Source organism: Geotrypetes seraphini, chromosome 6 (assembly GCF_902459505.1).
Source record: "Geotrypetes seraphini chromosome 6, aGeoSer1.1, whole genome shotgun sequence".
NCBI lineage: Eukaryota > Metazoa > Chordata > Amphibia > Gymnophiona > Dermophiidae > Geotrypetes > Geotrypetes seraphini.
The window spans coordinates 216,989,937-217,050,884 of NC_047089.1; the positions used below are offsets into that span (position 1 = coordinate 216,989,937).

At 44.8% G+C, this 60,948-nt stretch overlaps 1 protein-coding gene across 1 annotated transcript; it reads left to right on the forward strand.

Annotated features, from left to right (window-relative positions):
* Nucleotides 1–7,752: 7,752 nt before the first annotated feature.
* RNF122 (ring finger protein 122) lies at nucleotides 7,753–55,105 on the forward strand. Its single transcript, XM_033947579.1, has 6 exons — nucleotides 7,753–8,096; nucleotides 30,226–30,382; nucleotides 39,772–39,817; nucleotides 45,431–45,472; nucleotides 47,257–47,339; nucleotides 53,350–55,105. The coding sequence occupies exons 1-6, from the start codon at nucleotides 7,874–7,876 to the stop codon at nucleotides 53,462–53,464; spliced, it is 666 nt and encodes a 221-aa protein (XP_033803470.1). The 5' UTR covers nucleotides 7,753–7,873; the 3' UTR covers nucleotides 53,465–55,105.
* The last annotated feature ends 5,843 nt before the right edge of the window (nucleotides 55,106–60,948 follow it).

Below are 60,948 nucleotides of genomic sequence, written 5' to 3' on the forward strand. Positions count from 1 at the left end.
ATTTATAGAGGAAAAGGAGAAAAATTGATGATAAAGGGGTAGGAGCAGGGGTGTAGGTACGATGTCGATAGCTTGGCAAGGCCCCCCCTCCACACACACACACACACAAGTTCTGAATCTCACCCCTCTGCAGGTCCTTGTATTTCTCCATTTCTCTTCCCCCCCCCCCCAAACCTATAGGTCCGAAATCCTCCTGTGATCATAAAAACCCTCAGCGGGTGGCTGCCAAAGGCAGTGAGGTAGAAAGACTGCCTCCAGGTAGCACCGCCAGCAGCTTTCCACCTTTATATACACACTTCTTTCTAGGGCAGTGTCTCTCAAACATTTTAAGCGCCAGCATACTAAGGGCCTCTTCTATCAAACTGCACTAGCAGTTTTTAGCGCAGAGAGCCGCGCTGAATGGCTCTTAGGAACTCTATGAGCGTCAGAAGCAGCGCAGGCCATTCAGCGCGACTCTCTGCACTAAGAACTGCTAGCGCAGTTTGATAGAAGAGGCCCTCAATGGAGCAAATGTTTTTTGCAGCACACTAAATGGAGCAAATGTTTTTGCAGCACATTATAATTGAAATTATAAAATTGCAAAAATAACAAAAATTAAATTTGAAAATTATTTATTTAAAGCTCTTTGAGCTATTATAGTTAATTGTAACAACAGTAAAACTATAGAATAAAATTCTAATCAATGCGATGGATTTGCTTGTTTTTGAGTGCAAATTAACTCAAAACGCTGCTCGATAGTTGACAAGCAAACACACATTTCATTATCCACCATCTGCAGTTGTTTTCTTTTTTTTTTCCAATTTAATTTCTGTCAGAGCTAAAAATCCAAGTTTGCAAAGATAAGATCCAAATGATAACAAAGCCTTGATTGCTTTCGGTTAGTTTTCAAGGACCAATCACGTCAAAGAATGACTTCACACAGAAAACACAGACAGACCGTCACCAAATACAGAACAATAGATCACAAATTAGAAATAGAAAAATGAATACCAAAACTGAACTAGAAACCCCCAAAAGTTAAATTCAGCAAGTACTTCATTTTGTACTAAACACAATCAGTGGCATAATCATGAGAGGGGGCTAGGCCTCCCACTGAGCTTAGTTCACCTCAAAATGAACATCTCCCTTGCTGTAGCTGGTGGGGATTCCCAAGCCTCACCAGCTGATGACCACCTCCTCCCTCTCCTCAGGTCCAGTGACCAGAACTTTCCAAGTTCTGCAGCTGGCAGCAGTATTACAGAGCTGCTGCTGCCTTCCCTCCATCCCCTTCCTCTCCCCTCCCCCAGCTTGAGGATATTGCCACTAGCTGCAAAGCTTAGAGATTTCTGGTTACTGGGCTGGAGAAAGAGGTCTTCAGTTGGTAGGGCTTAGGGATCCTCACCTGCTCAAGTATTTATATTTTGCGTTCAGGTGGGGAGAAAATTTGGTGCCCATCTATCCATTTTGAGCTCCAGCCCCTCTCTCCAAATCAGCTGTATATATACGCCACTGAATACAATACAAAAATATTTTTGATGCACATAATCCCAAAGCTAACATATTCCAATTAATAAATTCAACATAAAATACTATTTTCAACCTTGTTGTCTGGACATTTTGTTTTTCCATCATCTTGGTCCCAATTTCTCTATCTGCTTTTTGTCTATACTCTAATTCTCTTTCCAGTGTCTGCTGTCCATTTTTCGCCCTCTTCCCTCTTGCTCCATTCCCTCACTATGGGCTCCTTTTACAAAGGTGTGTTAGGTCCTTAATGCGCAGAATAGCGCGCGCTAAAATGCCATGCGCACTAGCAGCTACCGCCTCTTGAGCAAGCGGTAGTTTTTCGGCTAGCGCACGCTATAGCACGCGCTAATTCGGTGCTTGCGCTAAAAACGCTAGCGCACCTTTGTAAAAGGAGCACTATGTCTGTCTCCAACATATTGATTTTGCCCTTTCAGCTTTCCTCCCTTTTTTCTTTTCTGCCTCTGTCCACTCAAATCTCATCCTCTTTTTTACCCTTCTCTTTCTTTTTAAATTTTCAGCTACTTATCAATTTCCCATCGCCTCACAGTCCCTCACTCTCCCATTTCCCATCTCAGTCCTTTTCCAGCCTCCTATTTCCACATTTCTATTCCTGTACTCACTGTTCTCTCTCCCTCACTCATCTTTTTGTCATCTCCCTTTTGACCTCTTCCACATGTCTTACCACTTCCAGAATCTCCCTCCCTCTATCCAGTCATCAGGCTATATCTCCCTATCCTTTTCTCTCCATCCCTTAACTTCTTCTTATCCTAGCTCTTTTCTCTCCTGCCCTCCCATGAGTTTATCTCCCCTCCTTTCTCCCCAAGATCCAACATTTTACTCCCTCTCTTTTCTGTTGTTCTTCCCTCCCCTTTTGATACTGAACAATGGGATGGAGAGAAAAAACAGATGTTGCATCTCTTTCTCCCTTCCACCTCCAGACCTAACAGTTTTCCCTCCCTCTTTATTTTATTATTAGTTATTTATATACCACCTATCGATGGAAGTTGTCTAAGTAGTTTTTACAATCAGGTATTCAAGCATTTTTCCCTATCTGTACCGACGGGCTCACAGTTTACCTAATGTACCTTTCTTCCATCCCCAGATCCAACTTCTCTTCCTTTTCCCAACTGCCCTCCCATCCCTTTCTCTCTCCCTCCCTTCCCTCAGGTCCACCAACTCTCCCTTTCTTTTCCCAACTACCCTTTCCTTCAATATCTCTCCCTCCCTCCCCAAGTCCATCATCTTTCCCTTTCTCATTACAGCTACCCTTACCCTCCCATCCCATAGCTCTCCCTACCTCTGCACCACCTCCAGGTCCACCATCTCTCCCTTTCTCTTCCGAACAGTTCTTCCTTCAAGTATCTCTTTCCCCATTCCTCCACACTACCCCACATCCAGCTTCTCTTCTCTCCCTTCAGACCATCCCTCTCTCTCCTCTGTTTCTGGCTCCATATGATCTTCCCCTTCACTCCCACACATGCCCAATCTGGCAACCCCCCCCCCCTCTATATTAAAAAAAAAAAAAAAAAGTAAACAACAGCTTGTCCCGGGGAGCTTCCTCATCCCGGCATGTCCTCCCCCTTCTATCCGTGCCAGTCTAATGTCGCTCGCACCTTTGGTCAGGTTGATAAATCCATTTGTATTGCAGATAACCACTGGCCATAGCAGCCATTCTGAAGCCTGCAGCTCCCCTCCCTACTTTCCTTCTGCCACAATCTGCCCCAATGATACAGCTTCCTGTTTCCGCTTAGATAAGGGGTAGGCAATTCTGATCCTCGAGAGCCGGAGCTAGGTCAGGTTTTCAGGATATTCACAATAAATATGCATGAGATAGATTTGCATCTCAAGGAAGCAGTGCATGCAAATCCATCTCATACATATTCATTGTGGATATCCTGAAAACCTGATCTGGCTCCAGCTCTTGAGGACTGGAATTGCCTACCCTGACCTAGACACATCACGGCAGAAAGAAAGCAGGGAGGGGAGTCGCAGGCAGCGCTTCAGAATCACTGCTGCAGCTGGTGGTCCCCTGCAATAAGAATGGATTTATCAGTGAGATAGAAGGTGAGGGCAACATCAAACCAGCATGAATAGAAGGGGGAAAACATGCCAGTGCATGGGGGGATGGGGGGGCACCAGAGCTTTGGGGGCCTGGGCAGTTGCTTGGTTTGCCCCCCTAACATTGGCTCTGCTTGCAGGCTGGCTAAACCAGGACAGTCCTTGTCATTGGAGCAGAACACCGACGCCCCCCCCCCCCCCGCCCTACAGTCTTTGGGCCTGAGGTACGTGCCTTCTACCTTTTAATCCGGCCCTGCACATGAACCCTGGTGGTCTGTCGCCACAAGAGGTCAGTCTGTCAAATGACTCCTCAGTTGTATTTTGTTTGCTATAGCAATTCAATAAAATGTTTGAACTTAAAAAAAATGGACTTCAGAAATTGCAGCAAAACAGCACCACAGCATGCTGCAAGTCATATCAGCTGCATAAATGAATCATCAGTGCAGTCAAACAAGCTTTAGTCTATAACCACCCTCTCTTTTTAGTCAAAGATGAGCTAAAAAAAAATCCCAGTATCTGCTCTCATTCACCATGTTCACTTGTGTGCATCCTACTACCCATATATCAGTGTGAAATACTCATGGAAATTGTTTATTCTTTGTTTATTGCTTATTGAAAGCTTCTACTAATGACTGGGGGAGTCAATTGAGAGAGGTTTACATGAGTTTATGTAAAGGTGTCACAGAGATTCTGATGAACATTTACCCTTGAGCTGCCTCTATGCTCTACAGTTTAAACCAGTGGTCTCAAACTCGTGGCCCGGGGGCCACATCCGACCTGCCAGATACTATTTTGAGGCCCTCGGTATGTTTATCATAATCACAAAAGTAAAATAAAACAGTTTCTTGATCATATGTCTCTTTAGCTATAAATGACAATATTATTATTAAGACTTGGACAAAAGGAAATATTTATAAACGATAAAGAGTTTTACCTCATGCAAAATTGTCATTTCTTTAATAAAACATTAACTCTTTTTTTCTGAGGCCCTCCAAGTACCTACAAATCCAAAATGTGGCCCTACAAAGGGTTTGAGTTTGAGACCACTGGTTTAAACCTATCAATGCGTGTGACCTGCTGGGATCTCTGACAGAAAAACTGGAACTGTGAAGGGGAGGAGGTGACCTGCGGGAGGTGGCAGTTGCATCCCTAAACAGAATAGCAAGAGGATGGGGGTTGCCTGCATTGTGAGGTGGTTAACTTAACTTGCTGGGTAGACTAGATGGGCCATTTACTGTAGGTTTTAATATATGGATAAAATTGTATTTCTTATTTATTTTTAGTATTTATATACCACTTATAGCCTAAGTGGTTTTCAGGTACTCAAGCATTTTTCCCTGTCTGTTCTAGTGGGCTCATACTCTATCTAATGTCCCTGGGGCAATGAGGGATTAAGTGACTTACCCAGGGTCACAAGGAGCAGTGTGGGATTTGAACCCACAACCTCAGGGTGCTGAAGCTGTAGCTCGAACTACCACACCACACACTCCACACACAAAAAAATGATATGGTAGCTGTGCTAGTCTACTTTTAAAGCAATAAATAGAAATACAGTGTTCCCCCACAAATTTGCAGACTCAGTCACTCATGGTCTGCTCCGACCACCTCTTCCTGTAGTAAAGTCGGGCTACACCAATCAGGAGCTGCGTGTCAAAGCAGCTCCTGATTGGTGTAGCCCAACTTTACTACAAGAAGAAGTGGTCGGAGCAGACTGCAAGTGATTTTCTTCACCTGTCAGTGCTCCAGCTGCCCTCTCCTGCCTCCCCTGCCTTTTGACAAATGAAGTTTTTTGAAATTCACAGGAGTTCCTGGAATGGACCCCCCCCCCACCGCAAATTTCAGAGGAATACTGTAAAACAAAAAAGGAAAATACTACTACTGCTACTTATCATTTCTATAGCGCTGTACATTAGATACCAACCCAGGGGTAACTATGACAAATTCAACCTGTAAATTCTGTATTATGCATATTGGTATTAGATCCCTAGTATGTATCAAGTTAGGATAAAAACTTGTAAAAAAGAAAAACTTGTTCTGTAACTATGGTAAATTGTAACCTGTTAATTGTACATTATATATGTTAACCTGTAACCTGTTCTGAGATCTTTGGGGGATAGAAAATGAATCAAAGAAATAATTTCTCATCATCTGCTAAGTGGCCCCATTGGTATTTTTTATGTGTAATTTAGACAAAAGTCACAGTGAACGGGAGCCGGGAGATTTTAACGAATTACCTGCACGGCACCTACCAACTAGAGAGCTGCACGGGAACGGGGATGACAGGAATCCCGTGGGAACGCCCCCTAGGGTCACAGGGATCCAGTGGGGACTCCCCCTAGGATCGCGGGGATCCTGCGGGGTTCGATACAACTCAAGCTGCGAGGCTCATCTTCTTTTTCCTACCTGCCCTGCCACAGTACACATAGCCAACCGGAAGTCTTCCCCGATGTCAGCGCTGACGTCGGAGGGAGGGCTTAAGCAAAGTCCCTCCGACGTCAGCGCTGACATTGGGGAAGACTTCCGGTCGGCTATGTGTACTGTGGCAGGGCAGGCAGGAAATAGAAGATGAGCCTCATGGCTCAAGCTCCATTTGACTGAGAAAGTTGCTGGTAATTTGCTTGCAGATGAGGGCTAGGAGGCAAACGTGGAACACAAAAGGGGGAGGGAGTGTGTTTTTGGACACAAGGCATGAACTTGGGAAAGAGATGCTGAGGTGGGGGAGGGAGTGCATTTTGGACACAAGGCATGAACTTGTGAAAGAGGATGGAGGGAAAGAGATGCTGAGGTGGGGGAGGGAATGCGTTTTTGGACACAGAAGGCATGAACTTGGGAGAGAAGAAGGGAGGGAAAGAGATACTGAGGTAGGGGAGGGAATGCGTTTTTGGACACAGAAGGCATGAACTTTGGAGAGAGGAAGGGAGGGAAAGAGATGCTGAGGTAGGGGACGGAATGCGTTTTTGGATGCAGAAGGCATGAACTTGGGAGAGAGGAAGGGAGGGAAAGAGATGGTTGTGTATACGGGAATGGAAGAAAAGAGAATTTTTGGTCATAGGGAGGGAGTGAGGTACAGATGAGAGGGAAAAATATTGTGGTGGAAAGGGAACAGTGGGACAGATTGAAATGGATGCAAGAGGGAGGAATGTTGGACACAGTGGTGAAGGGAATGGAGTGAGAGATATGGCATGATACTGGAGAGGGGTGATAGAAGGAGAAATGTTGGGCATGGGGCTGGTGGGCAGGCATGAAAGATGAGAAAGGGATAAATGCTGGACCATGGTAGGAGGAACCAATGGACAGCAACAGAAGAATTTACAGAAGATGAGAAAGCGGAAAAAAGGAACTGGGACCAACTTTATGGAAAAATAAGTCTCCAGGCAACAAAGGTAAAAAACGGAATTTATTGACTAAAATATGTTAGCTTTGGGAAATGTATATAGCAGATGTCTTTGCATTGTGTTCAAAAGAAAAGGAAATGCATTTCTGGTTTTATTTCTACAGTGTTGAAGTACTTGCTGACCCTTGCTGTGACTGGTAGGGATCCCCAAGCACCGCCAGCAGAGGACCTCCTCTAGAGATGGCCAGAACTCCCCTCCACCAAGCGCAGCAGTCGCTGGCAGCATCCATGAGCCACTGAGGTGCCAGCATCTGTGACTCAGGGACGCTACTGCTGCCTGCCAAGCTTGGCAAAAGGGACCCCCGGCCAACTGCAAAGGAAGTCCTCAGCTGACAGCTTGGGGGTTCTCATCAGCTGAGTATTTATATTTTATATTTACATTAGAGGCTCTGGTAGAAACCCCTTTACAAAGTATGTATTCTTCCCAATTAATATTTCCAAATTAATGAAGTCTCTTTGCTTATTTGTAAATGGGTCTCTACCAGAGCCTTTAATTCAGTAGCATAATTAAATGAAACAACTATTTCTGAAGTTTATAGGGACGGGTGGGGCTGGAGGAGATTCCTCACGGGGACGGGTGGGATTTCTGTCCCCACACAACTCTCTACTACCAACTCTTCCTCCATACCGATGTTCCACGGGGCTCTCGCGTGTTTTGATAGACAGTCGGTCGGCAATCCGAGCTTCAATTGGCTGCGGGATGCGTGACGCAGAAGGGGGCGGGGCTATTCAGTCATTAATTAAACAATATACTGTAAGGGAGCCGTGTGCGGGAAGAGGGAGGGGGGGCGGTCCTCTGAGACCCCGCCCCCTCTAGCTTTTAGCGCGCTCCGATCTCAGCGCTGCCCAAGAGCAGACACAAAGGCGCATCGAGAGACACAAAGGGATCGCAGGCGCTCGGCAGACACAAAGGGGCACATGACAGCAGACACGGCGCTGCTGGCGGAGAGGGGGACAGAGACACACCCACCCTTTGCAGTTCGCTCCTGGACGCTGCTCGTTAGGGCTGGGCACCGCGGGCGGCTGCCTCCAGCTGCTCGCTCCTGCTGCTCTGGTGCACTTTTCTGTGCCCGCGGCTGCCGCTTCTCTCCGGCGAGACTCCTCCGGGGCTTCTTGATGCACCCGTTCCAGTGGTGTAACGGTGAGTGGCGTCGAGCGGGACTGGAGCTGGGGGGGGGGGGGGGGGCGCGCGATGCCGGGGCTTTGTCCTTGCCGCTTCTGGGGTACCTGGGAGGGTGCAGGATCGTCCTGGCTGCTTCTGGTGTGCCTGGCCTCGTGCAAGGGTTGTCCGTGCTGCTTCTCGGGTTCCTGCATGGATGCATGTGGTAGGGGGCTTGTACTTTCTGGATCAGGCGTTGTCCATGCCTTCTCCAAGTACCTTGTGCTAATGATGGAAGAATTTCAAGAAGATGACCATCAGGCCATAGAAATCGCATTCTGTGAGAACGTTAAACAGTCTCCCTTCGTTAGCACCACAGCTTGTGTTATTATTTGTGCTTTGGGCATAGGCTGCTTTGCTAGTGAAGCTCCTGGGAGAAGTTATTCTGTATAGAGAGAGAATGGGGATCAGTAGGAGAGACAGTAGGGTGCTTTTCCTCTGGTGATGACAACTCTAGTGTTTTAGAAATTGCAAGAAAGCACTGTTTTAACGAGGTCACCTCGTTCCTCGTTGACAACAGGTTACATAACGCTTTGTTCCACAGGTTTCCCCCCCCTCCCCCCCAGTTTTGGGATCTTCTCTGGACCAATCAAAAACACGTGTATGTGTATAAAGTAGCTCCTACCTAACCATGATGAATTAGTTTCTTGGTGTCATATGAAGAGTTTACTCAATACTGGGGGGTACTCAAACACCCCTAACATCTAGCTCCTATGCTTGGTGGTCTGAAGAACTTCTGCTTGGAACCCGAATTGGGAATTTTTGATGGTCTCTTTATGATGTTTATTTAAATGCATTGATGGAGCCTTCATACAGAGGCAAATTTTCTTCAAAAGCAGCTAATAGAAATGTTGTTCATTTTATAAATAGATCTTCTCCTCTACTGACTTTCAGACACACACACAAAAAAAATCATATTTCCCTCCTGAAAAGAATAAAACTATTTTCCCCTAACATCAAATAACCCTTCTTGATCTGTATACCACCCCTTTTAATGTCTCAGTTGTAAAATTCTTCAAAATTGATAAGTAGACAAAGACTAATTCAAAATACACACTAACCAAAATCCAGTGAGGTGGATTCTATTGACTGCGGGGTGTCAGATTGACCATATCAGCAGGTCTGTCAATTCCTCATTCATCCCCTACAGACAGTATTTTTTGTATCTTTTTTATATGCTTTTTATATAAGTATATATTTATGAACTTTCATTTTTGACGTTTTTTCATAATAAATTAGTGATAAGAACAATATTAAAGGTGACTTAGCTTATTTCTGTGAGTATATAAGTCATACTGGTTTGAAGTTTTTTTTTCTCCGATGTTATACATAGAACACTCCCCTCTGCCAACGCGTTTCGCCAGTCTTTCTCAAGGCATGGGGTTCTGATGCATAAAATGTACCTAGTTTGCGTATCAGCCGCTGATACGCAAACTAGGTACATTTTATGCATCAGAACCCCATGCCTTGAGAAAGACTGGCGAAACGCGTTGGCAGAGGGGAGTGTTCTATGTATAACATCGGAGAAAAAAAACTTCAAACCAGTATGACTTATATACTCACAGAAATAAGCTAAGTCACCTTTAATATTGTTCTTATCACTAATTTATTATGAAAAAACGTCAAAAATGAAAGTTCATAAATATATACTTATATAAAAAGCATATAAAAAAGATACAAAAAATACTGTCTGTAGGGGATGAATGAGGAATTGACAGACCTGCTGATATGGTCAATCTGACACCCCGCAGTCAATAGAATCCACCTCACTGGATTTTGGTTAATGTCAGTTGTAAAATGACACACAGAGCAACACAGTGCTTCTAACACAGGGGTGTCAAAGTCCCTCCTTGAGGGCCGCAATCCAGTCAGGTTTTCAGGATTTCCCCAATGAATATGCATGAGATCTATTTGCATGCAGAACGAAGGTTATCCTGCCACTGAATCGAGCGATGGTGCGCCCACATCTGGAATACTGCGTTCAATACTGGTCGCCGTACCTTAAGAAGGATATGGCAATACTTGAGAGGGTCTAGAGAAGAGCAACAAGGATGATAATAGGCATGGAAAACCTTTCATATGCTGAAAGGCTAGATAAGCTGGGGCTCTTTTCCCTGGAAAAGAGGAGACTTAGAGAGGACATGATAGAAACTTATAAGATCATGAAGGGTATAGAGAAAGTAGAGAGGGACAGATTCTTCAGACTAGCGGGGGCAACAAAAACAAGAGGGCATTCAGAAAAATTGAAAGGAGACAGATTCAGAACAAATGCTAGGAAGTTCTTCTTCACTCAGAGGGTGGTGGACACCTGGAATGCGCTTCCAGAGGAGGTGGTAGGGCAGAGTACGATTATGGGTTTCAAAATGGGGTTAGATGATTTCCTGAAGGAAAAGTGAATTGAAGAGTATAGTTAGAGGGTTACTATACAGGATATTTAACAGTTAGGGAATAACATGTTTTAAGTAAAAGATCACTTACAGGTCATGGACCTGGGGGGGCTGCCGCAGGAGCGAACTGCTGGGCATGATGGACCCATGGTCTGACTCGACAGAGGCAATGCTTATGTTCTTATGTTTCATTGTATGCTGATAGATCTCATACATATTCATTGGGGAAATCCTGAAAATCCGACTGGATTGCGGCATTCGAGGAGGAACTTTGACACCCCCTGTATCTAACATGATGCTGGGACACTGGATCAGCCCTGGCTTAAGGGAAAGAAGTTCCCCTGGTATCATTCTGGGCACTGTCAGTATTAACGCTGAGGGATGAGTCTATAATAATATGCTGGGACATTGGGTCAGTACTGTTGCTGGGAAGAGTCCCCTGACACCAAGCTGGGACACTGGGTCAGTACTGGCTCATTGGGGAGAGCCTCTTGACACAATGCTGGGAGATTGGATCAGTGCTAGCTTGGAGACAATAGCGAGGTAGAGTTTTGGGCTGATGACAATGGGGTGGGCGAAGGTTCTGATTCCGACTAAGCTCCAGCTTTTAATGTTCTTTGAACCCCCCTCCCCCCCCCCCCAAATCTGCTTTTTCCTTGTTACACTCTGACTGTTTATTTTAGGTTCTGAGTTGTATAAATGGTTGACGGGAAGAAAATATGTACGGTTTGAATGTCTGAATAATGTTGCTGGATCAGAAAGCTCTGACACTTGTCACCATATACAGGGGATGGCAAGGTGCAGAGCTGTGCTTTTTAGGACTGGAGTAGAGACCCAAAGTGGCAAAATATGATGGGGGCAAGGATCTGACAGTGACACAACAGGACAGAGACCTTGGGTTGATAGATTTCATGAAGGTGATCAAACAGGGTAGAAGAAAGGCAGCGTCCCTCCCCTAACTTTCTGTTCTCTGTTTTGTGCTTCACTAATTTTTTGTCTGTGTATCTCTTCTGCTCTTTCACACTCCCTGCTCTTTCACACTCCCCTCCCTCTTTCTTTTAGTTAATTAAATAAATACTCTGCTCTTAACTGGGATTAGTTATTCTGAGAGAGTTTTGTTCTTGGCTGGATGTCCCTCCTATAAGGATCCCTTCCATAAAATGTAACTCGGGTGAAATACAATGAAATGGTTACTCATTGCAGACATTAAACAAACACCTTATCTAAAAATATATCTCTTGCTTTTATGTATTCTGCAGACCTCCTTCTCTATCTCTTTCACCACAGCTTGTCTCCTCCCCCTCTTATGTCTGTCTTTCTGATTCTTTGTTAAACACAGAACTTGTATACATCTTGTGGTGACTTTAGGACTTGGGGCTAGATTCACTAACCTGCCTCTCCGTGTCCGATCTGTGGGCGATTGCAGGCAGGCTGACGAATTCACTAAATGCCTGCATGTAAATGGGGACAATCGTTGGCAAGCCCCCCACCAACCACATGGATTGCTGGAGAGTGCAGACCATCTTGCTTGACTGTAGATGGTCTGTGCATGCGCTGGCCCTTTGTGCCCGACAGAGCTTTTTAACTTTTTTTTACTTAGCTGACTGTTTTGGTTTTTTTTTTACTTCGCGAGCCTGTGGTTTAAACCCATGGGTTAAAACCAAGGGCTCGCACTGCGGGGAAGGACAGGCGAGTTGGGGCTGAACAGGACAGGAGAGTCGGGGCTGAGCAAGGCAGCGAGACAGAGCTGGAAAGCTGAGGGCTGAGAGCAGGAGATCGAGGCAGGAACAGGGCGGCGATCGGGGCAGACAGAGCTGGAAAGCCGGGGGCTGAGAGCAGGAGATCGGGGCAGAGAGCAGGGCGGCAGAAGGCAGGACAGTCAGAAAGGACCTGAGCGACTGGTCCTCAGCAGTCGCATATTTTGGATCGGTCAGCCCAGTCGGTATCCATTTTGTTTAGTGAATCGCTGCCTGCCTACATTTGAATGCCGTTCCCCCTCATTTGCATGCGCGGATTGGAGGATGATCAGTACATTCGTTTGCTTAGTGAATCTAGCCCTTGGTTTGCTTTGCGGATACAGTCTGCAATTCACCTAAGATTTATTTATTATTTTTTTTATTTATTTCTATTTCTATTCCTTTGTCCCCCAAAGAGGCTAGAACGGGTTACAGGTATGACATACATAGTATATAGTTAACAAGTTACAATTTACACTAGATTAGCCATAATAACCTTGCTAAGGTTTCCTAAAAGGGGAGGATAGTAAATGGCAGCAGATAAAGACCTGAACGGTCCAGCCAGTCTGCCCAGTAGTCACACGCATTATAAATTCATGATTAAATTGTATTCTTTTTTCTTTGATATTTCTGAGATAGAGACTGTAGAAGTCCACCCAACACTGGAAACCGCCTTGAACTGCTTGTTCAGACTGGGTATTCACAGGGCAGGATTAATTCGTCGAGGGCCCCTAGGCACACAAGTTTACTGGGCCCCCTGCCCTGCCCCACCCCACCATGCGCCCAGGCGGAAACAGGAAGCTGCGTCAGAGGGAAGCTTTGGGCAAGCAGCACCGCTTGCACAATTACAGTTCCCGTTGCCTTTCTTACCCGCATTGCTTGCTTGTCTTACTTTCTGCCGATAGGGGGGTGGGGGGGGCTGCATTGCCGATCTGGGGTGGGCCCATGTTGCCGATCGGGGGGGGGAGGCATTGCCGATTGATGCTGGAGGGGCCCATCGCTGTTTGGAAAAAACAATGTTGATGCCTTCCTTCATCGGGCCCCCCTGACCATTTTGGGCCCTAGGCACTTGCCTACTTGACCTATTGGTTAATCCTGCCCTGGGTATTAAACATTAATACTAATATTGATTCTAGAACACTTTAAGAATATATTTTAAAAACTCACTTTATTTTAGGCTGTCTGTAGTAGCAAGTTCCATAAATGGCACACCTGAGGAACACATTTAAGAGATTGTTTGCAGTTAATATATCAAATGGGCACGATTGACATTAATGCATTTACGGGATTTGAAGTGCATTTTGGCCAACTGTATGAGGGCCACAATGGAGGACTTTGGAGTCACATGTTGGTAAGAGATGGAAGGGAAGGAGACAGAGATGCCGGATCATGGGGCGGGGCAATGGCTTACCAAGGGCAAACACTGGAAAGAGAGAGAGAGAGAGAGAGAGCAGATGTGAGGGGGAGAGAGAGAGAAAGGGCAGATGTGTCTCCTCCACTGCCAACCCCAAACTCTGTCCCTTTTATCTTGCTGCACTGTATGCCTGGAACAGACTGCCTGAGTCAATACATCAAGCTCCATCCCTAGCAACATTTAAATACAAGCTAAAAGACCACTTTCTCAAGGCTGCTTTCAACTCCTAATTCCCACTCACCATATACCTATCCAGTGGCGTAGTAAGAGGGGGGGGGGGGGGGTGGACCGCCACTGGTGCCATCTTTGCAGTAGGTGCCAGCACCTTTCTGCCCCTCATGTACCTCATGATGTTTGCCGGTACGAGCATCTTCACTTGCTTTCGTGCTGGCCTCAGCTGCCTTCTGACATCACTGGTCACGGGACCAGGACATGACTTTAGGAGGGAACTGAGGCCAGCGCGAGTGGCAGGTGAGAGATTTCAAGAGGTACGCGGGATGGAGGGCACTCAAGCGGCGGGGAAGAGTGGGGGAGCCACCACACAAGGCGCCAACCTCCCTTGCTCCACTACTGTACCTTTCATTCTCTTTGCAAGAAACTTCTCAGCCCTTATCTGTCCCATTTGTTCTGTCTGACTATCCTAATTTGATTCTGAGCAGGGACCGTCTATTAACATGTACAGTACTGAGTACACCTTTCAGCACTATAGAAATGATAAATAATAGTAGTAAGTAGGTAAATCCTCTGCTTGTTCCTAAGATAATCGGCATAAAATCTATTTTACTACTTGGGATCTAGCTAGTTACTTTGGACCTAGGTTGGCCACTGTTGGAAACGGGATACTGGACTTGATGGACCTTCAGTTTGTCCCAGTATGTCAACTCTTATGTGAGCCAAGTATAGGACAATCAAGCCATTGTGACATCACTGATGAGTTTGGCTCTTAGGCATTGGTGGAATGAGACTTTATGACATCACAATCTCAGCTCTAGAATGTTGCTACTATTTGGGTTTCTGCCAGGTACTTGGGACCCAGGTTGGCCACTGTTGGAAACATGATGCTGGGCTTAATGGACCATCGGTCTGTCCCAGTAGGGCAGTTCTTATGTCCTTAAATGGTGTCTATCCAATGGCAAGGAGTTTCATATCACAAACTGGGTATCCCATAGCTGAAGATCTTTCATGGCTGGTATCACCAACCTAATGTCATTCGAGGAGCGCAACTGTCTTTTTGTTATATAGAGTTTAAAAAATGGTTCAGATAAGACAGGACCATCCCATATAAAATCTTACATACAATCAACATTCTGTCTGTCTGTCTTTCTTTCTGTCTCTCTCTCTCTCCTTGGCCGCTGTCTGTCTGTCTTTCTGTCTCTCTCTTTCCTCGTCTGTCTAGCAGCACCCCTTCCCTGCTCCCCCTGTCCAGCAGCAGCCTTTTTCCCATTGTTTTACCTCCCCCCTGTCCAGCAGCACCTCTTCCCTGCACTCCCTGTCCAGCAGCAGCCCTTCTCCCATCGTTTTACCTCCCCCTTGTCCAGCAGTACCTCTTCCCTGCTCTCCCTGTCCATCAGTAGGCCTTCTCCCATCGTTTTACCTCCCCCACCCCTGTCCAGCAGCACCCCTTACCTGACCTGCCTGTCCAGTAGTACCCCTTCTCCTTTCCCTGCTCCCCCTGTTCAACGTCCGTTAGCCCGGACAGCCTCGGGGCTTTTGCTAGGCTGGCCCACCTCGCATATCGAAGTGGGCCGGCCTAGTAAATGCCCAGCGGCTGCTGCGTTTTCTGGTCTGGGGGTGAGAAGAGGCAGCAGCAGCGCAGGAGTCAAACCGCCACTGCCGCTCAAATCTCTCCATGCGCCGCAAGCCGTCGCGAGCTAGCCCACACGCCGCAAATCGAATTCGGTATGGAGGCACACAGCACGGTGGCAGGGAACACGAAATCCTAAGCGCGCATGCGCACTTAGGTTTTAGTATAGAGGATTCAGTTTTCTATACCTTTCTCCCAGAGGAGCTCAGAACAGTTTACATGAATTTATTCAGGAACTCAGGCAGTCTTCCTTGTCTGTCCCAGCAGGCTCACAATCTATCTAATGTACCTGAGGCAATGGGGGGATTAAGTGACTTGCCCAGGGTCACAAGGAACAGCGTGGGTTTCAAAATCTGGGCCTTAGGGAAGTTCTGGGGACTCCACTGGCAGACCTTTTCAGTGCTTCTCTAGGGACTGGTACCGGAGAACTAGAGAAGGGTGGCTGTGGTCCCTCTTCACAAAAGTGGAAGTAAGGAAGAAGTGGGGAACTATAGGCCGGTAAGTCTGACTTTTGTGGTAAGTAAATTAATGAAAACGCTTATAAAACAGAGAATAGTAATGTTTTAGTGAATTACAGGACCCAAGGTAACATGGATTCACTAGAGGTGGGTCTTGTCAAACAAATCTGATCAATTTCTTTGACTGGGTGACCAGAGAATTGGATAGAGGGAAAACACTAGATGTAGTGTATTTAGATTTTAGCAAAGCCTTTGACAGTGTTCCACACAGGTGTGTCTAATAAACTGAGTGCCCACAGTATGGGCCCCAAAGTGATGGACTGGGTCAGGAACTGCTTGAGTGGAAGGTGATAGAGGATAGTGGTCAGTGGAGATGGCTCTGAGGAAAGGGATGTTACCAGTGGTGTGCCTTAAGGTTTGGATCTCGGGCCTGTTCTTTTTAACATTTTTGTAAACGATATTGCTGAAGGGCTGTAAGGTAAGATTTGTCTTTTTGCGGATGATACCAAAATCTGCACTAGACAGACCCCTGATGGTGTGAATAACATGAGGAAGGACGTGGTGAAGCTTGAAGAAAGGTCTGAAACTTGGCAGCTGAGATTTAATGCTAAGAAATGCAAAGTCATGCATTTGGACTGCAAAAAACCCAAGGGAACAATCCGGTTAAGGAGGTGAAGAACTTATGTGCACAAAAAGAGGAGTGGGACTTGGTGTGATAGTATGTGATGATATTAAGGAGGCCAAACAGGTTGAAAAGGCGACAGTGAAAGCTAGAAGGATGCTTTCCTTCCTTTTTTTTATTTTTTTTACTTATAATATATTGTTAATCTCCACTTTTCCCTTTTTTCCCATTTGGGTTTATCTGTTTTTGTGGTTTACCCTTGTTTGTGTTTATTGATTTTTGAAACGCCACTCTTGCTTTTCTTGCTATAAACTGCTTTGATTTAACTTTTTGTGTTAATAATTACAGTATATCAAATAAAGTAACTGTAACTGCTAGGAGAGGTATGGCCAGTAGGAAAAATGAGGTATTGATGCCCCCGTATAAGACTCTGTTGAGACCTCATTTAGAATATTGTGTGCAATTCTGGAGGCCACACCTTCAAAAAGATATAAACAGGATGGAGTCAGTCCAGAGGAAGGCTACTAAAATAGTCGGTGGTCTTTGTCATAAGGCGTATGGGGACAGACTTAAAGATCTCAATATGTATACTTTAGAGGAAAGGCAGGAGAGGGGAGATTGATTGAGATATTTAAATACCTAAGTGATGCAATTCAGCCATTATTTAGTCCACAATTTTTAGACAAAATCAACAGGAAAAAATAAAATCTGTGGAAATTTAAAACTATATTTTACTTCTGTTTTATAGAATTATTGATCTTTTTCAAGTTTACATACTTGATGTAATAAAAAAATGTTATAAATAAAGAATTATAAATACCTGAGTGGTGTAAATGCACATGAGGCGAGTCTCTTTCATTTGAAAGGAAGCTCTGGAATGAGAGGGCACAGGATGAAGTTAAGAGGTGATAGGCTCAGGAGTAATCTAAGAAAATACTTTTTTACAGAAAGGGTGGCAGATGCATGGAATAGTCTGCCCTTAGAGCTGGTGGAAGCAAATACTGTGACTGAATTCAGGAAAGTATAGGACAAGGCCCATGATATCTCTTAGGGAGAGGAGGAGATAGTGGATGCTGCGGATGGGCAGACTGGATGGGCCATTTGACCTTTATCTACCATCATGTTTCTATCAGGGGGTTATGGTAAAATATGTACCTGATCCTTTTTATATGAAGTTCACTGTAGTGCAGTGCTCTGTCGGGATGTCTGTGTGGCCAGTCTACTAAAAATGACTTGTTTTGTGTGTTTTTCTTTTGGACGGGTTTTTTTTTCTCCAAAAATGGTTTAAAAATAGATGCCCATATCTATGGTAAACATATCTAGAAATGATCTTTTTTGAACATATCTAGAAATTGTCATTTTTGAAGAAAAAAATACATTTTGCTGTTTTGCAAAAGGCCATTTCTCTACCTGATTTTTGGACACACCTCCAAAAACATCTAAGCTCGGATTTAGATGTCACATCGAAAACGGCCTTCTATGTCTCTCTCTTCCTTGAAAATTCCAAATCATTTTGCAGTGAACAACCTCTTTCCAACTGGTCACTCTGCTAGTGCAGGAACTGCAGGACATCAGCTGACTGAGAGAAATGCCCCTCTTATAACCTAATCTGAAGCAAATGGGGAAACTTCCTGCCCAGCATCTAGTCTAAAGCCAGGCAGCACAGGGTAGGGTCATTTTTGAGTTGGGGGCCTGATGCAGTAAGCTTGTCTTAGAACTGTGTGCACGGCTTCCTAACCCAGGCCTAATGCCAAATTTTTCTTCATTCATGCAGTAAACAAATTATATGTAAATAGGAGTGGGAGGGCACACTGGATGCATGCACACTTGGTTTTAAAGGCAGTTAGCGCTGTGTGCATGTCTGAACAGAAAAACACATAGCCCATATCTGTCCCCGTCTGGAAAGCTATTCTTTGTGTAAAATATTTGCATTGCCACTATTTATATGCAGAACAACATTCCAGTGTGTATGCAGATTTGTGCCCTTACCCCCTAATTGTACACACCCCCACTCTATATTTGTGCGAGTTAGGGGCACAGTCCCCTCGTGAATACTATGTACTCACAAATAACATTAAGGGCCCTCCAAACCTTAAGTCACACCCTCTCCCCTTCCACCTCCCAGACCCTTCCACACCTTACCCTAAAGGGTCTAGTGGTGGGCCAGGAACTGTAAAGATGCAATGATGGTCCCTATCTAAACCGCAGTTTGGTGTCATCACTAAATTAATGGTTATATGGTCTGAGCACTTTACATTCACTTTTATTATATAATTGATAATTTCCATAAGAGCTGTGATTGTTTTATTGCCCTGCCCCATGAAAACCAAAATCAAAAATGGCTGCTGCGAGTTCCCGTAGTGGTCTCACAAGTTCCCGTGGTCTCTGGCACCACAGTAAAAAATACCATGGTGGATTTTTCTTAACTGGGGGATGCTCAGCACAATATCATGCAAATTATATGTATGCTATTCGTGCAGAGCAGTCCCGGTAGCGCCAGGTGCCTGCTCAGAAGACCCAGCTTCTCTCTCCCCATCCATCATGTCAAAATTCTTCTGCCGTTGCTGCTCTCCCTGCCAGCTCATCGCAATGGGAATCCCTGATCAACTGAGCCAGCAGGACTTCCCGAAACAGGGTTCCCCTGCTGCTCAGCTGTTTGGGGCTTCTCCTGCCAGCTCTGCTGTTATCAGCTGATTGTGGCTTCCTCTGCCACAATCAGATGAGTTGGCAGGGAGAGCACGTGCTGCATGCCAAGAGTGACCCCCCAGCCTTTTAAAGATAGCCCTCTGTCATCCCTTCCTCCTTATATGGTATTTAGACCCCTCCCAGTGCATCCCAGGATGCACCAGGCAGGGGCAGGGCTGCAATTTTGAAGAGGCAGGCCTTGAGGCAGGAGAGATTGAGCATTCCTCCTGTCAATCTTCAACACAAAGGTAAGATGGTGGTGGGGGTGTCTTAGACTCTCCGGAAAAGTGGAGGGGAGGGTCCTTGAGCTTGGGGGGGGCTGACTTGACCTAGACCACCAGGTTATTTGGGGGAGGGGAAGGGGCTATCTGTAGAGGGCTCTGGGGGGGGATGGAATTCATGGGAGGGAGAACTCGGAGAGGGTCACTTTTGGAAGACTTGAGGGGGGTCCTTTGCAGCTGAGCCGGAAGCCCCTGCTCACTAGCAGGGGAATCCCCAAACAGCTGAACAGTAGGGGAAGCCCCAAAACTGCCAGCAGGGAGAGCAGGGGTTGCAGGCTGAGCTGCAAAGGACTTTTTATTTTTGTTAAAATAAGCACTGCTGCTGTACATGTGTTATGTGCCTCACACAACACATGCACAGCAGACACTGGCAGCTCCAGATCTGCTGGAAAATTTCAGCTCCGATTCCTCGGAAATTGGGGATCATTCTCATTCGTTCATCACAAGGAAAGCTCATTAGAACACATATGAGCTCCTTGTAATGCATTTGCATAAGGTGCTCGGTGGCTGCTATGACGATCATTAGCAACCGTGAAGAACCCTTATGTGCATCGGGAGGAGAGCTTTCTGTGCCAGTAAGACTGCTTTAATGGGAGCATTGGGGCCTAAAACAGATGCTTCTGCAAAAGAACATGCCGACCCTTCTACACCTCCTCAAACTTGGCAGTAAATTTCCCAGCTTTGTGCTCAGCCTTTAAGTGTTCACACTTCTCTACATATGTATTGACTAGGTATTAACCTCATTACTATTGATTTTAATGAGCTTTGCACTAGTGGCAACACAAGGCCTTGACAGGGTTAGCTTCTGTTCAAAACCCTTTTTTTTTTCTTTTCCTTGTATCTGTACACCTACAGAACTTGAGCTAAAGCCATGGTTACCCTGCACTAGCTCTGCACAAAGCCTTGCATCCTTTACTGCATTGGTTTCTCGGTGGGAGGGAGAGGGGGAACTGCTGCACATCCTACAATCTGACTATGTCCTTTTACATTTGGATTTAGTCCATGCCTTTCTCAGAAGTTTAAAGTGAGTTACATTCAGATAGTTACCATCTGTGTTTGCATTGAATGCAGATGGCTTTTACACCTGGTTCATATAATTATTCCCAGGGTTGGAGGCCTTACTAGGGGAAGGAGAGCCACCCTGTGGTAACATTGTGGGTCCTTTCCCACTGATTCTTCCCAAGTGTAGTCAGGGATGGCAGGCAGCTTGGGTGTGCTGGTCAGAATTTTTCTACGTTATCGCTGGAGGTTACAGAAGGTAATCCAGGCGGCCATTTGCTCCCTCCCCTTCTTAATAATCACTCTACACAAATTCTCCAAGGCCTACAAGGTTGAAATTTTATCGAATATATACACAGCCAGTATATATTGCTAGGAATTATTAGGAAAGGGCTGGTAAATAAGACCAAAAATATTATAATGCCTCTATCGCTCCATGGTGTGACCTCACCTTAAGTATTGCATTCAATTCTGGTTGCCATATGTCAAAAAAGATGTAGGAACCAAAATGATTAAGGCAATGGAGATCCTATCGTATGAGGAAAGGCTAAAGAGGTTTGGGTTCTTCAGCTTGAAAAAGAGAGTAGATAGGGATATGATTGAGGCCTACAAAAGCCTGAGTAGTGTAGAAGGGGTACAAACGAATCAATTTTTTTACTCTAGGAGGCACTCAATAAAGTTACATAGAAATACTTTTAAAACCAATTGAAGGAAAATTTTTTTTTCCACTCAAAGAATAGTTAAGCTCTGGAACTCATTGCCAGAGGATGTAGTAACAGCAGTTAACATAGCTGGGCTTAAAAAGGTTTGAAGAAGTTCCAGAGGAAAACTCCATAGTCTGCTATTGAGACAGGCATGGGGGAAGCCACTGCTTGCCCCGGGATCGGTAGCATGGAATCAGTGGCATAGTAAAGGGGAGGGGGGATCCGCCGTCTTGGTGAGGACGCAGGTACCTGTCCTCCTTTCTGCCACCCTGCTCACCCATTGTCACGCACCATTTCCCTTCCCTTCCCCCATACCTCTGTAACATTGTTGGTGCGAGCAGCAACCCCCAACCTGCTGTCACACCAGCGTCAGCTCTTCCTCTGACATCACTTCCGGGACTCGCACCTAGGAAGTGATGTCAGAGGAAGAGCCAACAATGGCGCAACAGCAGCTTGGGGGTTGCTGCTTGCGCCAGAACGTTTCAAAAGCCTACTCAAGAGTCATTTATTTAAAGAAGCTTTTAACATTTGATTTAAATTTTACAGTATCCTTTTTAACTCCCTTAAGGAATTAAGCAGCAACAAGCCCTTTCCTTTCCTTTTGGGGTTTTTTTTTTCTTATTTGTCTTTCATTCCTATGCAAATTGTATTTCTAACCCTATTTCCTCTTGTCTCCCATCTGTCTGTCTCATTTATCTCTTTTTAATATGACAATTATTAGTTGATGTTTCTTTGTAATTGTTTTCTTTTTGTAAGTATTAATGCCATTTTTATTATGTTCATGCTCTTTTTTTTACTATTATATATTGTAAACTCGCTTAGAAATTAGATAAGCGATTAAATCAAATTTAAATAAAACCTTGAAACCTTAATACAGAGGTAAGGGAAAAGGAAAGTGGCACACATGCAGCAGAAGGGGGCGGGGAAGGAGCATGTGGAGGTGGGGCGGAGAAGAGGGTGGGGGAGGGGCACCACCGCCCCCCAGGCGCCTCTCTTCCTCGCAACGCCACTGCATGGAATGTTGCTGTTATTTGAATCTCTGCCAAGTATTTGTGACCTAAATTGGCCACTATTGGAAGAAAGGTACTGAGCTAGATGGACCATTTGTCTGACCCAGAATGGCTATTATGGTCTTATGACAAACCAGGCTGTATTACAGCCCACTATTCAAACAGTGGACATTTACAAGAAAGAAAGAAGATTCTCAAAATCTAGTGGTCATATTTTGTGTCATTTTGGGGGTTGAATTTTGGGTCCATTGAGAGTTAGCTCACTCGTCTCTGGAATGCATATTTTTGCCTGCAGAGACACTATAAAAATATAAGGCTCAATATTCAGGTGGTAGTGATCAATAATTTGCTGAATTACCGCTGGTGTTAAAACCTGGAAATTCAATGCCGGGCCGTGTCTGGGCTGCCGAGCTGTAGGGATGAATTTTCTCCCCCTCCCCCAACCGGCTCCAACACCCCTAGTACTGACTGCCGCAACCCCCCAAGTAGGAGCACCTCAAACCCCCCCACAAAAGGGCCCCCTATCCCCCCTTTAGTGGCAACCTCACAATTCCATGATGGTCCAGGGAAGGGCCGGTGGAGTCAGCCAGGAGCGATGCCCAGTTCTTGGCCACTCCAGCACCGCAGTCAAAATAGCCAGTCAAAATTGGGCATCGCTCCTGGCTGGGGAAGGGATTCATCCGTGTAACCTGGGAGCATCGGGTCACGACTTTGCGCGGCCTGATGTTCCCGGATGGTAAAATAACCCCAGCAAAAAGCTGGGATTATTTTAGTCATTTATGGATCTTAATGTGATTTGTGGCCTATCGCTGCAAAAGTCATGTTAGGTGATTCAATAGTAATGAGATGCAAAACATGCATTTGCATTTATATATTTTGCAGCTTTAGAGCTGTTTAAGTCACGTTAAGGGCCATTTACCGCGACTTAAAGTTCTAACGCTGCTTGATGAATCCCCCCTCTTAATGTGTGTTAAGTCGGTGGTAACTCCAGTAGTTGGGAGGCAGACTCTTTGATTCCTTTGTCCTTAAATTTTTCAATATTTTCGGGTTGTAGAACCATTCCTACATGCAAACTCTCCTTTCCCTCTGTTAAAGGTATCATATCAGTCAGTAAAACGGCTCATTCTTTTTCATTTTCATTAACTGCATTGTGGAATGATCTACCTTCTCCAATAAGATCTTGTATTTCGCTTCAGGTCTGCCGAAAAATCTTGAAAACCATGTTGTTTCAACGTTTTTAAAACAATAATTTTTAAGGACTATAATGTTATCCCTTTTAGATAAATTGTTGTAAACCAAGTTGAGCCTTATTTTTTTAGGGATGACTCGGTATATAAATCTAAGGTTAGATTAGATTAAGTATACCAGTGTTAAATCATGAAGAAATGGAACGTATGCAGAGTGTCGGATTCAACTCTGGCCACCTTGTTGGGCAGGCTGGATGGATTGTGCAGGTATTTATTACTGGCATTTACTATGTTAAAAATGTTTAATTTAAAAGTGTAAAATGAACTGGAAAAAAGCGCACACAACTGAAAATGAATCACATTTTTGCCTTGTGAAAATCCTCACAGTGGTGGCATTCAACGTTTTTGTTGAGTCCCTGTAACCGGTCTGAGTCTCCAACAGGACTTCTGACTCATCTGAGCAAGGCGCCCAACACCAGCCTTCGGTGTGGGCTTCGTAGCACGTGACTTTACTGCCAGATACCAAGGGTGATTATTAGAGGCCCAGTGATTAAGGAACTGTTCTTCCTGCAAGTTGTCACCGATAAAGTGTTCCCAGCCTCACGTGGATTAAATTGAAAGTGGAGCAGCCCACCTCTGCATTCAGCACCACAGGAAAGTACCCCCAGGCTGTGAGATTAAGGAGGGAAAATTACAGGTTTCCTCCAGAGGAGAATAATCAACCCTGTTGGCTTTTTGGATCTCAGCATCTACGATCTGCAATTAGAGTACAAGAAGCCCACAGTGGAACAAGCAGCACTGAGAGCATCCAAATTTTGCTGCAAATTTATTGACTTTTTTATGAAGTGTGGGGGGTGGGGTAGATCAGCAGAGTGTAGGACTGAGATGGGCTGTGTTGCCTCTATAAAGACCCCAAATTGGAGCGGTCTTAATTTTTCTTTATCTCATTACATTCTCCTCTGAGGCAAAACACCTTCTGAGAACAAAGAATGAAAAAGGAGCCTGGGAAAAATATGAGTGCATGAATGGTGAACAGAAGCATTGTTTGCATTTGTCTGGCTGTTCCTCGTCTGAAAAGTTACTGGGTGAAAGTGGGACTCGTATATATTTGTGCATTGGCCACCTAATTCTGTAATCTGGCGTGTCCCATTTCACACTTAGGGGCCAATGTGAGTACCTGAATAAATTCATGTAAAACCGTTCTGATCTCCCCTGGGAGAATGGTATAGAAAACCGAATGACTTAATAAATGAAGTTTCAAAGTTTCTTTAAAATTTGATAAAATCACTTTTCGTTATTTCAAAGCAATGTACAATAAAAATAGGGAGAGACAAACAATTTATTAGGGGAAACACTGACTTACTTCGGACGAGAGGAAAGTAATGGAAGGAACTAGAATCAATATAGGAAAGAGAATGAAGCAGGGATAAGACATAGGGGAATTGCATTGATGGTGCCTTGCTTGCGTTGTGTTGGTGTCAAACTAAGCCTGGGATGATAATTATTCGAATGCATCCCTGAAGGTAATCTTTTAATTTCCCTTTAAACTTGTCAAGGGTTTTTTCCTGCTATACCAAGAATGCCAAAACATAAAATTAATTAAATGTTTAATGTATTAATTTCTTTAATTCAATTCATATCCTAAAAACTAGCAAAATTTATTTAATCTACATTTTAAAATCTACAGTAACAAGTAATACAAAGTGCAGAGTGCTACTAATGACAAAATCATGGGCTGGGAAAAGCTACAGGTACTATAAAGCTTTTAAATAGTCCATCAATCAATCTTCAAGGCTCTTAATGATAAGTATTGAAGCCATTCAGACCCAATAAAGCTCACTTAACTTTTCCTCCCTTACCTGGGAGAATGGTATAGAAAATTGAATGACATAATAAATGAATAAATACTCAGAACATAACGCCAGCATTAGAGCCAAATTACACAGGGCTAGTGCCGTGAACTCGTGGCAGCCAATCGGCTAGTGGCTCTGCATGGGAAGGAGAGAAGGAAGGTCGCTCCTGCTGCGGTTCACCGCTGGACCACCAGGGATTCTAAAAGTACGCGGAGGAGGTGGGAGGGAGGTAAAAATTCTTAGAATTGGCTGGGAAAGGAGGCTTTAGGGATCCCTTTTGTCCTAGCCCACCAGAACTTACGGCAGGCCTGGTGAAGGCATCAGAAGGGAGGCGGGGACAGGGTACAGAACCTGGCAAGGAGGGAGGGAGGCTGAGTGCAGAGACTGGCAGGGAAAGGAGGGAGTGAGGGGGCTGGATGCAGAGCCTTGCAGAACAGGGAGGGGGAATAGGGTACAGAGCCTGGCAAGGCATTGCACTTGAATATTAAGCCCTTTATATTTGAGTCAACCCCAAACATTTCCTCCAGAGTATCCTGCCATGTGCTCCACCTAGATTGCTTCAGTCTGCAGAACATTCTGATCTGCAAATTCCATCTGTAAGAGATCTGAGGTTAACATCATCCAGAGATAGCATTTTCCATTGTATTGGGCCCAGGGAATTGAAGAAGAAAACAGTCCCTGCTCAAAAGAGCTTACAATCTAAACAGCCAAGACAGACAAACAGGATGTCATGGTTACAATTAAGGGGAATGGTTAATCAGCTGGCTGGGTTGGAGGGCAGAGTAGGGTTAAGGATTGAAGGTTATATTGTAATATATGTTATGCCATGTTTTATATTGTTACTTGCTTATTTTTATTGACTGTTGCTTATTTTTGACTTATTGCTGTACACCACCTTGAGTGAATTCATTCATAAAGGCAGTAAATAAATCCTAGTAAATAAAATAAATAAATTGTGTGTAACAATTACCAAAACACTTTTACTAAGGTGCGCTAACCGATTAGCGCGCACTAAACGCTAACACGTCCATAGACTAACATGCACGCGTTAGTTTAACATGTGCTAAATCGATTAGCGCACCTTAGTAAAAGAGGGCCTTTGTTTACCAAGCCATCCTCAATTTTCAAACATGTCAACATCAACACAGTAACGCTCCAGTTTTTTTCGGTAAAGACCTCATCAAGGCTGAGTTCCTATTTCCCCATGCATGATCTGTGGACTCGCCAAATCATGCTTGCTCCCCAAGGCCCATGGGAGCGGCACTCACGGTCCGTCCCTCCTCCATTGCTTCCATTTGAAAAAGCTGATCTCCAGAAACTTTCAAAATGAAAAGTCCAACGCCATCTGTATGAGTGGCAAACAAAGCCTGCATTTGGTCAGTTGTGAAACGCTTTCTTGTAAGATTCCATACTTCCTTTGGATTCATCTGTTTCTTATTGGCCTCCTTTGGGATGGGAGTTGGGGGTGGGGAGCACTTCAGCTCTTCTTGTGACCTGATGGGCTGTGAGGAAGTGGGCTGAAGGAACATTTAAAAGTCTTTTTTTAGTCGAGTGCAGTCTGGCATGGGAAGGAAATACCATTTAAAGAGCAGCTACAGAAGCTGTGATAGAAAACAGCCCATACAAAGTGGAGAACATGTGTATTTTGTTTATTTTATATATTTATTTATTTAATTTGTTTTCTATCCCAAAGAGCTCAGAACGGGTTACAGGTTACAATAGAAACATAAAAAATGGCGGCAGAAAAGGGCTATAGCCCACCAAGTCTGCCCATTCCAAGTAACCGCCCCCCTGAATTCACTCCCCCAAAGATCCCATGTGAGTATCCCATTTTCTCTTAAAATCTGTCACGCTGCTGGCCTCAATCATCTGCAGTGGGAGTCTGTTCCAATGATCCACCACTCTTTCGGTGAAGAAGTACTTTCTGGAGTCGCTATGAAACTTCCCTCCCCATAGTTACAGTGCAAGGTTTTTCAATACAAGTTTTTAATCCTAATGTGATGCATACCAATGGTCTAGTACCAATATCAATTTCTTTGTACACTTCCCCCTCCGTATTCGCGGGGGTTAGGGGCAGAGCCGGCCCGCGAATATTAAAAAACCGTGAATAATATTTGGGCCGGTTCTGCCCCTAACCCCCGCTTCCCCAGGCTATTTTAAGCCCTGAAAGTCCCCCCTTAAGTCTTACCTGGTGGTCTAGCTAGTTTTCAGGGCAGGAGCGATCTTCCCACGCTCCTGCCCCATGCAGATCGCTCACAGGAAATGGCTCGAGAGACTATGGAAGCTCAAGGCAGCCATTTCCTGTGAGCGATCTGCACGGGGCAGGAGCGTGGGAAGATCGCGCCTGCCCCGAAAACCCGCTAGACCACCAGGTAAGGCTTAAGGGGGGACTTACAAGGCTTAAAATAGCCTGAAAAATGAAAATGTTTTTTTGGGTTTAAAACCGCGAATAAGCAAATCTGTAGATTCGGAATTCGCGAATACGGAGAGGGAAGTGTAATCAATCGGTTGTGGAAGTTAGGTAAATAGATATGTTTTTTATTGTTTTCCTAAAGTTGAGGAGTCCTTCAAGGGATCTGATCTGTGGGGGCAGTTGATTCCAGTAGCTCGGTATGAAGTGGGAGTAGGCACGTCGTATGGTGGTCTGTAGTCGAAGGGCATGACCAGGGGCGTTTTGAGGCGTATTCCCTCCTGGGAGTGGAGGGACCTGTTCAGCATGTATGGTGGAAGCTTGGTTGTCACATAGCCTGGCACCATGTCATGCGAGGATTTGAACATTAACATCAGGCCTTTGAAGATACCTTTGGCTACGAGCAGACAGTGAGCTGGAGACAGGGTCATGGGCACAAAGGTTTTTTAGAAGTCTGATTGCTGTGTTTTGTACACACTGGAGACGTTTTATGCTCTCTGCCGTGAGACCGTTGAATAGCATGTTGCAGTAATCCATGCAATAGAGGACTAAGACATAGAGTAGTTGGGTGAAGTCAGGCTCAGAAAAGTAGTTCCTTATTTTTTTGGAGTTGTCTCGGGTAGTAAAATTATGAAGTTATGACCTGAGAGATATGGTTGGAAAGCAATAGATTGGAGTCAAGGAGTTTTCCTAGGCTGCATGCTTGGTCTTTTACAGTTATGGTAGTCGAGTTCCAGCATAGTGAGGGACAGGTGCAGTTTCAGTGTTCTTTGCGGATCCAAAGGAGTTCTGTTTTGAGGAGGCGTTTAGTTGTAAATTGTTGATCACTCTGCAAAGGGTTGGGTGCCTTCCCCTGGATTACCACATAGAGAGCTGTTGAGTTCCGTTTTGGAGGCGTTTAGTTGTAAATTATTGACCCCTCTGCAAAGGGTTTGGGTTCCTTCCCCTGGATTACCACATAGAGAGCTGTTGAGTTCCGTTTTGGAGGCATTTAGTTGTAAATTACTGACCCTTCTGCAAAGGGTTAGGTGCCTTCCCCTGGATTACCACATAGAGAGCTGTTGAGTTCCGTTTTGGAGGCGTTTAGTTGTAAATTATTGACCCATCTGCAAAGGGTTGGGTGCCTTCCCCTGGATTACCACATAGAGAGCTGTCGGGGGAAGCAGAGAAGGCTCCATGAACCTCTGGAAGGAAGATGTGTATCTGTTCAGGAGGATACCTGATTGAGGTCTGCCACTGCCCTCTCTGGTTTGGGCAGGAGTAAAGAGGGTTACACACAACAAGGAATCCCTGGGGTAGCACCATAACCCAGTAGAGAAACTCCCTAATCCTTTACTTGTCCTGTTTGTTTACAGTGGCGTAGTAAAGGGGTGGGGCGGACTGCCCTGGGTGCCATCTTGCTGGGGGCACCAGCACCTCTCTGCCCTCCCTTACCCGTACCTCTATACCTCTTTAAAATCACCAGCATGAGCAACTACACTAGCCTGCTGCTTGCTGTGTCGTGGAGCCAGGAAGTGGCATCGGAGAGAAAGCCAGTACCAGCGCGAGCAGCAGGCCAGAGAGGCTGCCCGTGCTGGTAAAGATTTAAAAAGGTACAGAAGTGGAAAGGGAAGGCACGAGTGTGGGTGCGGAAAGAGCAGGGGGTTGACATGGGAGGGGCGGAGAGGAGGGCTTGGGGGGGCGCCACTGCCCCGGACACTTCCTACTTTCGCTACGTCACTGTCTGTTTGATTAGATTGTAAGCTTTACTAAGCAGAACTGTCTCGTGAATATTTTAATGTACAGTGATGTGTACGTCTGGCAGCGCTATAAAAACAATAAATAGTAGTAGTAGGTCAGTTCTGGCAGCTGGAAACCCAAAGAACCTTGAGGAAAAATATAGGAGACTTTTCTTTAGCTGTTTGCTATCTGGCAATGACTGATCCATTCATCCATCCACTGTATTTCCCCGCATATAGGCCGCCCCTCTGCATAGGCCGCCCCCATGTATAGGCCGCAGAAAAGGGTGACCTATGTTTAAAAACCTGAAGATAAGCTGCCCCATGGTATTAGCCGCGGCTTATCTTCCGGTACCTCCCCTACCTTTTTCAATCATCCCCTTTGTTGGAGTCCCCTCGCTTGACAGCGCGCAGCTAGGGTCTCCAGCAGTGCAGGGCAGGCAGCCGCAATCACTTCGGCATCCAGCCTGCTCCCACACCGCTTGCTGAATGGCCGATGTCAGCTCTCGCAGGGCTCCTGAGAACTGACGTCAGCCACTCAGCAAGCGGTGCGGGTGCAGGCCGGATGCCAAAGCGATTGCGGCTGCCAGCCCTGCACCGCTGGAGATTCGAGCCGTGCGCCATCCGCCTTCCAGCGAAGGGGCTCCGAAAAAGGTACAAGGGAGGGAGATGATTGAAAAAGTTACCAGGAGTGGGGGGATGATTTAAAATTGCTGCATTTAACTAGGCCGCACCCCATACACTGTGGCCTCTATATGGGGAAATACGGTAAGTGAATGAGATATGGACCACAGTGCCTTCTGGTTTTATGTTTACAGCATGGGATGTATTTTCTTGTTGCAGGATGCTTCTGCGGTTTGGGGCTTATTTATACCAATAAATCGTGTACAATGCCTCCAATCACCTTCCAGGACCTTCCACTAAATATCTACATGGTCATATTCGGAACGGGGATATTCGTGTTTGTTCTAAGTCTGATTTTCTGCTGTTACTTCATCAGGTAGGTGAGCACTGCAGGGCTCTTTATTTCTCATGAATGAGCGGACAGGTCACATTGACACTGAAGTCAGCAGGAGAATTTTGATATCTATTCACCAGTATCCCTCCTTCCTATCAGAAACTTAGTTCCTGCTTTTGGTCTTGCTGGAGGTATTTATAGATTGCTAAATCTGAGGTAAGCAATGAAGTCTGTAGTTTCCTCCAGATGTTACTCTGAACAAGTGGTTTTTGTTCCTCACATCTGTCAGCAGGGCATTCTCTTCCTACCATCTCCTTGTTTATTGCGCTAGGATAAGGCAGGGTCACATTACACTAAAATAACCATACAGAGCAAGCATATAGAAAGATAGATACATGGACGTAAGGTTAGTAGACAGATACTCTTGTGCAGGAGAGAAACACAGACATAGGGGGCACATGGACATGTAGACAGACATACAATTGCATAAACAAACAAACAGTAGTCCGATACATAGAGAAGAACGCACACTTCCTAGGGACACGGTCCATTCAAGCCATTGGCACTTGTAAAAAAAGGGGGAGTGAAGAGGGCATTCTGTGCAATGTCTCTGACCTGGTTTATTTTTTACTTGATAGGGTTATCCAGAAAAACCTAAAGTTGGAAAAACTGTGTAAATTGAAGTTTTCCCCATGAATTTGATTGTGCTTGATCAGAAAATAATTTAAAAAAAAACTTTTAAGCCCATCCTGGGGTCGCTCAAAACCACTGATTATATAAAGCTCTGTTTTTCTTTAAAATTTGCTAGAATTTTTGCTTGATGAAGCAAATTTCTTGGTATTATAGCTAACTTATGTTTTTCACACTCGGCAACGATGCATTGATAAAAAGACATTTTATGCAAAACATTTAGCGGTATTTTATTAAATGAACCTTCAATATCTGCACTTTATTGTAGTAAATGATAGAAATTTAACCTACGTTCCTAATAGCTAAACATGTACACTTTTGTGTCGTCATCTACCAATGGCTTTCCAAACACTCAAGCATTCAATGTCTTCTTGAGATAGTCATGATATAGCCTGCGATGCTGTTCAACTCCTTGCACCGGGACTGTGGTGATGCCACTGGCAAAGTCAGTTACCAGTTTAAAACCTAAGCTCAACTGTGTGTTGACAAACCGTTCAGCAGTATGGAAGTTTGGATCTTCAGACCACCTGTCCACTGGCTTTGCCAACCATTCATTAGTAATACCAAGCCCATGAAACAGGAAATGTGATTCAGGTCCAAGTATACCTGCTTGAAAAGCGGCTTGCCCCAATGAAACTGTTTGAGCACTGGTGTGTTCAACAACTTTGAAGCAATGTCCTGTTTGACACTGTCAGTGATTAAAGCATGTTTGCTGAAAAATGTAAATGGTATTTATTTATTCAGTTTTCTACATTGTTCTCCCCAGGGAGCTCAGAACAGTTTACATGAATTTATTCAGGTACTCGGGCATTTTTCTCTGTCCCAGTGGGCTCACAATCTATCTAATGTACCTGGGGCAATGGGGGATTAGGTGGTTTTCCCAGGTCACAAGGAGCAGTGTGGGTTTGAACCCACAACCTCAGGGTGCTGGGGCTGTAGCTTTAACCACTGCACCACTCTAGAAATCAAAATGTAGTAAAAGTGAGCCAAATATAGGACAATCAAGGCATTGTGACATCACTGATGAGGTTGGCTAGTTAACTAAACAGCTGCACTAGAAATGGAAACAACCTTATCGGCCCTTCTCCCCCTCCTACCTAGCGTTCTATTGAGTCTATAATCCAAAAGGAATAAGAAAAACTTAGCTCTGGCAGGGCTGGTTATTCAAACATTCAAATATTTGAAGATTGTTGGAGATAAGTCCAGATGGAAGAACACTTATCACTGGTCTTTATTTTAAAGCATTACATAAAATACAGAGGGGTATTTGTGATAGAACCCCACTATTTACCCTTCTCCATTTAGAATATTGACCATGTAAACCAACTCTCTGTTTTCTGTCTTTCAACTAGTTCTTAGTCCATAATAGGACATGACCTCCCATCTCATGACTTTCTAATTTCCTCAGAAGTAGTTTAGCGAGGTACTTTGTCAAATGTCTTTTGGAAAATCCAAATACCCAATATTAACGAGCTCGCCTTTAGCCACATGTTCATTCGCCACTTCAAAGAAATGCCAGACTTAACTGCTGAGACAACGAGAGTGGTCCGATTGTCTGATAAGAACATAAGAAATGCCGCTGCTGGGTCAGGCCAGTGGTCCATCATGCCCAGCAGTCCGCTCACGCGGCGGCCCTCCGGTCAAAGACCAGCGCTCCAACTGAGACTAGCCCTACCAGCGTACACCCTTATTTAGCAGGAACTTGTCTTAACTTTGACTTGAATCCCTGGAGAGTGTTTTCCTCTATGACGGACTCCGGAAGAGCGTTTCAATCTGTCAGCTGCAGCAGTTATTTCATCACAATGGATTATTTTCCCCCACAAACAAGTAAAGGTGGGGGCACTTCTTAAACAGCAGATCAGCTGCCGATGTCATACTTGCCAGAGAAGCCCAATCAGCCATGTGAAAATCAAACATTTACTGCCTGTTTTACTAAGGTGCGCTATGCGTTTTAGCGCACGCACTAACTGCTAACGCATCCATAGAATAACATGCTCGCGTTAGCGTTTAGCGTGCACTAAAATGCTTAGCGCACCTTTGTAAAAGGAGCCCTTAGATATTCTAGGAATTTCTGTTTGATTTTTGTATGACATAACCCAGAAATTATTTTACCTATGTCTAATGTCAGAACTACTAATATTACTAATACTAATAGCATTATCACCTGTTTACGGGGGAAAAAAAAACAGATTTTGGTGGTGCTTATATTCATTGGCTTTGAGTGATCCAGGAGGGGCTTAAAAAGTTATACAAAAAATATTTTGTGATCAAGCACATACAAATTAATGGGAAAAACTTAAATTAATAAAGGGGTCCTTTTACTAAGGTGCGCTAAGCCTTAGTAAAAAAGGGGGAAGTTTCTTCAACTTTAGCTTTTCTGGACAACTCTAATATACGACCCATTGACATGGCCTTCTGAGCGGTTTACATTGTCGTATATGAAACAAAAATAAAATGTAATAAAAAAATGTCTGATTCTTAGAACGCCTTCTTTTTCTTATTTTGCAGTTGGGTTGGGCTGACATGTACAGTCAGCATCTCTGGTGCTTTAGCAGGAGAGAGACAAGGACCCACCACTCCAGGCTTTATACCCACAGATAGGTTTCCAAAGTTCCTGCATCAGTGGTTCCCAAACCTGGTCCTGGTGGGCACCCCAGCCAGTCAGGTTTTCAGGATCTCCACGATGAATATTCATGAGAGAGATTTGCATGCAGTGGAGGCAGTGCTTGCAAATATCTCTCATGAATATTCATTGGGTGCCTCCAGTAGCTGGTTTGGGAATCATTGTCCTGCACTAGAACATCTGTTTTTATTGGTCCTTGATATGTAGAAATCAGTGTGCCCGTTAGTGTGCTTGTTAAACATTGGGAGATGGGCAAAGGGTAAGGAATTTACATTGGCATTGGGGGAAGGGGGACCAATTCAGCATTAGCACTTGCAATATTTTGAGGGTACCATCCCTGTGCTCACCCTACATTACATCTATGGCACAAATACACAGCAATAAAGTCACAAAGCAAGGCAGTGTTGCAAAATTAACACAGTAGTTTATTGAAACCAGCAGCAGGTAAAATGTACAATGAGACCCTACACAACTGTGTTTCGGCATTCAAATGCCTGCATCAGAGGTCACAACACAAGTGATCAAGTAGGTAGTCTAAAACATATGTGAGTGAATCACACCTGGTCAACAAACAATTCTTTAAATGATTCTACTACTGATTATAATAAACTGCACATAAGTTGGAGCATTTTAGAATCGTATAAAGGAGATCAGCTGCGTTGAAACCCCTGATGCAGGCATTTGTATGCTGAAACACAGCTGTGTAAGGTCTCATTGTACATGTTACCTGCTGCTGATTTTAATAAACTGTACTGTGTTACTTTTGCGACCACTACCTTGCTTTGTGACTTCACTGTTTTCTGATGCGAGGCCAGTTTATCCTTCTTTTTTTCTGCTACAAATACACGTCACAAACCAAAGCCCAAAACATACAGTGTCACAGACAGCACATATAATAATACCCTAATTTGATGCAGAGACAGACAGACACATGAGTGCAGGGATTCTAAGAACAAACAGTCATTGTGCTCTTCTGGGGAGGCTTATCTCATATCCTTCTCTCCAAGGTCAGAGCTGAGTAGCAATGGGGCACATGGACTATGGAAAACTAGCATTTCCTGCAGCTCAAAACTGCTTCCGAAATCAAAACAATTGGAATCACATCTCCCAGATGTTATCTGCCCTCCTGGGAGCATCTGCCGCAGTGATGAATCTGGTACACATTCACCCCAGGTGTCACTCGCTGTCTCCTCATTTTGAGTTATATAGACCAGTGTTCTTCAACCACTGGTCCATGGACCTGTGCCGGTCCACAGAAATTTCCTTGCCGGTCCACTGGGCCAGCACGTGCATCAGGCCCAAAACAGTGTTCTTCAACCGCTGGTCCACGGTGCGATCGATGCGACGTTATCTTCGAACCAGCTCCCTCTTCCTCACTGATTCAGTGCACAAAGCCACAGGCAGTGAGTGGCTCCTACGTGCGTCCTGCGCCTGAACCAGAAGCCTTCTTTCTGACGTTGCAACATCAGAGGGAAGGATTCCAGATGAGGCACGGGACGCGCAAGGAGCTGCTGCCCGCAGCTTTGTGCATTGCATCAGTGAGGAAGACGGAGCCAGCCTGAAGATAATACCGGGGACGGCATAAAATGGCCAGGCGGAAGCAGGCCAGAAGGTAAGGCCATGGAGGGAGGGAAACAACAAAGGTAGGGGGGAATGATTTTATTTTTGAATTTAGTGATTGAATTATGTCAATTTTGAAAAATTACATCTGCTGTCAGTGTGCTTTGTATAGTTTAATTTTGTGCTTAACCATTATGTATTGTTAATAAGATTAAATTTTGCATCTGTGAAAAATGAATGGGAAAAATAGTGTTACAATTAGTACTTTTATGGGGGCGGGGTCTGAGGTGGAGATTGGGTAGAGATGGTCGGGGTCTGACCCACGACTTAGCCCAGTGTTCTTCAACCGCTGGTCCACAGAATAATTCTTTTATTTCTGCCGGTACATAGGTGTAAAAAGGTTGAAAAACACTGATATAGACCATCAAGGAATACAAGAAGTTCTTCTTATTTGCCTATCCTAAGCCAAATGGTGTCAGATATAAGACCTTAGCGTTTCAGGCAGGTAAATTACAATCCTGGCTTGGTGAATGTATTCATCAAGCCATATCTTACTGTTCTTTTTGAAAATTAGTTAAGTCTTCTTTGTTTGACAAATTTATTACTTAGTTGGGTATTTTTAAGATTGCAATTACATTTTTAACTTTTTATAATGATTTTGTTTTTATGGTGTGAATGTATTTCACTGATTGTTCAGTTTCTTATGGTGTAAACCGCCTAGAACTCTTGGTAATGGCGGTATAAAAGAATAAATTTACTATTATTATTGCTCACTGAAGCCTTCTAGCATTTCCTTTCACTTTCAGAGTTTTGGTAAAGAAAAGAAGTTTTAGAACATGTCCAGCAGTGAATCATTAATACCTGAGAAATATGATTTACAGATAGCTAGGTGGAGGAGCAGTTATAGTGGAAAAGCTAAGGATCATTCATAGAAACATAGAAGATGACGGCAGATAAGGGCCATAGCCCATCAGGTCTGCCCACTCTACTGACCCACCCCCAAGTCTACTATCCTAGGGATCCCACTCCTGGTGACAGGTTCCCTTGGCTTAACCCTCTAAGGGATCCCACATGGGCATCCCATTTGCTCTTAAATTCTTGCACGCTGTTTGCCTTGATCACCTGCACCGGGAGCTCGTTCCAAGGATCAACCACTCTCTCGGTGAAGAAATATTTCCTGGTGTCGCCATGAAATTTCCCGCCCCTGAGTTTGAGCGGATGCCCTCTTGTGGCTGAGGGTCCTTTGAGAAAGAGAATCTCTTCTTCCATCTCGATACGGCCGGTAATTTACTTAAACGTCTCGATCATGTCTCCTATGTTCCTTGAGTGAGTACAGCTGCAAATTTTTCAGCCTTTCCTCGTACGATAGATCCTTGAGCCCCAAGACCATCCTGGTGGCCATCCATTGCACAGACTCTACTCTCAGCACATCTTTTTAGTAGTGTGGCCTCCAGAATTGCACACAGTATTCCAAATGAAGTCTCACCATGGTTCTGTATAATGGCATTATGACTTCAGGCTTCCGGCTGATGAAACTCCTGCAGTATGCTCTTCAGCACTGTTGTGTAATGCGAGAGCAGGGGGGACTTATAGTGGAAGGGGTGAAGGATCATCGATGCTATATGCTCCTCAGCACTGCTGTGTAATGTGAGAAAGTAGGGATTATCCTGGAAAGGATGAGGATTATCAGTGCTGTGTAATGTGTGGAGAGAGAGGGAGAGTACTCTGGAATAGAAGGTATTGCAGAAACAACTCTCTGGGGGTGATGGCTTTGTCCTTTAAGCATCTTTGAGCTAAATATATTAAAAATGGTTAAGACCGTTTGGGTCACTGTGGACCAATTTTTTTGGCCGATTTCTAAACAGCGATCGATGTTCAAACGGCTTCCCATGCAAATGAGTTTTGCAGAGGTCTGCTGTAATCCCATCCGATCAGTCATTTAGAAACCAGCTCTCATAAATGCACAGAGCCGATTTGGGGAAGTGAGTTGAGCGCCTCCCTTCCCCCTGATTATGCCTCCTGATGACTCCCCAGAAGAAAAATAAAGAGAAGCAGAAGGGATGCCCAATCCCCCTGCTGCCTGCGAAACCCCCCCCCCCCCCCACACACACACACACCAACCCCCAATTCCCCACTCCCCGTTCTTAGGATAAAATTGACAGGAGGTATGCTCATTCCCTCCTGCCTCAGCCCCTTGGCTCCCCTGAAACACCCTCCTACCTCTGAGTGAAGATGACGGCAGAAGGGATGCCTAGTCTCTCCTAGCCGCAGGCCCGCCACTCAAAAATGGTGAGCCTTCCCCTTCCTCGTGCATCCTGGAATACCCAGGGAGGGGCCTAAGGCCCTGATTGACTCAGATGCCTAAGGCCCCTCCCAGAACCTTAAGCTCCTCTTAGTGTATCCTAGGATGCACCGGGCAGGGGGCCTAAGGCCCAGATTGGTTCAGATGCTTAAGGCCCCTTCCAGGGGAAGTCTGAGCCAATCAAGGCCTAAGACCCCTTGCCCGGTGCATCCCGGGATACACTGGGAGGAGCCTAATATCCTGATTGGCTCAGACACCCATGGGCCCTCCCCTGCTGTTGCTGCCCTCTTCACTCAAAGGTACGGGGGAGTTGGGCTGGGGGGCACGTCCCTTTTTCTTATTAAATGGTTCCATGAGAAAAGTGAATTGAGAAAAACCATATGTCTCCAGAAAAAGGATAGATTGACACACTCTCTGTTTTCAATGGAAGTAAAACCCAGATGTCTCAATCCATCCTCCTTTTTCCAGAGTCATATGGTAACCCCAGAAAGGATTCTGGTACAAATTATGTTTGAGTTCCTGCTTTGTGGTTATATAATGCAAACTAGATAACAAGCCCTGCTCTCAGAGTCATCATAGGCTCTTTCAGCCTCTTGCCAATAACCCTCCCCCCCCAACTGTGGAAATTAATAGCAGACTTCTGAGTGGAGATGAAAGGAGGAGTGGGGAAGAGAAAATCACACACAGTACTGCAGGCTTAAACTTAGGCCTAAACAACTACCTCCGGCACTAAATTTTGAGAGGCACTGGAGTGTCACCGCCAGAGAGATGAAAAGGCATTAAGGCAGATCAAGAAACCAAATATGCACAGAAGGAATTAAAACAAAAACTTGCTCCCACAAGTAATCTGAAGTGCAAAAAAAAAAAAAAAAAAAGGCAGTGGCTCAGATCTGGCCAAAAAGCTAGTAGTCTCTGCTTAGCCCCAACAGGATATTCCAATCCTGCAAAAGGGACAACCACTCCAGCGAACTACAAAATCCTTTTCAATATGAGCTTTTACATCCTCCTGCATACATATGGGATGGGAATCACCATATTCGTACCTTACCCTGATATACTAGTTCCTCTCTGTGAAGTTGAAGAAGAACTCATCAGCCCCTTAGAGAATCATAGGAAATAGTGTAGAAACAGAAAATCTTCTAGCATTTGAGGAGGGGGAATTAGAATGCTCTTCAGGAGTGCAAGATCAGCATAAGGAAGCTTCCAATCCAAAATGCCTTAGGAAATGTAAACGGGATGGCTATGCTGAGGCGTGCGCTGTCAGCTGTGCTGGTTCTCTGCCCCCTCTGACATCAATTCTGTTCCAGGGCAGAGGACCAGCACAGCTGACAGTCATAGCACACGCTTCACCAGAGCGGCCCTGTGTGTACTGTTGCCAAAATCCGGACAAAATTAGAAAAATAAAAAAGCTGCCCGGACAACGGACGGAGCCCTCAAAAAAAGGACATATTTGGGGAAATCAAGACATCTGGTAACCCTAGCCTGACTACCCTATGCTGACAGGCCTGTTGTGGTGCCTTGCACAGGTTTCCATGGTGACAGGAAACCCATAAAGAAGAAAGGAAGTGGCCCTACAGGGCCTGTCAGTATGTGAGAGCAATTGGGCCCTTTGCTGCTTACTTCATGGAGAGCAGAGATACCAAGTTATCCAGTTCCAGGCTGGAGATTTTTTTGACAGGCCTGGAATTGAACTTACATCCCAAAGCAGTGTGGGATTTGTAGTGCCTGATCCTGCCCATTGTAATCAGTGCCCGAGTCCTATAATTTACTAGGATTGGGGGTGGTGAGAAATCTAGGACTATCTCAAAATTTCCATCCTGGAACTGGGTAACTTGGTATCTCTGAGAAAGGATTTGCTATGGCTGATTCTTTTCAAGACATTAGTAGGTGAGAGGAGACTGTCAAAGAAGGGGGAATGCTAACTCTCCCCCACACACAAATTCTTTGCCTGTAAACACCTCAATTTAAACCCAACCCTGCAGTATTGGAACTGTACAAGCTCAAATTTATTGAGTTGCTTGAGTGGAGTGATTCCCTTCTCTGGAATCCCTGTAATAGATTGAAGAGGGAACTCCACCCCCCACAAAGGAGAGGACCCAGTTGTTGTATTATATGTGTGTGTATGTGTCTATGGATGAGAGAGGGCATGTACCACAACTTATTGAAGCCAATGGAATGACTTGCTACAATTTGAAGATATTTCCTGTTATCTTTTTCTTTGCAGTTGATTTTATTTCTTTTCATTTCTTTCCCCAGCAAACTCCGGCACCAAGCGCAGAGCGAAAGATTTGGCTATAAAGAGGTAAAACAAAACACTGTTCCTTTGAATAATTCAGATTCTCTGAGTGATGGGGGAAGGGATGTTCTGAAGAAGCACCAGATTGTAAAACGCAATCCATTTCAGAAACCCCTTTCTCCTGACCTTGCTATTCCAGTACTGAGACCACCCCTCACATGGCTCTGTTAGTGTACCTCACTGCAGCCCTGTGATACTTTCTGCTCTCCCAACACACTGAAATACAGGGAGTCCCCCGAGTTACAGACGCCCGACTTAAGCATGACTCATACTTAAGAACACAGATGCGGCTTAATTTGATTTCACCGAGCATTATTTCTAGTGGCATAGACTTCTACATTTCTCCTGGAGCAGATTCAGGAATAATGCATGTCACATTAAGAACAAGAGTGTCATTGTGCATCCTGTACCTTAGAGGGAACACTGCTAGGAACAGTTGGCCCTTTTGTCAGCTGGGAACAAGAGGTAAGCAGCAAGGATCTTAAAATCTACAAGTTCTGAGTTACATACAAATCTGACTTAAGAGAGGTACTGGTGCCAGCTGATTGGCTACAGGACGCGCTTCTCGCAGCGAGAGGCACATCCTGTAGACCAGGGGTGTTCATACTTTTTGGGCTTGCGAGCTACTTTTAAAATGGCCAAGTCAAAATGATCTACCAACAATAAAATTAAAAAAAAAACACACAGCACACTATACGCAGAGAAAATGTTAATTATCGTTTATATTCCGGGGGTTTCAAAGAGGTCAAGGCAAATGACTTTATGCAATGTCACCTCAGTAACAACTATACAAAAAAGACAAATATACCCCCTCCCTTTTTACTAAACTGTGATAGCAGTTTTTAGCACAGGGAGCTGCACTGAATGCCTTCACTGCTCTCGATGCTCGTAGGCTCCCTGCGCTAAAAACCGCTGTTGCAGTTTAGTAAAAGGGGGCCATAGTGCAAAATATAGACAACAAATATAAATTCTCAAACGGACATATTTTGATCACTAAATTGAAAATAAAATCATTTTTCCTACCTTTGTTGTCTGGTGATGAGTCTCTGGTTGCACTTTATTCTTCTGACTGTGCACCCAATATTTCTTCCCTTCTTTCAGCCTCCTGTATGCTTCCTCTCCTCCAGACCTCATTCCCTCTCTCAACTTTTTCTTCCTCTCTCCCTGCCCCCTCCCCTTTCTTTCTTTCTCCATGCCACCTTTCTGTCCATCTTTCTTTCTCTCTCCATGCCCCCTTTCTTTCTTTCTGTCTGTCTCTCTCCATGCCCCCTTCTTTCTTTCTGTCCATCTTTCTTTCTGTCTCCCTGCCCCCTTTCTTTCTGTCTCCCTGCCCCCTTTCTTTCTGTATGTCTGTCTTTCTTTCTGTCTCCATACCCTCTTTCTTTCTGTCTGTCTTTCTCTCTCCATGCCTCCCTTTCTTTCTGTCTTTCTCTCTCCATGCCCCCCTTTCTTTCTGTCTGTCTTTCTCTCTTCATGCCCCCCTTTCTTTCTTTGTCCTCCCTTTCTTTCTGTTTTCCTTCTTTCTTTCTGTCTCCCTAACTCCCCTTTCTTTCTTTTTCTTTCTCCCTGTCCTTCCGCAAGCCACTGATGCCGCCATCAGGGAACAGGCTGCGGCAGTGTTCTGAGCTCTCCCTAAAGAGGACGCAGAAGCGCTGGGACCAGCCTTCCCCACCTGACATCAATTCTAACGTTGGAGAGGAAGTTCTGGGCCAGTCAGGCAGCGATTGGCTGGCCCGGAACTTCCTCTCTGACGTCAGAATTGATGACAGATGAGGAAGGTTGGTCAGCCCAGCGCTTCAGCTTCCTTTTTACGGCGACAGGAAGCAGGTAGAATACGAAGGCAACGTGAGTCGATCACAGAGCCCGGGATGGGCTCCGTGATCAACTTGCGTTGTCTTCGCGATCTACTGGTCAATCGCGATCGACCTTTGGGCACCCCTGCTGCAGGCAGTCAGCCGGCACCAGCACCTCTCCTTCTCTTCGCGCCTCTTCCATTCCAGAACCCCCCAATGGCAGCTCAGGGCCCCATCTGGAGGACCTTTGCGCATGCACGGATGTAGACGTGATGACATCACGCATACATGTGACATCACATCGACGTCCGCGCACTTCCGGATGCCCTTGAGCCGCAGCCACCATGCTTAGTGTGCCACAGCTTCACAAAGTTTGTGAGACACTGGTGTACATAATAAAGTAGAACATGATAGTACATTTGTGGTCATGGCATGGTAGGACAATATATAGGGGAGCATGATTGTAGTCAAAAAGCATGGATATGACAGGACCTCACCTCATACAACATGGGGTGGTGATGTTATGAGTTTGGTTTGACTTTGCGGTAGCTAATAGAGCTTGACAGTACATTATAGTGCCTGACAGTACAAAGCATGGTAAGGCAGTACGTAACAGAGCATGGCAATGTATTAGGATATATGACAATACATGGTATGGCATACAATACATACAGGAGCATGGCAGGAATATGACAGTGCATTTTATACCTGCCATAGAAACAGAAAAATGCAGGTAGAAAAAGACCATATGGCCTACCCAAGCCATTTGCTATTCCTTCCACTTCCTCAGAGAACCTATGTACTTGTCTCAAGCATTCTTAAATTCAGATACAATTTTTGTCTCCAGCACCTCCACTGGAAGGTCATTCCACGAATTCACCACGCTTTCTGAGTCTCTCCCCTTCACCTTCATCCTATGCCCCTTCATGCCAGTATTAAATGTTACAGAAGATTCTTCATGGTGAAGACTTAAGAGGAAGCTGGGGATCAGCTAGGACTGTGGCATTCTTCTGGTAGTGAGGTGGCAGATGTGGCCTAACCATTAGGCAAAACTAAGCAGTCACCTAAAACAACAGCTTTTTTTTCTGGGGGGGGGGGGAAGGGAAGGTGAGCAGTTTTGAAATAGGCACATTTATCCAGATTATTCCAGGAGGGGTGCTATTGGGGTAGTGGTGATTGGTTTGTTTGGTGTTTTTTTTTTTGGGGGGGGGAAGGGACAAGTGGCCTAAAGTTTAATTGGGAAGGGAAGTTCAAGGCTGATGGTTTGTTTAGGGTACCTCATATCCTTACACTGGCCCTGTGAGGTGAAGTAGGCCAGATGGGCCTAATGGTTATGACAGAAGTAGCGTGCATTGCAAACAACCTGCTTCTCACTCACTCGAAAGCAGAGGCAGGGAGAGAAGAGAGAAGGGTTAAAGAAAAGGGATGACAGTGGAAGCACTATACAACATTACTGTAGGTTCTGAGCTAGCCAGTTTGGTGCCAGCAGGTTGGTGCTTGCCAGGCAGTGTCCAGTAAGGCTATGAGCATTAGGAGGATGAATGATCAGGCAGCAGCCTCACTTATTCTGGCAGACATTTAGATGATGGATAAAAAAAGCACCAAGGGCTTCGCAAATTGGGATAAGTTCACTTTATGGAATGACCTGACACAGGCTGTGTTTCGGAACAAATTGCCTGCCTCAGGGGCTCCATGCCACTGTGATTAGATGATAAAGTGAATCAGAAAATATGAACTCTCACAAATAATTTGCAAATCCAGTTATGCCAATTAGTAATCTCAAATGATGAGAAAGCGTTGTATATACTAACAATGCTTTCTCATCATTTGGGATTACTAATTGGCAAAACCGAATTTGAAAATTATTTTTGAGAGTTCATACATTCTATTTCACTTTATCATCTATTCAGAGTGGTATGGACCCCTGAGGCAGGCAACTTGTGCCGAAACACGGCCTGGTCGGGTCATTCAATAAAGTGAACTTATCCCAATTTGTGAGGCTCTTGGTGCTTTTCTTATCCACTGTTTGGTTTGTATTTTGATTCGTTCAGACATTTAAATGATGACGGTGCTTAGAGGTAAAATAAGGAGAGGTAAAGAGGATGGGATTTGATGTACAGTACTACAATTCTGTGGTTACAATCAAAGTGGTTTACATATTATACACAGGTACTGTACTTACTTTATACCTGGGGCAATGGAGGGATAAGTGACTTGTCCAGAGTCACAAGAAGTTAGAGTCAAACTCGGTTCTCTAGGTTCTCAGCCCATTACTAAAGTAGGGAGCTCATAGACATCGGATGCTTGGGACCTGGGTAGGCCAACGTTGGAAACAGGATACTGGGCTTGGTGAACCTTTGGTCTGTCCCAGTATAACAATTCTTATGTTCTTAATCAGTTACAGGTGCCATGTACCCCCAACATTTTCTTTCCCTCCCTGCCTCTTTCACAAGATGTTTATTTTCTTACTTCCCTCTCTTGGAGCAGCAATGTAACAATCACCATAACAGCAGAGGCTTTGTGGCTTGCCGGCACATGACCTTGAACACTCCTGCTGGCTTCTGTCCCTTCTGATGCAGACTGATGCCTCGGGTGTTATGTGATTGTAGCAATCCCAACCCTGGGGAGGGAGGTAATAGAATAAACTCCTCAAGGGGGAGGTGGAATAAAGAAGGGAGATGCTGAAGAATGTGGGGAGGGGGATTGAAGGAGAGAGGTGCTGAAAAGGAGAGAGGAAAGAAGGGAGAGAGAGATACCGGAGACCATAGGGAGAAGGTAGGTAGAGGAGAGAAATACTGGACTGCACAGGGGAGGGGGGATTTTGAGAGGTGGAGATATAGAGAGATGCTGCCTTGGGGGGAGGGGGTTGGTCTCTATGGTGTGGAAGGTAAGGGAATGGCAGATGTTGAAGTTGGGGATGGAGCCAAGGTCCCCAATACAAAAAGGTGTTCTGCTACCCCTGGGGAGAGCTGGATGAAGGATTTATGGTATGTTTTATCTTCAAGACAGCAAAGACTAACTCGATAAAGCATGATGATCCTATAGCCAGCAATTACTGACTGATTGATTAATTGTTGTCAAGTCAGCTCCTGGTGTTCTTATAGATTGACTTACTTTCTCCAGAATGTTGTATCCTGTCTTATTTGTGTGCAGAGGCTCTTTAATGGAACATTCATTGTTATTGTGATTTTGCCAATCCATATTTTTGCTGGTCTTCCACATCCTCTTTTTTCCTTCATTTCCTAGGATGATTACTTTTTCCAGGAACTCTGTGTCTGAATTCAAGAAAGCATGGGAAAGGCACATGGGATCTCTTAGAGAGAGAGGAAGAGATAATGGTTACAGCAGATGGGCAGACTGGATGGGCCATTTGGCCCTTTTCTGACATCATGTTTCTATATAATATGGCCAAAATATGATAGTTTCAGTCTAGTCTTGTGAGCTTCTAGTGAAAATTCAGGTTTTATCTCAGCAGCTATACAAATCTTGAAACTACTAATAAATCTACGGGTCTTACATTGATCCATTTCCAATATTGGAAGTCAGAATGAGGGACAGCAAGAAATTAGAATAAAGTCCAGCTACAGATACCTCTGGATTAAAATCTTAAGTGTTAATGTACAAGAAGAAACTTACGTGAATGCCTTGACATAATGGTGCGAGAGGACAAGTTAGGGGGTGTTCTGATTATCTTCTCGTGTGCAGAGCTGGGTAGCGAGGCCTTGATGCTCTTTGTAAAGTTGTTGTCCTCCAGTTCTGTTTTCTCCCATTACCAGCACGATTCTTGCTCGTTTTCAGTCTTCTGAACAGTTTTCTGTTTCCTCAGGTGGTGTTGAAAGGTGATGCCAGAAAGTTAAATTTGCACGGAGTAAGTGAACTTTACAATTAGTTAACTGTTGTACAGTTGGAAAGGTGAGAGATCCTAGACCCCCATCTCTTTTCCTAGGGCTAGATTCACAAAGCCCACTGATCAACTTCCGACCACCTAGTGACCCCTTTGCGACCTGATTTCCCTCCAAACCAATTCACTAACCTCTGTCCCAATCATCCTCCAATCCCCGCATGCAAATGAGGGGGAATGGCATTCAAATGTAGGCAGGCAGCGATTCACTAAAAAAAAAAAAAGAGGGGCACCGATTAGGCTGACCTATCCAAAATAAGTGGCTGCTGAGGTCCTTTCCAACTGCCCTGCCTTCTGCCACTCTGCTCTCAGCCCCGATCTCCTGCCTGCCACAATCTCCTGCTCTCAGCCCCGATCTCCTGCCTGCCACAATCTCCTGCTCTCAGCCACAATCTCCTGCTTTCAGGCCCAAATCTCCTACCTGCCACAGTCTCCTGCTTTCAGGTCCAAATCTCCTGCCTGCCACAAACTCCTGCTTTCAGGCCCAAATCTCCTGCCTGCCACAATCTCCTGCTCTCAGCCCCGAATCTTTCCTGCTGCCCCGACTCGCCCTGCCCTAGCCCCAAATCTCTCCTGCCGCCCCGACTCGCTGCCCTGCTCTAGCCCCAAATCTCTCCTGCCCAACTCTCCTGCCCTTCCCCGAAGTGCAAGCCCGTGGTTTTAACCCACGGGCTTAAAGCGGGTTAAAACCACGGGCTTGCCAAGAAAAAAAAAAAAGCATGAGGGTGATTTATGAATCAGCCCCCTGGACATGGATTGGATCCCTCACGGATCGGATCCACGCCCTTAGTGGATCTAGCCCCTAGTTGTTACAGGGATGAGAGGAAATGCTTTGTTTGCCGTGACTCCAGCTTGCTGGAAATTTCTTTGTAGCTGCAAATTGTTACATTTCTCTGGAATTTAGGGTGGGGGGGAAATCTAAGTGTCCTGCTTTAGGGAATCCACTTGTATAATCTTTGAAACCCTTCTCAGAGTGACCTTATAGTATAATATGAGACATTGTGCGAGTTTATGATTTAATTTGATGAACCTCAGAAATCTCCCTGAAGCCTGGAAGTTACAGGGGAACCTTCTCGTTGCCCAGCCTATCATTATACTAGGCATTAGCTTTGGTGGTCAGTCTTTACCCAATGGGATTATGCAGTCTCTCCTTCCCTTGGTCTCTGTAGATAGAGTGGGCAGTCATGGTCTTCGAGGGACAAAACCTAGTTGGGTTTTCAAGATTTCCACAATGAATATGCATGAGATTGATTTGTTTGTATTGCTTCCATAGTAGGCAAATAAGTCTCGTGTATATTCATTGTGGATATCTTGAATATCCAACTGAGTTATGGCCCTCAAGAACTATGATTGCCCAGCCCCGCTGTAGATAGTGTTTGGGATACCAAACTACAGTAACTTGATGTCTCTGAGTACGGCCTGAATCTGAGCATCAGGTCCAGCTAGTGCCCCTCAGGAAACCCCTGCCATAGTGCGTTGCAGTGAGGAAATGGATGTCCATGAAATATAATTGACCTTGTTATGAATAGGCAAACCATAATATTGGGGGGAGGAAAAGACATACTGTGCACAGTTCTAATCTTTGTATGCCCGTGACCCCATGATAACAGACAAAAAGATTTGTGTGCCCCCCATCCCTTCCCCAGAGTTGTAGAATAACGATGCAGCAATAGAGAGCTTGGGGTCCTGATCCACAGTTTAGAAAGCTTTGGTTAATCCTCTTTTACCTTTCCTGTCTTCTCTCCCTACAGCAGACTTGTGCTGTATGTCTAGAAGATTTCAAGATGAAGGATGAGCTGGGGGTGTTACCATGCCAACATGCCTTCCACAGGAAGTGAGTATGTGTAAGGGCGCTGGTAAGTGGGTAGTGACAGTTCCTGTCTGGGCCTGCCTAAGCCCCCTTCACTGCCTCCTCTATTACCATATTAAGGCACACACATGTACAGTGTAGAGCACACTGGAAGAAAATGTGTATGTAGTGTGTGTGTCAGGTGTCAGGTCAAAAGCGCGCCGGGACAAAGGCGCGCCCAGACAATTGAGCGCAGTGCGGAGGCGCACGCCGCTCAAAATTACTGTTTTTAGGGCTCCGACGGGGGGGGCGTGGGGGGGAACCCCCCACTTTACTTTATAGACATCGCACCGCGTTGTGAGGGGTGTGGGGGGTTGTAATCCCCCACATTTTACTTAAAACTTCACTTTTTCCCTGTAAAATGTGGAGGGTTACAACCCCCCAAGCCCCCCATAATGCCGGCGCGATGTCTATTAAGTAAAGTGGGGGGGAGGTTCCCCAACAAAACCCCCCATCGGAGCCCCTAAAAACAGTAATTTTGAGCGGTGCGCGCCTCCGCGCTGTGCTCAATTGTCTGGGCACGCCTTTGTCTTTCGCACCGTTGTCTATGAACCGTGTGTCAGGCTGGTTCATTCCAGATATGGGAAAAGAACTGATCTGGCATTATAAGCTGCTGATTGAGGGCATTGTGGCACCTTATTTCAAGTGTCCTCAATATGTTTGGGCTGAGGATGACCTCAGGAGGCAGGTGCACACATTATTTTTTATGTCTGTGGCTATAAAATTACTATCTCCTTCATTATTCTCTTCTAAAACTCACAGGACAGGTACAAAGGGTCCCCAGAAGCTTTGACACGCAGCTCCTGATTGGTGAGGCCTGACTAATGCAGGAAGAGGCAGTTGGAGCATACTGCAAGTGATTTCCTTCACTTGCCGGCGCTCCGGCTGCCCTCTCCTGCCTGGTCATTCGCAGTTGGAAAATACCGCGAATGACTGGTACCGCAAATCGCCGACCGTGAATGACCGGGGGAGCACTGTATAGTCTTTGGACAGGCACATAAAACCCACATGGCAAAAATAAAACGAAGAAGGCTAATATACACCATTTACTTATTTATCATTTTTATAGCGCTGAAAGGCGTTCTCAGCATTGTACATTCACAAGAGCTTACAATCTAATTAGGACAGACAGACAGAACAAATGGGACAGATGGGGGTTGGGAAGTTTCTTGCAAAGAGAATGATAGATTTCATACGGTGAGTGGGAGTTAAGAGTTGAAAGCAGCCTCGCAAAAGGGGGCTTTTAGCTTGGATTTGAATATTACTAGTGACAGAGCTTGACATATTGACTCAGGCAGTCCAAAATTAAAATGTCTATACTAAGGGAACACACTTGTAGTATAACCTAAATACAAAACTATCACATGTGTTTAGCAAGTTATTTTCCTGTGAATGGGAGGGAAATCTTATTACAAATATTTTGCAAACCAGCCTCAAAGACTCAATGGGCGTAGACACGGGCACACATTGCTGCAACAACTATGCTTTCAAGAAGTACAGCAACATATCATTGACTCGTACAGCCAGAAAAAAAGAGCAGCTCTATAGAAGTCATTTAAGCAAAAAAAGGTCTGCTCCCAAAAAACTGGTTAATCAACATAATTAAAAATCTCCCGTCCAAAAACAGCAAACACTAATTTGAATATCAAATGTCAAAAAATATAAAGTTCTCAAAGCGTAACAAAAAATATAAAAATATTCCCATCACGTAGCTGAATTGTCTCGGGGGAGGAACTCCAGCAGTATACATTCAGTTCATATACAGTAGCTGACGACGTGCTCAAACACCTGATCGGCACCCAGATATCATCATTGGGCCACAGTCCTCTTCCTCAATGGCAACCATAGCTAACTTCAAACCATTTTTTCTACTCAAACCAATGGTGTTTGACCATGTCGTCAGCTATAAGAACTGTATGAAGTGAGTCTGCTGAAGACCCAAATAATTGATACTGGTTCCCATTAATTCAGCTTGTAGCCGTCAGAAGCTTTAAATCCTCTGATCGCCACAGGATGCCTCTTGTTTTCTGTAGTGCTTTGTGTCTGAATATCCTCTTGCATCTCTATCCTCCTCAACTCCTTAATAAGCACAGTGAACTATTGGCAGTTCCTCCCGCTTCAGATGTTTAGGTTTGTAAGTGTTGCTTATACAGATGCAGTCATGGAACAGTTGTAGCAGGGGTAGGCACAAGCAAGACCATAGCACCACCTACAGGCTGAATCTATAATTGAATGCTAGACTGGATACCAAACCTTGTTTCTTCTTATCCCCCTGTGATATGCAGATTGGTAGTGCATGGGGCAAGAGAAATACCCTGGGCTTCTGCTCCCTCTCCCTTAGTTCACTGCAGTGTCTCCATTCTGTCCAGTACTTTTTTCCTTGTACTGGGACTCTGCTTCTTCTCTTATTCACCACGTGCTCCATCTGTCTGAACTAGGCAGGAAGGATTTACATCTAGGGCTTGGGTCCTACCTCCTACTATTCAGGTCTCTTGCACTTACAGTTCCTCCACTCCTGAGCTCCTAATTTTTCCCTGACTTAGATTAAAGAGCCAGCAGCAGCTTCATTCTCCTCCCTTCTCCTGGAGATGGGCTCTCCTCTGTGACCCTTTTTTCTCCTCCTTTTAAGGTACAGTAAATTTCAGTTAACTTATACTTGGTTAACTGGCATTCTCAACCAACTGGAAAAAATTATGGGAAAAATAACAGTCCCCTGAAGTGGCAGCGGTCCTGAGCTGCAAACCCCCTATCCTCCCTGAAACCCTAGAACCTATGGCAGTCCTAAGCCACAAACCCCCACCTCCCTCCCTCCTTCCCTCAAGCACCCTAGTCCTGAAGCAGCTGAGATGCGAACCCTCCTCCCTCCTTCCCCGAAACACCAGCGCGGCAGCAGTCCTGAGCCTCAAAGCCCCCTCCCTCAAGCCCAGAAGTAGCAGAAGCAGGCAGCAGTCCTGAGCCGTAAACTCCCCTCCCTCCCTATGATCATCGGAGCTGTTACCACTGTGACCAGTGCTAAAAACTGGTTTTGTAAAAGGGGGGGTAAAATAGAACTATGTAGACAAAAGTTAAACTGAACCACCAAGGAGCTGGACTCTGCATACAATGCAACACCAGAGAAGCAGAAACATTGATGCATGTCCCTTAATATTGTGCAAAATATAAAGATAGCAGATGTAAATTTGAAACAAGCAGAGAAATAGCAATCATCACTTTACAAATTAACAAACACCCCCTTTTATGAAGCCGTGTTAGCCTTTTTTTATTGCCAGCCTTGGCAGTAAAAACTCTAGCGCTCATAGAATTCCTATCAGTGTCGGAGCTAATATTGTTGCGGCTTCATAAAAGGAAGGCCAAAAGGGAGGGGGGGGGAATTAAACAAAAATGGAAAATAAGATAATACCATTTTATTGGACTAATACATTTTCAATTAACTTTCAAAGGCCAAAACCTTTTCTCAGGTCAGTAAAGTATACTGCTGTTACGGTATCCTGTGTTGACCCGAGAAAGGGGGTTTTGGTCTGTGAATTAGTCAAAAATGTATTACAATTAATCCAATAAAAGGATCACCTTATTTCCATTTCCATTTTTTATTTATAAATATTTATCAACACAGCTACAATACTTTGTCCTAAAGCAAAAACATACAGTATCTTTTTTGCTCCATAAGACGCACCTGACCATAAGACGCACCCTAAATTTAGAGGAGGTAAACAAGAAAAAACCATTCTGAACCAAATTCTCCCTGCCAGGCTCTGCACCCAACCCTACACTCCTTGCCAGGCTCTGTACCCTGTCCCACTGCACTGCCCTGTAACCTGCCTCCCAGTACCTTTTTAAATCCCCCCCTTTTTTATGGTACAACATTTTTTTATTGGTGTCCAAAATAAATTACAAACAGGGCATAGCCCAAAATAGAAACAAGTCCCAAACAAAACTGGAACAATAATCAAGAATACCACAGCATGAACCCCCACCCCCTCCTAGAGCAGGGAGCAACCTCCAGTATGCAGAACAATGAAACAAAAATTTTAAATAATCTTTTTTAACCACTGTCCCTTTTTAAAACACCCCTGTCCCATCTGGTAGCAAAGATATAAATTTTTAACACCCCCTCTCACCAGGTCGGGCTTTTTAAAAACACCTCCAGTGCCTTTTTTAACCCTTGTCCCTTTTTAAAACACCCCCGTCCCATCCCTCTTCAAATCTCCCCCATTGCCTGGTGGTCCAGCGGTTCATCGGTCGGCAGGCGCGAGCCCTCCACCCACCTGCCTGGGCCCACGCCGCCTCTTCCTGTCCCGCACCTCCTTAAGCATCTCCCATTGTCTGGAGGTCCAGCAGTGTGTCAGCGCCGCCCTCTGAATGGTGCTTTCAGTGTCAGCCGACCTGCCTGGGTCAGCACTGCCCTCCGAATGGTGCCTTCAGTACTCGCGAGTCTCTCACGAGAACTGAAGGTACCATTCGGAGGGTGGCACTGGCCCAGGCAGGAGGGCGGAAAGCTCACGCCTGCTGGCCGACACTGAAACACCATTCAGAGGGCAGCGCTGACACTGCTGGACCACCAAGCAATGGGATACGCTTAAGGAGGTGCGGAACAGGATGGGAAGAGGCGGGCGGAGGGCTCGCGCCTGCCAGCCGATGCACTGCTGGACCACCAGGCAATGGGGGAGATTTGAAGAGGGATGGGACTGGGCGAGTGTATTTTAAAAAGGGACAAGGGTTAAAAAGGTACTGGGGGTGTTTTTAAAAGGCCCAACCGGGAGGGGGGTGTTAAAAATTTATACCTTCGCTGCATAAGGCGCACTGACATTTCCACCCACTTATGGGTGGAAAAAAAGTGCGTCTTATGGAGCGAAAAATACGGTAAATAGAATTTTTTTTTTCTACTTTTGTCTTCTCTTCTTCCATGTCTGCCCTCTCTCTGCCCTTCTATATGGCATATTCTCTCCTTCTATGCCTCTTCCAGAAACTGTCTGCCTCCCCCTTCCATCTCTCCATCCATACCCATTGGTCTGGCATCCATCTTCTTCCCTTCCCTCCCCAATGGTCTGGCATCTCTCTCCTTCCCTTCCTTCTCCCATACCCCCATGGTCTGGCATTTCACTCTCTCCTTTCCTTCTCAATTTATTTTCTGCATCTGTCTAGATTAAATTCTTACTATCCAGTTCTCAATTTCCCTTTTCACTATCTACCTACAGCTTGCCACCCTGCCATCCAGCATGTGCCCTTTTTTATTTATCCCCCTTCCATCCAGCATCGTCTCCTGTACACTTCCATCCAGCATCTGTCCCCTCTAACCATTACCGTTGTCTGCTCCCCTCTTTCTCTCTTCCCAACTTCCTTCCTGCATCTGCTCCCCTCTTTCTCTCTCTTCTCCCTAATGTTTGCCCTTTTTCTCTCTCCCTTCACCCCACTTCAATCAGCATCTGCCCCCTTTTTCTCCCTCCAACCCAATTCCATCCAGTATCCTTCGCTCTTTTGTCATTAGCCCTCTCCCTGCACACCAATTCCATCAACACCTTCCCCCTTCCCTTTCTCTCCCTCCACCACTCTTCCATACCAGTCTCCTGCTCCCTTCTCCCTCCACCACAATGCTATCAAGTATCTTGCCCCCTCCCCTTCACTGCTTTATGCTTTTCTAAACCACCAGCAGCAGTGCAGTCATTGATCGCGGAACCTTGCTGCATCTCCCCGCGCTGCCAGCTCTGCTGAGGAACAAGGAAGTGATGTCGGAGGGGTTTGACTGACAGCCATGGGGAGGTGCAGGAAATCCCCATGACTGAATTTAAAGTTTACTGCCGTTGTTGCTGGTTCAGGAAAGCAGCAGCGACAGAGTATGGCAGGAGGTTCTGGAGTTGGTGCACTGGCTGTGCACCCCCTTAGAACGTGCACCCGGGGCGGACCGCCCCTCCCATGGTACGCCACTGCCCTAGAGGCTGAATCTATTATTGCATGCTAGACTGGATGTTTAACCTTTTTGCTTCTTACCCTTCTGCAGGTGTTTGGTGAAATGGTTGGAGGTGCGCTGTGTCTGTCCTATGTGCAACAAACACTTTGTGGGTCCTACAGAACAGCATCAGGGGGTCAGCACTTTGTTGGATGAGCTGGTGTGATAAGATCCTTACCAAATGGAAACACAGACTCTCACAGTGATTAAGGGAGCCTCACTGTCCTCCCCTCTCCATCTCTAGATGGGCAGTAACCAAGATGCAAAAGGCCATGCAGTGGCAAGGGGAACTCAAGGGTTCCTTCCTTTGGAGACCAGCCAATGATCTGTCACCCTGCATGGAGATGCCAGAGCCGTGGACAAGTGAAAGACCGCTTGTTGGATTGGAATGAAGTTGAAGGTCACTGGAAAACCATATTTCTGCTGCTCCTCACCCTGGTTCAGAATCGGTGAATGTCAGAAACCTGAACTGATGCAGTTCTGGGTAGAATATAAGTAAGATGCACAGAGCAGACACATTTGATCTAAATGCTACAAAAGTGCAAGTTTGGCTTCTGGTTTATCATTTTCCCACAAACCTTCGCTCCTGTTGCCAGGACTTGGTACAATCTTACAAAGGCTAGTTCGGAGAAATGACTCTTCTGCAGGGGCATCAGTCATGAGAGTGAACACATTGACTGCTTTAGCTGCTGAACCTTAAATCTGTCTACCCCTTCACCACAGTACATGGGATAAATGGCCCTTCTCCCTCCCTCCATACTCCTTTCTCCTAATGATACTCAGGATTGCTGAAATATAGGTGTAGCATTTAATATAATAATTTATCTTTATAATTACAACATTTTTTCATCCAAACTGTATACCGTCTATGGAATTTTGCAGATGTTCGCCTATAGTCACCTCTGGGAAGGGAGGGGGAATAGGGAGTGTAGGATGGGAATACCAGATGGTGGGTTACATTTCATTCATCTTTCTAGCTCCTTCTGGTTTAGAACTACTATTGCTACTATTTATTATTTCCATAGCGCTACCAGGCGCATGTAGCGCTGTACATTATACAGCTGATTGGTTAGCTGATAGATAAAGGCACAGCTGGGAGAGTTAAGTGTGTCCTGAGCTACACCCTGTAACTTCTAGAAATATAGAAACAGAAAACTAAAGGCAGATAAAGATCATATGACCTATCCAATCTGCCCATCCATACCATCTACTATCTTTTTCTCTTTCTTAGAGAGCCTATGTACTTTTCCCAAGCTTGCTTGAATTCAGATACAGTCTTCATCTCTACCAAGAGGTCGTTCCACCTGTCCTTGATGAAGTATGTCCTTAGGATACACCTTCAGCCTATGCCCCCTCATTCCATAGCTTCCTTTCGGTTGAAAAAGACTTACCTCCTGTGCATTTCTGCCACAGAGGTATTTAAACATCTCTAGCAAGTCTCCCCTCTCCCGCCTATCTCCCAAAGTATACATATTGAAATCTGTATACACTTTAATGTTTGATTGTAGCATGTTAAGACCCTGTTACAATGCCCCCTCCCCCCAACACATACACATATCTCACCACTACATGTTCTGCAGGTGCTACTTTATTGTCTTAACACCTGCATTTCACAGTTTGAAGCAAAAGTGTCCTTGTTCTCTTTCTGATGAATTCACATACTCCGCGCTAAATGGCCCGCGCTGCTCCCGACGCTCATAGAGTTCCTATGAGCCTCGGGAGCAGCATGGGCCATTCAGCGCGGCTCTCTGCACTAAAAACTTCTAGTGTAGTTTAATAGAAGAGACCCTTAGAGTCAGGCAGAATTGTGGTCTTGTTGGGCCTCTTGTTATGCCAACCAGTAATCTGATTTTGTATTAGGTCTACCAGAAACCTTTTTGACCGTTGATACATGCCAGGTTCTGAAGCTGCAGGTCAGCTGGTGTCCCCCTGGGCCTTCCAGATTTTTGATACTTTTTGCTATTTGCACCAGCCTGGTCTCCACATTAATAGGAGTTGTTCTTATAGAAGACTAACTCATGGGGCTCTTGGCCTGGTTTTGACCTGGAGAACCCACAGAACAATTCTGTTCCAGCCACACCCACAACAAGTCTTTTAATACAAGGCCTTCTTTTACTAAGGTGCACTAAGCGTTTTAGCGTGCGCTAACCGCTAACACGTCCATAGGATAACATGCACGTGTTAGCGTTTAAGAACATAAGTAGTCGCCTCCGCCGGGGCAGACCAGAGGTCCATCCCGCCCAGCGGTCCGCTCACGCGGCGGCCCATCAGGCATATTGCCTGAGCAGCGGTCCCTGACTAATTTTATACCTACCTCTACACTTATCTCTAAACCTTCCACTTCTCTTATCTGTACCCCTCAATCCCTTTGTCCTCCAGGAACCTATCCAGGTCTTCCTTGAAACCCTTTACTGTGCTATTTCCTATCACGGCCTCCGGAAGGGTGTTCCATGTGTCCACCACCCTCTGTGTGAAAAAGAATTTCCTTGCGTTTGTTCTAAACCTGTCCCCCTTCAATTTCATTGAGTGTCCCCTTGTTCTTGGGACATTCGATGAAATTGAAGCGTGCGTTAATATTTACCACATGCTAAAAAGCATAGCGTACCTTAGTAAAAGAGGGGGTAAGATTATGTGATGGCAAGTAACATTTCTTTTTAAGGACTGGAAACAGAGGCAAAACTTTTCATTTTCAAAGGTTTCTATGGTACTTTATGTTTCTAAATGCTTTGAAAATTAGTCTCTAAGTGTGCTGCCTCTTTGTTAACTGACCTGGCCCTCCGATTCTTGATGTCCTGCTAGCTGTGGTTTCCAACATCACTAGCTTCCATACCAACAAAATGGTAAGAATAAAGAAAAGGAAACAGAAAATGATTTTAAAAACAAACCTAACTGAGAAAGATCTCTCTTACTCCATGAGTTTAGCTGTACCACACACTTTTCCCATTTATACAAATCTGAGAATAGCTGGGCAGGATTTCAGGCCTTTGCAAATAGTAATGTTTTTGTACATAATTTCATGAATTTGTAATGCTTTGTACACTAGGAAATGCCCCATGGGCTACTCCATATTTTTATGTAAAAAAAATTAATAAATAAAATTTTAAAAATTCTTATCCTAAATATTAAAGCAGTGCCATTCCCCACCATTTTCTACTTAGACAGCTTTGGTTGAATTTTGGTTTCTGAGATAACTTTGGAAAAGAAAGCACCATGTTCATTAAACCAGAGTAAAAAGTAGTATATTCTAGATGTGAGGAGGCTTTGGGTGGTACTATGTCCATGTACACACAGAGAGCACTGCCTTTGTGTATGAGGTTTGTTTCCACAACACATAATCTAGCTATGAAGGAATGCTCACTTCCCAAGCCTATGGCACACAGCCATCGTAAAGCCCTGTGTCTGAATTATGCACTATTTCTCAGAAAATATCTGCCAGCCATGAGATTACAGCCCCTTATTGGATCTCTTCCTCATATATTAGAGATTCACATGGGTGTGGAGGTCAGCTCAAGGTCATGACTGCTGGCTATCTCCTCTAGTAGGAGATACAACAATAAAAGCTGGGGATGGGAAATTCACAAGGAAAAGAGTTGGCTACCCTATCTTGACCATATGGAGGAAAAGAAATACTTCTTCAATGTGCTATCTCTTTGTGAAGCAGCAGCGTTTAACTACGGATGTGTCATTTAAAACACATCATTTGCTAATATGGTAATTGTGTGCACTAACAGGAAAAAGTGCACACTGCATAAATTTTTCTAAAAGATGCTAAATTAGGCACCCAAAATCTATCACTAAGGCAGTATTCTATAATAGCGTCTAGGTACCCAGATTTTGTTATAGGATAGTCTTAGTATTTAGGCATCAACACATATACTATGTAAAAGCCAGCTGTAAATGAAAGCGTCTAAATATTTGAACCTAGGTATGCAACATAATATTCTATAAATGTGATGCCTAAGTATATGACCCACTCATACCCTCTTTGCAATTAGGCACTAGAAAATTGCACGGGGACAGAAATTTCACCCATCCTGAATGGAATATAACCCATACCCACCTGTACCCGCTATCCACCTGTACCCGCTATCCATTGCCACAATTAATTAACTCCATCTCCACTCATACATGCAGGAGTTGATGCTATTATTTATTTGCTGGCAGCCCTCTGTGTCTGCCCCCAACCCCAACAGTCTCCCATGCTTTATGAGATGATATTCACTATTCAATCAATGAGTGTTCCAAGCCTCAGTCTGGTGTTCCAGTTGGCTTGCTTAATGCATTCCAAGCCTCATTTTCAACTCACTAGAGATTTTGACTACACTCCTGCAGGAAGCCAACGGAAACTTCTACCATCCTTGCGGGAATCCCATGGTGACTTCTTCCATACCTACGCGAATTGTGCAGTTTCTGCAAGATTCAAACAATCCCAATTCCGTTGGAACTCTATTAGGCGCTAAAGCACTCAGGCATTAACTTTTAGAATAGCGCCTAAATGCAATTAGATCTTGCTCACAACTTTTTTGTAGTGCAAGGTGATTTCCCTTTAGGTACAGTAGGTATTTCCTTGTCTCTGGAGGGCCTCACAATCTAATTTTGTACCTGAGGCAATGGAGGGTTGACTTACCCAAGATCACAGGGAGAAACAGTGGTGCTCCAACAACTAGGCACCTTTCATTTATGTACCAAAAGTTAGGCCCCTAATTAGTAGCTATTTTGTGTCACATTATATAGAATTAGGGGAATATTGTGCATACACTGTGGCCCTGATTCTATAAATGGCTCCTAACACCTAGGTGCCGTTGAGCACAATTGTTAATCATCTGGTAGGCACCGTTTATAGAATCATGCCTAGCAGTGCCAAAACAGTCTTAGGAGCCTGTAGGCATTGAATCCTTAGGGTTACTGCCATACTACTTTGGCTCGGCCCTAAACTTGATCAATTACCCACTTCCATCCCACTGCCCACAGGCTCCTCTCTACAGCTGGAATTCTCTAGCAAAGTTCTGGGCATCACCATAGATTCATCATTATCCTTCAACGACCACCTCAACTCCCTGATAAAAAAATGCTTTTGCAGCCTTCACATGCTGAGGAAAGTGAGATCCTGCTTCCACCAAAAACACTTTGCCGTCCTCGTACAATCCATTATCCTCTCCAGATTGGATTATTGCAATTCCATTTACCTAAGCTTAACAAAGAAAAGCCTCCACAGACTCCAACTAATCCAGAACACCGCGGCCAAACTTATCTTCTCAAAAAGTAAATTTGACCATGTCACACCGCTCCTATCCAAACTCCACTGGCTTCCCGTTATTTCCAGGGTCTACTTTAAATGTGCCTGCCTAACCTTCAAGATCCTCCACGGTATCCTTCCTCCTTTTATCCCTCTATCCTGGAATTCCTCAAATCCAACCTCCACTAGATCCACTCAAAAATTAAAACTATCCTACCCCTCCTTAAAAGGCATCTCCCTTGTTGGTAAACTTGGCTCTTCCCTCCCTTTCAGAATTACTCAGCTCTGGAACAGTCTCCCTTCCCCTCTCCGCAATTTGAGCCCCCTTCTACCATTCCGTAAGCATCTGAAGACTTGGCTCTTCTCCAGAACGTAACCCCGTCCCGCTCCTGGCACTCTCACACCAACCTCTCTTCTCTCATACTTATATAATTCCACTGGAGTTCCGTTCCTTCCCTAACCATGTAAACCGTGTCGAGCTCCATCTGCGGAGATGATGCGGTATATAAACCCAAGATTTAGATTAGATTAGATTAGATTTAGGCTAGGTTTTCTTGGCCTAAATGAGTGTAACTAAGTAGGTGCCTACCAGCGCCTAAGTCAAACCACTCCCCCAATCTTCCCTTAACCATGCCTACTTGCTGGTAGGTGCCTCGGCCTAGATGCCTACCTCAAAGTAGGCGCCTACCAACTAATTACTTTTTTAATGGATTTTTAATTATTTTTAATAGTGCTTTCAATTATCAGCACTGATTAAGTCAATTAAGAAAAGTTAGGTGCCTAGAATGTCTAGGCATGCCAATCTAGGCATCTAACTTTAAGTATCATTTATAGAAACTGGGCCTGTATGCACATAGGGGGAATTCTATATATAGGCACTATTTTTGCACCGGAAATTTGGCATGGAAAAGCATTCTAATGGATGTAAGGCGCCGAAACGAGACAGAAATGGCAGATCTGTGCAAAAACATAACGTCCATTTGTAGACTATGTTTCTATGTTTAAAAAGTATACTACTGACCTACTTCAATGGTCCAAGTCCAAATGATAGCAAATCAAACAAATGAACAGACTGGATAAAAAGAATTAAACTAGAACAATTTCTTTCGTACTCTCAGATATCCACGGGGTTGATCATTAAAGATCTCAATACCCTGTTGTTAGTGGAATTGAATATCAATCATCGAGTACTTTTAAATACTGCCACCATGTGCTTATTAAATAAATAAATATAGTATGTAGGTATAATGCACTTATCTTAGTGAAGCTTATAGTGTTGCTGCTATACCCTGAGGCTTTAGAGTAGAGCCTCTATTCCCTTTCGCCTTCAATTGGCTTCATCAGGGGTCAACATTTTATTGTTTATAGCTCGGGTTCACGAGACAAAATGGCCATTTTGTCTCGTGAACCCGAGCTATAAACAATAAAATGTTGACCCCTGATGAAGCCAATTGAAGGCGAAAGGGAATAGAGGCTCTACTCTAAAGCCTCAGGGTATAGCAGCAACACTATAAGCTTCACTAAGATAAGTGCATTATACCTACATACTATATTTATTTATTTAATAAGCACATGGTGGCAGTATTTAAAAGTACTCGATGATTGATATTCAATTCCACTAACAACAGGGTATTGAGATCTTTAATGATCAACCCCGTGGATATCTGAGAGTACGAAAGAAATTGTTCTAGTTTAATTCTTTTTATCCAGTCTGTTCTATGTTTAAAAAAACACTGAACCACACGGTTTCCTTTTGTAATTTACCTTTGTCCCCTTGTCTATCAAAATATTGTATTTCTCCCCCATGCTCCTTGTGTATCTTATTGCTTGTCTTTTTGGACAGTTTATCTAACGATCCCTGTAAGTTGACTTTTTTACATTTATTTTATTATAAGTAAACCGCTCAGACAGTTGATGCATGGTATATCAAGACTTAAACTTGAATCCTTGACCCATAAAATGCCACAACAAACTAAAACTTTCAGAGGGGTAGCCATATCGGTCTACAGGAGCAAAAACAACACCGAGACTTGAATGAACAGAATTATTGTTGGATCTTTCAAGGATAAAAACTTACTTTGTCCTTGTCCTTCAAAGCTTATGCCTCAATAAGGGTTCCTTTTACTAAGACGCATAAATGGATTTAGTGTATACTAATGAACTAGTATGCATTAAGGGCAAGATTATAAAAATGACGCCTAGCCATGTTCCCTTTGAAACTCAAAATGAACGAGCTTATTTGGCGTGGTAATTGGCCATGCCAGTAAAAGCTCATTTAAAAAAATTAACAGTTCTGCGTGAAACTTGGAGTGGCTCCTAATGACACCTACCTGAAAAATAGACTTAGGTATGACTTAGGCGCCAGTAGACACCTGTGTTAGGTGCTGGTAAAATCCTAGCCTAAAATGACAGTG

Coding starts and splice junctions, on each gene's coding strand:
- RNF122 (XM_033947579.1), top strand. CDS start 7,874: ATGACAGCAGACACGGCGCTGCTGGCGGAGAGGGGGACAGAGACACAC. Junction 39,818..45,430: donor AAAGATTTGGCTATAAAGAG/GTAAAACAAAAC, acceptor CTGTTTCCTCAG/GTGGTGTTGAAAGGTGATGC. Junction 47,340..53,349: donor CAACATGCCTTCCACAGGAA/GTGAGTATGTGT, acceptor ACCCTTCTGCAG/GTGTTTGGTGAAATGGTTGG.